Raw genomic sequence first — 60948 nt, 5'->3', positions numbered from 1 at the left:
TAGCCTGGGTCTGGCAATCACTCACACCTCTTGCACACTGTCCTTTGTTCCAGTTTCTTTCAAGTATCCTGGGGGGTGGAGAGGCTCCCTCTTTAGCCAGCTGAAGACCAAATGGAGGGGTCTCCCCGGGGTTTAAATAGACTCTCTTGTGGGTGGAGACCCCCCCCCTCACTCCTATGCAAAGTCCAGCTCCAAGATGGAGTTTAGGAGTCACCTGGGCAAGTCAGATATCGATGCATGACTCAGTTCTTACAGGTACCATCCATTGTTTACATGCTACCTTGAATGTCCTCAAGTAGACTTCTTATGTGGACTGGAGCCTTCCAAGATTCATTGTCCTTTAAGTGTCTCTTCATTAGGTACTTAACTTCAACATTCCTTTCTCCAGGAACTGACCAAATGCTCTACTAAGGTTATTTAGAAATCAAGCCAGTACACAGCCAATATTCATAACTTCGAATACAAAAATGATACAAGCATACAAATAGGATTAATAGATTCAGTAGATCATAACCTTTGAGATATGTTACATGGCATAAAACACATTCTAAGCATATTTCCATAAAGCCTTATGGGAGGTACCGTCACAGGAGGTTCCTTGGGTTTTGTCTAGGACCAGAATTATTGGCTAGTGTCATTCGGTTGCACAATCCAAACAGGTTCCAGGAGGCAGAGGGGCCTGTGGCTTAACCCCAGAGAGAGAGTGGACCCTCGAGAAGGGCTGTCACAATGAAGGGGATTCCTTTCAGGGACCATATGGAGCCGAAGGAGAGCACAAGTCCTATAAATCCATGACATCATATCGCTACTATAAGGTATCTTACACATGGCACCTCCTAGTAGCTAAACATGATAAGACAGTTCAGTGTTCCATTACTGTGATGGGTTTGGTCACAGAGACCCCCTTGGGACTGTCACATGATGTGCTGAAATTACATCTGAGCCCGTTTTCCCTGCAAGCTTGGGACTCCAGAACCCTGCCTTGTTGAGCCAGACATGCTAGCCTGCTGCAACTCAGGCCCAGGGTCTGGTCCATGCCCCCAAAGCTGCAGACTTTAACCAAAAACTGCTCAGCAAGTCACCTACCTCCAACACCCAGACACCCAGCTCCCAATGGGATCCAAACCCCAAATAAATTCATTTTACTCTGTATAAATCATATATAGGGTAAACTCATAAATTGCCCACCCTCTATAATACTGATAAAGAGATATGCACAGCTGTTTGCTCCCCTGGGTATTAATCACTTACTCTGGGTTCATTAATAAAAAAGTGATATTAAGTATAAAAAGTAGGATTTAAGTGGCTTTAGGTAATAACAGACAGAAAAAAGTAAGTCACCAAGCAAAATAAAGCAAAACCATGCAAGTCTAAGCCTAATACATTAAGAAACTGTTTACAGATTGCATCCGAAGAAGTGGGCTGTAGTCCACGAAAGCTTATGCTCTAATAAATTTGTTAGTCTCTAAGGTGCCACAAGTACTCCTGTTCTGTTTACAGGTAATATCTCACCCTGAAAGATGTTCCAATAAGCTTCTTTCACAGACTAGACTCCTTCCTAGTCTGCGCCCAATCCTTACTCCTGGTACAGTCCTTGTAAGTTCCAGAAGACATTTCAGGTGGTAAGCAGGTGTCTTCCCATGACTGGCCATCCCTTTCTCCTGCTTCACCCCTTTTCTATAGCTTTTGCACAAGGCAGGAGTCCTTTGTCTGTGCTTGGCCCCCACCCCTCCTTCTGAAGGGAAAAATACATGATTTAAGCAAATGTACAAGGATTAAGATGGATTCCAGTATCGAGTGACATGATCACATGTCCTGTGAGACCCCAGCCTCCATTCTTCGTGGGCTGGCCCACAGGTATACAGGAAGGTTTGCAATTAAACAGAGCCATTTACAGTTCATGGATTCTGAAGCACCCTTAATGGCTTCCACTTAATATGTGAAGGAGGATCCAGGGAACTACAGGCAAGTCAGCCTCCCCTCAATCCCTGGAAAAATCATGGAGCAGGTCCTCAAGGAATCAATTCTGAAGCACTTAAAGGAGAGAGAAGTGATCAGGAACAGTCAGCATGGATTCACCAAGGGCAAGTCATGCCTGACTAACCTAATAGCCTTCTATGAGGAGATAACTGGGTCTGTAGATGAGGGGAAAGCAGTGGACGTGTTATTCATTAACTTTAGCAAAGCTTTTGATGAGGTCTCGCACAGTATTCTTGCTAGCAAGTTAAAGAAATATGGGCTGGATGAATGGACTATAAGGTGGATAGAAAGCTGACTAGATCGTCAGACTCAACGGGTAGTGATCAATGGCTCCATGTCTAGTTGGCAGCCTGCATCAGGCGGAGTGCCCCAAGGGTCAGTCCTGGGGCCCGTTTTGTTCAATATCTTCATTTAGGATCTGGAGGATGGCGTGGACTGCACTCTCAGAAAGTTTGCAGATGGCACCAAACTGGGAGGAGTGGTAGATACGCTGGAGGCTAGGGATAGGATACAGAGGGACCTAGACAAATTAGAGGACTGGGCCAAAAGAAACCTGATGAGGTTCAACAAGGACAAGTGCAGAGTCTGCACTTAGAACGGAAAAATCCTATTCACTGTTACAGACTAGGGACCGAATGGCTAGGTAGCAGTTCTGCAGAAAAGGACCTAGGGGTTACAGTGGCCGAGAAGCTGGATATCAGTCAACAGTGTGCTCTTGTTGCCAAGAAGGCTGAAGGCATTTTGGGCTGTATAAGTAGGGGCATTGCCAGCAGATCGAGGGACATGATCGTTCCCCTCTATTCAAACATTGGTGAGGCCTCATCTGGAATACTGTGTCCAGTTTTGGGCCCCACACTACAAGAAGGATGTGGAAAAATTGGAAAGAGTCCAGCGGAGGGCAACAAAAACCATTAGGAGGCTGGAGCACATGACTTATGAGGAGAGGCTGAGGGAACTGGGCTCATATAGTTTGTAGAAGACAAGAATGAGCGGGGATTTGATAGCTGCTGTCAACTACCTGAAGGGGGGTTCCAAAGAGGATGAGGCCAGGCTGTTCTCAGTGGTGTCAGAAGACAGAACAAAGAGTAATGGTTTCAAGTTGCAGTGGGGGAGGTTTAGGTTGGATATTAGGAAACACTATTTCAGTAGGAGGGTGGTGAAGCACTGGAATGGGTTACGTAGGGAGGTGGTGGAATCTCCTTCCTTAGAAGGAGGTTTTGAAGGCCCTGGGATGATTTAGTTGGTGTTGGTCCTGCTTTGAGGAGGGGATAGGACTAGATGACCTCCTGAGGTCTCCCTTCCCACCATAATATTCTATGATTCTATGATGGCAGGGACCCTGCCAGCTACAGGACCCGAGCCATGTGGAACAAAAGGGAACATAAAGCTGAGGAAATAAGCCACACAATGCTCTCTTCCTGCAGGACTTTGTAGCTGATCTTTAGGGCCCACAAGCTCTATGATGCACAGTCTCGACCATCTGACACACAACCCTGCTTCCAAGCTTCAGTTTCTCTTATACAGTTTCCTGGCTTCTCTGTCTGCTCCTCATTGGCCTGTCAGCCACAGGATTGAGTCCTCGCTGAACTAACTGCAGGCCCCTTCTCAGGCTGCAGCAGCTCCCATCACAGCCCCAGAGCAGAGGGAGTCCAGCTGGGAAGGGAGGGAGGTTGAGATGATCCAGAGAGTGACAGTGGGAAGAGTAAATGGAGGAAAAGGGGAAGAGCTGTGCGGAAGAGGCGGGGCAGAGAGCAGGGCCTCAGGGGTCCAGTTACCAGCAATTAGAAAGGTGGGAACCCTCTGAGTGATTGAGTTGTACATCGTCCGATTTCCCAGTAAGGTCAGAAAGGGTTTAATCACACATTTACTGTCCACTAAGTGATTCAGGGAAGAGGCCCCAGCACCATCCCACCAGCCAGCTCTGCACGAAGCTTGGTCTGAGAGCCAGAGCACCAGTAGAAAACTTTACGTCCCTTTATGAGTAAAGAGTCGGAGCAGCCTAGTCTGGATTTGTTCGGTTCTCGCACCATAGATAATGGGGTTCAGCATGGGGGGCAACAGGAGGTACACGTTGGCAATGAGAACGTGAAAATGCACGGGTACATTCTCGCCAAATCGGGACACGAGGGAGGAAAAGAGACGTGGAATGTAAAAGGCTATGATGGCACAGAGGTGGGAGACACAGGTCCCAAAAGTCTTGAGCCGGGCCTCCTTTGTGTGGAGACTGAATATGGCCCTGAGAATCTGAGTATATGATACAGCGATAGAAAATATATCCAGAACCATCACAGTAAATCCCACAGAGAGGCTGTAGTAACTACTGATGCGGATATCGCTACAAGCCAGCTTCACTACGGCTATGTGCTCACAGTGTGTGTGGGGGATAATATTGGTTCTGCAATATGGCCACTGCCTCACCAGGAAGGGGTAGGGGAGTATGAGCATGCAGCTGCGCAGTAACACGGCCAGGCCGATCTTGGCCACCACGGGGCTTGTCAGGATGGTGGAATGTCTCAGGGGATGGCAGATGGCCACATAGCGATCCAAAGCCATGGCTACGAAGATCCCAGACTCCATCGCTGAGAAGCAGTGAATGAAGTACATCTGGGTGAGGCAGGCACTGAAATCAATCTGCCTGGAATTGAACCAGAAGATGCTCAGAGTTTTGGGCAGGGTGGACGTGGACAGAACCAGGTCACTGACAGCCAGAATGCAGAGGAAATAGTACATGGGTCCATGGAGGCTCGGCTCCCTCTTCACAATGAACAGGATGGTGAAGTTCCCCAAGACGGCTATGGCATACAAAGCACAGAAGGGGATGGAGATCCAGACATGGGCCATCTCCAAGCCAGGAATGCCCAGCAGGATGAAGGTGGAGGGGTTGGTGAAATCAGTTTTGTTGGAATCTGACATGAAGTAGGGGAGAAGGTGTCCAACTCTTAGGCAGAACAGTGTCTCCTGCATGTACCGTACGTTCCCCTGACTTCCTGTATGTGCCCAGGCTCTAAGGTGATGGTTGCAATACACATGCCTGGATGGAGAGACAATGTTAATATGAGACACTACATGCACTACTGGAGGCTGTTCTCATGGGTGAAGCAGATTGGTCTCTCTTCACACACTGAAAAATGACATTTTCTTTATTCAGAGAAATGAATTATGAACAACTGACCCTACTAATATGAATTCCATATTTGATGGTCCTCTGTGCATCAATAATTTCTACACATCTTTGTCAGTATATAGGTCTGTATGTTAGCCTGGGATATAATTTTGAGCTTGATATTTTTATACTCTTATATCTTATACTAATATGTGTAAACAAGGGGCAAAGACTGTGTATGTTGCTTTTGCCTAGTCAGATGGATTTGTTAGTACAATGTTAACAGATAAAGTGTTAATCAGTAAGATTGCCTCAACCTTTATCTCAAGGCAAAGCCAAGCAGACAGTCGGGAGGGGCAAAGGGGGTTTGGGGGGAAGGTATAAAACACTTAGAAACCAAAGAAATGCCTGTCTCTGACCGCCTGACAGCCTCGCTGCTCACCCCTCAAATGGGGTGCATGAATTCCAGGTATATTTGAACATGCTAAGAAGAAGGAGCTGGGAAAGTGGGAATGGGGGAAATGGATATGGGGACTGGGGAGTGGGGAATGGGGACAGAGGCAAGGCTTTGTGGCCTCAGAGCTGGGAAGTGGGAGATGGGGTAAATACTCTGCAGCGTAAGAGCTGAGAATGGAACACTGGGAACCAGACTCTGCCAGCATGGTGGGAGGGATAGCTCAGTGGTTTGAGCATTGGCCTGCTAAACCCAGGGTTGTGAGTTCAATCCTTCGGGGGGCCACTTAGGGATCTGGGGCAAAATCAGTACTTGGTCCTGCTAGTGAAGGCAGGGGGCTGGACTCGATGACCTTTCAAGGTCCCTTCCAGTTCTAGGAGATGGGATATCTCCATTAATTTAAATTTATGGATATGCTTGCTTGGAAATAACCCCAATGAACATCTAATTGCTTGCACTTTGGATATCTGTGTGTGCTAGAACTGCTAGCAGAGGGCCTCACCCTCCCTGATTGAACTAACCTCGTTATCTCCAGACTGATTCTTGCCTGCATATTTATACCTGCCCTCTGGAAATTTCCATTACATGCGTCTGACGAAGTGGGTATTCACCCACGAAAGCTTATGCTCCAATACATCTGTTAGTCTGAAAGGTGCCACAGGACTCTTTGTTACTTTTTACAGATCCAGACTAACACGGCTACCCCTCTGATACCTGAAAATCTAAATACACTATATCCACTTGTCCACATGCTTGTTCACCCCCTCAAGGAATTCTATTGGATTAATGAGGCATGATTTACCTTTACAAAAAACATGTTGACTCACCCCACAAACTTATGTTCATCTATGTGTCTGACAATTTTGTTCTTTACTATAGTTTCAACTAGTTTGCCCAGTACTGAAGTCAGGCTTACCAGCCTGTAATTGCCAGGATCACCTCTGGAGCCCTTTTCAAAAATTGGTGTCACATTAGCTATCCTCCAGTCATCTGGTACAGAAGCTGATTTAAATGATAGTTTATAGACTACAGTTATTAGATCTGCAATTTCACATTTGAGTTCCTTCAGAACTCTTGGGTGAATCCCATCTGGTCCTGGTGACTTATTACTGTTTACTTTATTAACTGGTTCTGATGCCTCCTCTAATGGGAGCTCAATCTCAGATAGTTCCTCAGATTTGTCACCTAAAAGGAATGGCTCAGGTTTGGGAAACTCCCTCACATCCTCAGCCATGAAGACTGATGCAAAGAATTCATTTAGTTTCTCCGCAATGACCTTATCATCCTTGAGTGCTCCTTTAGCATCTTGATTGTCCAGAGGCCCCACTGGTTGTTTAGCAGACTTCCTGCTTCTGATGTACTTAAAAAAATACTATTACTGTGTGAGTCTTTGGCTAGCTGTTCTTCAAATTCTTTTTTGGCCTTCCTAATTATATTTTTACATTTCAGTTGCCAGAGTTTATGCTCCTTTCTATTTTCTCATTAGGATTTAACTTCTACTTTTTAAAGGACGCCTTTTTTCCTCTCACTGCTTCTTTTACTTTGTTGTTGAGCCACAATGGCACTTTTTTGGTTCTTTTACTGTGTATTTTAATTTGGGGTGTATGTTTAGGGTGAACCTCTATTAAGGTGTCTTCAAAAGTTTCCATGCAGCTAGCAGGGATTTCACTTTTCACATTGTACCTTCTAAATTTCTGTTTCATTAACTTCCTCATTTTTGTGTAGTTCTCCTTTCTGAAATTAAATGCTACAGTGTTGGGCTGCTGTGGTGTTTTCCCCGCCTCAGGAATGTTAACTCAAATTATATTATGGTCACTATTACCAAGCGGTTCAGCTATATTAAAATCTTGGACCAGATCCTGTGCTCCACTTAAGATTAAATCAAGAATTGCCTCTTCTCTTGTGGGTTCCAGGACTAGCTGCTCCAAGGAGCAGTCATTTAAGGTGTCAAAAAACTTTTATCTCTGCATCCCGTCCTGAGGTCACGTGTACCCAGGAAATATGGGGATAGTTGAAATCCCCCATTATTATTGAGTTTTTTATTTTTTATTTTTATAGCCTCTCTAATCTCCCTGAGCATTTCACAGTCACTATCACCATCCTGGTCAGGCGCTCAGTAGTATATCCCTACTGCTACATTCTTAATATTCAAACATGGAATTATTATCCATAGAGATGCTATGGCACAGTTTGGTTCATTTAAGATTTTTACTTCATTCGATTCTACGCTTTCTTTCACATATAGTGCCACTCCCCCACCAGCACAACCTGTTTTGTCCTTCTGATACATTTTGTACCCTGGTATTACTGCGTCCCATTGATTATCTTCATTCCACCAAGTTTCTGTGATGTCTATTATATCAATATCCTCATTTAATATGAGTCCCTCTAGTTCACCCATCTTATTATTTAGACTTCTAGTATTGGTATATAAATACTTTAAAAACTTGTCACCTTTTAGCTGTCTGCCATTACACGATGTAATTGAATGGGACTTTTTTTCATTTGACAGTTTCTCATCAGGTCCTGCCTGTATTTTATCATTTTCCATCCTCTCCTCCTTACTAGGACATAGAGAATTTCCATTAATAGATTCTCCCCTAAGGGATGTGTATGTCCAAAGCAAGTGCTCCTCTGCACCTCTCAACTTTCCCCTCACCCTAAGTTTAAAAACTGCTCTACGACCTTTCTAATTTTAAGTGCCAGCAATCTGGTTCCATTTTGGTTTAGGTGGAACCCATCATTGCTGTATTGGCTCCGCCTTTCCCAAAAGGTTCCCCAGTTCCTAATAAATCTAAACCCTTCCTCCCTACACCATCATCTCATCCACTCATTGAGACCCCACAGTTCTGCCTGTCTAGCTCACCCTGCATGTGGAACTGGAAGCATCTCAGAGAATGCTATCAGGGAGGTCCTTGACTTGAATATCTTACCTAGGAGCCTAAATTTGGCCTCCAGGATCTCTCTCCTGCCCTTCCCTATGTCACTGGTATCTACATGTACCACGACCACCAGCTCCTCCCAAGCACTGCAGATAAGTCTATCCAGATGTCTCGATAGATCCGCAACCTTTGCACCATGTGTTTCTCCCAGTATTGTGGGCAAGTCACAATGTGTTTCTCCCAGTATTCACAAACCCAGCTATATCTATTTCTAATGGCCTAATCCCCCCTGTTACCAGTCTCTTCCTAATAACTGGAGTTCTCTCCCACAAGTATGGGATCATTTTCTTCTGCGCCAGTTGGATGTTCTCTTTCCTGAGAATTTCATTCTCCTCAACAGCACAGAGGCTGTCAGACCAGAGGTGGGATAGTTCTACTATGTTTTGTAAAGCCTCATCTGTGTACTTCTCCATCTTCCTTAGCTCCTTCAGTTCAGCCACTCTGATCTCCAGAGACCTACACAGTCTCTGAGGGCCAGGAGCTCCTTGCACTAAATGCACACATATGTCCCCCGCCCATAGGGAAGGTAATCATACATGCTGCATTGGGTGCAATAAACTGGGTAGCCGCCACTCTGCTGCTGGACTTCTGCCTGCATTCTCTTTTATTTCTGAATCTCGTTCCTTTGTTGTTGTTTTGTTTTTATCAGGGGGTGTTTTTGCCTTTAAGTTTAAGGAATGTAAAGTTTTTCTAGCCCCCGCCCACACACTCCCCCTATAAAGTTCCTTGCAAAACTCCCATTAGCCGCTCCGGTTCACTAGGTTCTCTGGTCGCTTAAGAGTGGGCTTTTTTAAACCCTCATCTTCCTGAGTAGCCCCGCCCCCTGGTTAAGGGTCCCTGGGTGCTAAAGGGCTTAGGGATTAAAGACTCATTATGAAGCTCACAGCTCTCAGCCTTGCCTAGCAGACTGCTAAGCTCAGCATACACAGGGTCAGCAGATGGTCCCCCAAACAAACAGACCACACAGTATATTTCAGTCAAGCAGCAAGGACATCACATACACAAACACACACTATAGACCAAAAATTACCACAAGGGTCATGTAATCACTCCTCCTTCACCTGGAGAACTCGTTTGCAAAACTCTCATGTTTGCCAGCAGATAAGTCAGGTAACATCCCTCTCCCACCCCCGTTAACAGCCAGAGCCCTTAGATGTAAAAGGAGGATGTGACAATCTCTGTCCATTAACACATGGCTGGCTCCTGGGATCAGTACTTATTCTAAGGGGTGTTTTCACTCAGTAGGGCCTGAGCAAACTATGGGTCATTGCCTCAGAATTTGGCCTTGTATTGTACATCTACTAACACCTTTCACCGTGAAGGACCCACTGTGCCACTGAAGTGCAGCCACCTTGGGGCTGGAGGCCATCAGTCGGGGTGGATGGGGGCACAGCTAAGAGGGATATTTTGTCCAATGATACTGGAGCAAAATCACTACCTGTCGGAAGGGCCCTGGGGTGTTCAATGACTGTGCAGAGCAGAAAGGACAACAGACTTACTCTCTATGACACCCATGTTGCACAGGGTTGTCGAGCAGGTGATCTCCTTAGCAAGAGATGGGTACCTGTGAATTCTGAGATGGAAGTTTCTTCCTGGGGAATCCCCCTCAGGTAGCCGTGACCCAAACCTCTTGCACCCCAATATCTGCATCAACGCCCCACGCTGAGAGCCGACACAGACGTGTGCACCATTTATAATATAGCTCTGTGCAATCCCAGGGGGGTTCGTTCAGCCTCTAGGGGAGAAGCAGCATCTGAATGTAAACAGGCTGGAGACCAGAGACACTCTAGCCAATGTCTCTCTTTCGATGTCTGTGCTTCTGTGCTCTTTATCTGGCTTTAGGAGTAAACAGTAATTAAGGGACCTTCCCAAAGGGAGATAAGAACTCTTGGGCTCTGTGCTGAGTCAGAGACGAATTGGCTACTCTGTGTATTTGTGTATATTTAGAAAAAAACTAGGGATAATACCTAGCTCTGCATATGGTCTGATACCCTGTAAATGCCCAGGGTGACTGGGTAGATAGAAGACAGAAATAGCTGGAGACAGATGACTTAGGGGAAACACAAATACTTTCTGCAGTCACATGGGGCTGTCACTAAGGGATCGGAGATCAGAAATTCTCATCAGTAACTATCATTGTTAGCATATAGGCTTGTTTGTTAGCCTGAGATAGAATATTGGGTTTGACTTTTTGATACTCTTATAACTTATATTAATATGTGTGAGGAACAATGAACAAAGAGACTGTCTGTTGCATTTCCCACAAACAGATGGGCTTTTATTACAATAAGGAATGATAAGGGATAGAGCTAAAGTGTTACAGGGCATGGTGGGAGTGTAATATAGGAGCACGCTTTAAGATTGCCTCAACCCCTACCTCAAGGCAAGATCAAGCAAACAGTTTGGTGGGGCAAGAGGGATTGGGTAGAAGGTTTCAAACACTAAAAGTCCAAAGAAATGCCTGTCCCTGACCATAGCACCTCCTCACTCTTCACCCCTTCCATGGGATACCAAGGAGGTGGGACGAAGACCCTAGATGCATGACCTTTCAAAACACAACAGGGCCATAAATTGTAAGGGGTGGGACTGTGGTTGTGCATTGCAGGTATATTTGGCCTGTTAAGAAGGAGGAGGTGGGAATGGCGAATAGGGAATGGGGAACATGGACACAGGCTAAGTGCTCTGCGATGTCAGAGCTGGGAATGGAACACCGGAAAACAGACTACCAGCGTGTAGAGCAATGGATATCTTTGCTTGGAACTAACCCCAATAAACATTGCATTGTCTGCACGTCAGACTTCTGGTCTTCTGCTCTCTGTCTGCATGACAAGAACAAGAGGAGAGGGTTAAGGGAAAGCCCTCTAACAATCAAGTTTAAGAAATGCTCCTGAGCTACAAGGTCAAACATTTGTTCAAAGCTTGTAATACCTTTGCCCCTTACCCACTTTTCCATCAAATCTCTCATTCTGTTTATATATTTCACATTACTCACACCAGCACCCCTTTTAAAGTTCCAAAATTTCACTCTATATTTTTGAGGGATAATCTGAAATTGTTTCAAAACCATTGCTTTGAATTTACAATAATCTAAAGCATTCTCAATTAGCATTTTATTGAATATATCCAGAGATTTACCAGTTAACTTGGCAACTAAAGTGGGCATCTTCTGGTCATCAAGAATCTTATGAACCACATGCAGCCTCTCAAAGGTAGTAAAGTATTCAGCAATATCACCTGCCTCGTTGTATGCAGGACACAACTGTTCCCTTTTTGTGGATTTCTAGAGAGTTGGGTATCAGTGGAGCGGGAGGGTTCTGGTTCTGCTTTTCCAGCAAGTCCAATTGGTATTTCTGCTCTCCCTCTTTCTCCTCATTTTCTTGTTGTTTTATTTCAGTAACTGTTCTTTTTCCTCTAGACGTTTTTTCAGTTGTTCAGTTGTGGGGAGTGGAGGAATGAGATCAAATGGTTATGTCACTTCTCCCTTTTATAGCTTCTGCCATTGGGAGGGAATTTCATTTTTCAAAATAAATCCCCCAGCACAGTTAGTGGAGTCCAGTGTCACATGAGCTGGTCACATGCCCTTGCATGCTTCAATGAGTCATAGCAGGGCCATCACCCATATTCTGGCTAGAACATCCACAGGAAAGTCCATCAGTTAGGGATAAGCTTCCTCCATGGCCTATTGCATTCATTGATGGGCCATCAACTGGAATAGTTCATTCACAATGTGCTGGCTATATTGGATGTAAGCTGTAGTAGGAAGAGGGCCTGAAACATAAGCCCTTGTATCAGAGTCCTGGTGTGAAGCCTGAAGCCCAGGATAAAGTAGTGGTCAAAGCTTTCTGCTATAAAGGATAGTTAAGTTATGAGCAAGAGGCAGGCCCTGCTCACAGAATCTGGCAATAACAGGGCTGATATTGCAAAAACACACATTTCTAACAGGTGCTAGGCACAGAGCACTCATGTAAACACATTCCAGAAGGATGGTTCAAGAACACCTCGATACCAACTCATTCCACAAAGGTAAAAGGAACACTCTGATCCACCCTAAAGATAAGGTCAGGATGGCAGTGTGATGGATAGAGATTTACAAGGTAATGAGTGTTAACTAACACAGGGTGTTAACTAACTACATCAGAGGGGCAATATGAAACTTGTTTGTACTGATGTATAAAATGGAGACTCAGAGGGTGTATTTTTGGCCAGCCGAGGGCGAAGTGGAAAATCACACCACTGATTGAGCAGCATCCATTGTCATGGGCATACATGTGCTAGAGTAACTGTAGACATTGATCCGGGGAGCTAGGACCCTGCTTCATCGGCAATAAACCTGGCTGGATGCCTTCGTACCTTAACAGATCTTTTGGTCATTGGGCGGTTTGCTGTGCCAACTGTCTGTGCAGAGCTGTAACAGCACACAAGGAGAACACACATGCAGCCAATCATGTATCAACATAAACTATCATGTGGGAGTTACCACAGGAGCAAACATATTTGAAATACAGGTACATAATCAATATTCATAACTTCAGATACAAAAATGAGACATGCATACAAACAGGATAATCATATTCAGCAAACCACAACTTTTCCATTGACACATAACATGACATATTTTGTACAAGATGTGTTGCAATTATATAACAGTGGTGAATATGATGGTTGCCAGGGTGTTGCTTTAGGGTATAGCGTGTCAAAGCAATATATCTATCGAACAGGAACTCTCTGAGATCTAATTTTATATTTTTGTATAAGACATACATCCATATCCTGAAAAAGACTGCATTCTGGTCTGTACCACAGGAGAAAAGCAAGCAAAGGTGCACAGCAAAGCAAAATGAAAGTGTTTTCCCTGCTACCCATCACACACACAATACGTGACCCCCTGAAAAATGTCCCTCTCACTTTCCTTCTTCAGAGAGTGTCACCTGCACTTTCTGTTTGTCAGACCTTTGCCTCACACACATTACTGGATCAACATATGTTTTGCCACAACGTATGATCAGTTGTCTTCATCATCATCTTCATTGCAAATGCGAAAGGAATGGTAGCCTGCTTGCAAACTGAACGCTATCCGGATCCATCTCTGGGAATGTGCTTAAAGGGGTCTGGTTGTATATTCTCACAGTGGCGGTCTTGTGCTACTGAAGCTTTTGGTGCCGACGGGATTGCTGACTGTGTAATGGCATTCCTTGGTATGCCCATTTCAGAATTTGCTTCTCTTTCACTCTAGTAATGTGTCCCCAAAAAGAAAGCTACCAAAACTTTCAACATGCCTTTGGGAGTGGTTGCTGGGTTCCATATGTCATCACTCCTGTGTTATGTTGCAGTCTATATGATTTTATAAAAATATGCTAATGAGTGAATATAATGTAACTGGAATATGCTTCATGCAAAAGGTCTCTTGTAAGGTATCATTACAAAGCTTATAATCTGAGTGTTCATCCTCTTTCTATAAATGTATCACTCTTGTATCTGAAACTAGAAATATGAGATATAACTCTGGGGGCCTATTGTAATTATGCAAGGTGTGGGCCATTAATGCTGGTTTCGAATCTTGATGGCTCCCATCAACCAAGACAATTGACTGTATGGCTCTGTTTGCAGACAGGCCTTCCTGTGAGTCAGGCTGGGAGGAATGAAGGCTTGAGGTCTTACAGTGACATGTGATCATGTCACCTAAACTGGAATCCATCTTTAGCTTGGTGCTTTTCCAGTGAGGAGAGCGGGTGGGAACCCAGAGGGACAAAGGATTCCTGCCTTATGCAAAAGATATATAAGTGGGTGGAACCGAACAAAGGGAGGAGCCATCATGAGGAATACTCTAGCTACCACCTGAACTGGAACAAGAGCTGATAGTGAATGTATAGCTTGTTAGAGGTTAACAATGTAACCAAAGGGTTCCTGTCTAGGGCGGTATTTTAATTCAGAGATCAAAAGGAAATATTATTAGATGAAACTTGGGTGTAATAATATCATTATCTATATGTCCCTTTAAAGTTTCTGGTAAGCTGTCTATAAACTGCTTAATGTTAAGCCAGGTAGTTAATTACTGGTGATGTTTAGGAAACAGAGGGTTACGTTAAAAGCCTATAGTTCACCCAAGGACTGCTGTGTAAAGAACTGTATAAAGGGCTCTTAGGACCTGATCCTTTTAACCTCAGATCTGCTTAAGCTTTGTCAGGGGAAGTCTTGAGTCCCAAGAATGTGGTCTTCAGGTATATCCTGCACCACCCTGATATTTAATATTTTGACATTTCGACTATAATCTATGGACTAATTCTGAAAGAACTCTATGCAACTCTGAAGCCCACCGTTTCTACACTGAAGCTGATTTAAGAACTCTATGCATGTCTGTATGTATAAAGATCTTTTAATACTCTATCTCTTTTCTTTTTTAATAAAGTTTAGTTTAGTTAATAAGAATTGTCTGTAAGCGTGTATTTGGGTAAGATCTGAAATATTCATTGACCCGGGAGGTGATGTGTGCGATCCTTTGGGATTGGTAGAACTTTATTTTATGATGAAAAATATTTTCATAAGCATCATCATACTTGACCTGGCTGTCTGGGTGGAATCCAAAGTCTGGGTTGCTTTAAGAGAACTGAATTTTTGATTCAGTGTAACCAGTAAAGCATTGTGAGAGCTGTTTTGTTGCTGGCTTGGGCAAAATAAATGATTAAAGACATGGAAAATTTTGTGTATGAGGAGAGTTTTAAACAACTGGGACTTTTCAACTTGGAAAAGAGATGACTAAGAGGGGACATGAGAGAGGTCTATAAAATCATGATGGATGTGGAAAAATTGAATCAGGAAATGTTATTTACTCCTTCACATAACACCATAACTAAGGGTCACCAAATGAAATTAATAGGGAGCAGAGTTACAACAAACAAAAGGAAGTATTTCTTCAGAGACAACCTGTGGAACTCTGCTGGAGGATGTTGTGAAGGCCAAAACTATAACATGGCTCCAGTAAGAACTAGATAAGTTCATGAAGGATAAGTCCATCAATGGCTATTAGCCAGGATGGGCAAGGAAGGTGTCCCTAGCCTCTGTTTGCCAGAAGGTGGGACTGGGTGACAGGGCATGAATCATTTGATAATTGCACATTCTGTTCATTTCCTCTAAGCACCTGGAATTGGTCACTGTCAGAAGATAGGATACTGGGCTTCAAGGACCATTGATCTTACCTAGTATAGCTATTCTGATGTTCATATATAGACCCCAGATGAATCTGCACCCCGCCCCGCTGTAACCTACTGGAAACCCACTCCTCTCCCAGAGCTGAGATAGAACCTAGGAGTCCTGATGGGGTCTCTCTCTCTGCAGTTAGTAAGAAAGCAAAAATATACATTAAAATTTAAAACCTAAACAGTGTCCCTTAAGTGACTTGCCACAAGATATCAGAACATGATAGTATTAGGGCTGAGTGGGTCTAATATTTATTTAATTTTCTCTCTTTTATATAGGAATTAGATACTGTGCTCCTGGCAGCTAATTGATAATTTACCTTCCAATAAACTATAGTTTTCAAGAGTCTAAGTAGCCCCTGGAATCACAGTAATGGTTGTCACCCCTACAAAAATCTGAAAATGCTCCCTTGCAGCTGCAGGTGGGGTGAGGGACGTGGAAATGATCCAGCGAGTGACAGGGGGAGGGGAAGAGAGGACCAAGGACAGGGGCAGGGCCTTGGAGGGGAAGAGTTAAAAAAAAGGGCAGAGTCTTGGCAGAAGAGGCAGGGCAAGGTGTGGGGTTTAGGGGGTCCATATACCAGCAACTTGAAAGGTGGAAACCCAGTGAATTGGAAACAGAATGATTCCCCAGTTTGTTATGCTTACACAACACAACAAGGTCAGGAAAGGGATTAATGTCTCTGTGACTTTCCAGTAAGTGATTCAGGAAAGAGGGCCCAGCACCAAGTCACCAGCCAGCTCTGAACAGAGCATGTTCGGAAAGCCAGAGCACCAGGAGTAAACTTTAGGTCCCTTTATGAGTGAAGAGCTGGAGCAGCCTGTCCCGGATCTCTTTGGTCCTTATCCCGTAGATGATGGGGTGTAGCAAGGGGGGCAACAGGAGGTACACATTGGCACTGAGAATTTGGAAATGCAGGGGCACATTGTGGCCAAACCGGTGTGTGAGGGAAGAGAAGAGATCTGGTATGTAAAAAGCTAAGATGGCACAAAGGTGGGAGCCGCAGGTCCCAAAAGTCTTGAGCTGGGAGTCATTTCTGGGGAGACTAAAGATGGCCCTGAGGATCTGGATATAGGACATGGTGATAAAAAACACATCCAGAGCGGTCACCAAGAATGCGACAGAGAGGCTGTAGTAACTACTGACACGGATGTCGGCACAGGCCAGTTTCACCACGGCTATGTGCTCACAGTACGAGTGAGGGATTATTTTGGTTCTGCAATATGGCCACCGCCTCGCCAGTAAGGGACAGGGCAGTGAGAGCATGCTGCCACGCAGCACCACGGCCAGCCCAATCTTGGCCACCACAGGGTTTGTCAGGATGGTGGAATATCTCAGGGGATCACAGATGGCCACATAGCGGTCGAAAGCCATGGCCACAAAGATCCCAGACTCCATCGCTGAAAAGCAGTGAATGAAGTACATCTGGGTGAGGCAGGCACTGAAATATATCTCCCTGGAATTGAACCAGAAGATGCTCAGCATTTTGGGCAGGATTGACGTGGACAGGACCAGGTCGCTGGTGGCCAGCATGCAGAGGAAATAATACATGGGCCCATGGAGGCTTGGCTCTATCTTCACGATGAACAGGATGGTGAAGTTCCCCAAGACGGCTATGGTGTACATGGTGCAGAAGGGGATGGAGATCCAGACATGGGCCCTCTCCAGGCCAGGAATCCCCAGCAGGATGAAGGTGGAGGGGTTGGTGAAGTCAGTTGTGTTGGAACCTGTCATGGAGTAGGGGAGAATGTGTCCAACTGTGAGGCACACGGTGCCTCTTGCATATACCATACGTTCCTCTGACTTCCTGTATGTGCACAGGCTGTAGGGTGATGGTCACAGTACAAATGCCTGGATGGAGAGACAAAGTTAATTTAAGACACTACATGTACTACTGGAGACTGTTCTCATGGGTGAAGCAGATTGATTGCTCTTCACACACTGATAAGTAACATTTTGTCTGTTCAGAGAAATGAATTATTAACAACTGACCCTACTAATGCCAATTCAATATTTTATGGTGCTTTGTGCCTCAATAATTCCTATACAGCATGGTGTGGGAAACTGTAAGAGGCACCAGCAGGAAACACGAGTGTGGATAATGGTTATCCATGATTATTCCTTAATTTAATGAAACCCAGGCTAGAGAGTCCATGCTGTAGGGAGGTCCCCATTCACCCAGGAACTGAAAATCTGAGAGTGGAAAAAACCAAAAGCTTTGCCAAGACATGTGCCAGGGTGAAACATTCCATCTAGAACACACCTCAGGGAAGAGACCTGGGCATTATTGATATCATCTTCACAGAAACACCTGTTCATTCACAGCAGTGGCAAAAACAAAGACAATGTTCGGATGCCTAAGGAATGTGATGGAGAATAACCTGCTCTGGACATGCACTCAGTTTTGGTCACGCAGAATCTATAAAGTATATAGAAAATAGAAAGTGGATTTCTGAGACATGCTATGAGAATGTGGGAGGCTGCTATATATGGACAGACTGAAAACTCTCGGACTGTTTACTTTAGAGAAGAGACAAAGAATGGAAGTGTTTACATTCAAATGGACAAACAGAAAAGAGGTTCCAAGTAGTAATATCTGTGGATACTTAGTGCTTCAAAAGGGCTAAATCCCCAAAGCTGAGGAAAATTATGAACAAAACTGATTGGGTTGAAAAATGTAGACCAAAAACTGGTAATTAAATTTGGGAGTTTTTATTAGCTAGCTAAAAAGTCACAATTCCACAGTCAAGAAAATGGGCAACTTTGGATAAAAACCCAGTTCAGTGTCAAAGTGACAGATGCAGTTGGGGTGGGGGGAAGCAATATATAACAAATATGAAAATAGCAAGCAATACAAATCAGAGGTTATGAAAATTGATTAGGGACGTTAAAGACATCGGGGAAAATCCATGTTTGGCAGGGCTGCAGATCACAAAAAGAGGTTATTAAGTAAATTCAGAAAAAAAGAAATCCTAGAAAAGGTTTTGGCGAATTGCTAGAGGAAGAAAGGAAATTTGTTAATGTTTCAGGAAAGGTAGAAAAGGTTCAGGAAATAAGGAGAAGTATGTAATCAGGCAGTAGCAGAGCAAACAAAAGAAAGAAAGAACAAATACAGGACAGCTCTGTGTTAAATGTAAACTATTAAAAAATTAAAGGAAAATTTATAAAAAAAGATTTGACATAGTTAGGAAATAATGGAAAAACTTGTATGGGATTAGTTCAAACAAAAGTCTAGGAATATAAATAACGCCAGTCAACAATAGGGTTTATGGAAAACCAGTCTTCTCAAATAAACCTGATTTCATCCTTTAATGAGAGTGCACATTTAGCTGATCAAGAGAACCGCACAAATGCAATGCACTTCAATCTCTCTGCAGCCTTTGATATAGTGAGGAAAACAGTCAGATAAGAAAATGAACACTATACAGTATCAGTAGAGCACACATTAAATGAACTAAAGGGTGGCTAAATGATCTAAGAAAGCCGTTGTCAATGGGCCAGTGTCGGTGAAAGGGGATGTTTCTAGTGGGGTTCTGCAGGGACCAGTTCTAGACCAAATGCTATTCGATATTTATATGAATGATCAGGAAGCAAATAGAAAATCACTGCAGATAAAAATTGTGGATGACATGAAGACTGGCAGAGTGATTACATTGAGGAGGCCAGGGAAAGCTTATCAGTTGATCTGGAGCATTTGGAAATTGATGCCCCTGCAAACAAAATGTTTTAATACAGTCAAATGCCAAGTTATCCTCACAGAACAGGCAATGCAGGCCAGACCCACAGACTAGGGCACTGTATTATGGAACGCAGGGACCTTGAAAAGGGTTTAGGGGTCACTGAGGACAACAAACTCATTGTGAGCTCCCAGTGCGATGCTGCGGCCAAAAGGGGTGATGCGATCCTTGGATGTATAAACAGGGTAGTGGGGAGTTGGAGCAGTGGAAGGATTTTACCTCTGCACATGGCACTGGTGAATCCGACTACGTCCAGTTCTGGGGTCCACATTTCAAAAAGGATGTTGAAAAATTAGAGAGGGTGCAGAAAAGAGCCACAAAAATGATTGGAGGCTGGAGAAAATACCTGACAGTGAGTGGCTAAGAGCGATTAATCTATTATCATATCAAAAAGACTATTAAGTGAGACTTTTCATGGGGAGAAAAAAGTAGGCACTTTCATGTGCAGAAAATCATGGATAATAATGGGCTATGAAATCTAGCAGAGAAAGGCAGAGGAAGGCCCAATCACTGGAAACTGAAGCCAGACAAATTCCAGGTGGAAGTAAGGGCCAAATGTTTAGCACTGAGGGTGATTAACCTTTGGAACAAACTGCGAAGGGAAGTGGTGGATTCTCCACCTCCCCATGTCTGCAGATCCAGACTCCATGCTTTTCTGGAAGATCTGCTTGAGGGATTGTCTACATCTAAAATGCTAAAAGAGCACTGCCATAGTGCTCCAGAGTAGACACTACTTACACAGACAGCAGGGGTTCTCTCATCACCATAAGTAATACAGCTCCCTGTATTACCATCCAGGACACACCACACGATCCATTGTCTACAGCCAAGCTCTAAGATATAACCGCATTTGCTCCAATCCCTCAGATAGAGACAAGCACCTACAAGATCTCTATCAAGCATTCTTAAAACTACAATACCCACCTGCTGAAGTGAAAAAACAGATTGACAGAGCCAGACGAGTACCCAGAAGTCACCTCCTACAAGACAGGCCCAACAAAGAAAATAACAGAACACCACTAGCTGTCACCTTCAGCCCCCAACTAAAACCTCTCCAGCGCATCATCAGAGATCTACAACCTATCCTGAAAGATGATCCTTTACTCTCACAGATCTTGGGAGACAGACCTGTCCTCGCTTACAGACAACCCCCCAACCTAAAGCAAATACTTACCAGCAACCACACATCACTGAACAAAACCACTGACCCAGGAACCTATCCTTGTAACAAAGCCCGATGCCAACTCTGTCCACATATCTATTCAAGTGACATCATCATAGGACCTAATCACATCAGCCATACCATCAGGGGCTCGTTCACCTGCACATCTACCAATGTGATATATGCCATCATGTGCCAGCAATGCCCCTCTGCCATGTACATTGGCCAAACCGGTCAGTCTCCACGCAAAAGAATTAATGGACACAAATCTGACATCAGGAATCATAATACTCAAAAACCAGTGGGAGAACACTTTAACCTGTCTGGTCATTCAATGACAGACCTGCGGGTGGCTATATTACAACAGAAAAACTTCAAAAACAGACTCCAACGAGAGACTGCTGAGCTGGAATTGATATGCAAACTAGACACAATCAACTCAGGACAGAATAAGGACTGGGAATGGCTGAGCCATTACAAACATTGAATCTATCTCCCCTTGTAAGTATTCTCACACTTCTTATCAAACTGTCTGTACTGGGCTATCTTGATTATCACTTCAAAAGTTTTTTTTCTCTTACTTAATTGGCCTCTCAGAGTTGGTAAGACAATTCCCACCTGTTTATGCTCTCTGTATGTGTGTATATATATCTCCTCAATGTATGTTCCATTCTATATGCATCTGAAGAAGTGGGCTGTAGTCCACGAAAGCTTATGCTCTAATAAATCTGTTAGTCTCTAAGGTGCCACAAGTACTCCTGTTCTTTTTACAGCTCCCTGAGAGCTGGTAATGAGGTCAATCAAAGAATTCCTCCACTGACCACATGCTGTCTACACAGGATATAGGTTGATATAGCTACATCTGTTAGAGATGTGGAAATTTTTGCTATTGCTGAAAAAGAAAATGCAGTTTTGGACTGCATTAACAGAGCCAGTAGATAAACATCAGATAACAGCCCCAGAGTTTTAAGATGCGAGATGAGGAGGTGAGAATCTCTGTGCATTAACACACAGCTGGCTCCTGAGGTCTTTACTCAGATCTCACTCCAAGGGGAGTTTTGCCTCAGTGTGGCCTGAGCAAAGTACAGGCCACGGCCTCAGAATTTGGCCTTGTATTGTACATCTACTAACACCTGAAGGATCCCCTGTGCCACTGAAATGCAGCCACCTTGGGGTTGGATGCCATGAGCCAGGACGGTACATAGAAAACAGTAAGATTTTTGCCAGTGATACTGGATAAAACTCATCCCGTATGGCAAGGGCACTGGGATGTTTAATGGCTGTGCAGAGCAGAAAGGACCACAAACCTATTCTCTATCCTACCATGCTCACCTTGCACTGGGTTTGTCGAGCAGGTGAGTTCCTCAACAAGAGATGGGTACCTGTGAATTCTGAGATGGAAGTGTCTTCCCTGGGAATCCTCCTCAGGTAGCCGTGTCCCGCACCTCTCTCACCCCAGCATCTGCAGCAGCATCCCACGCTGAGAGCCGACACAGGGTTGTGCATTGTTTATAATATAGCTCTGAGCAATCCCAGTGGGGTTCACTCAGCCTCTAGGGGAGAAGCGGCATCTGAATGTAAACTGGCTGGAGACAACCCCATCTGCACTCCTGTGCTCTTTATCCAGTTTTAGGAGTAAACAGTAATTAAGGGACCTTCCCAAAGGGAGATGAGAAATCATGAGCTCTCCACTGAGGCAGAGAGGAATTGGCTGTTCTGTGTATTTGTGTATATTTAAAAATTATAGTTGATTATTAAGAAAACTAGAGATAATGCCTAGATCTCCATGGGGTGTGACACCCTGTAAATGCCCAGGATTGATGGGTAGATAGTAGACAGACGGATCTGCAGACAGGTGACTGAACGGAGACAAGAATACTCATTGCAGACACATGGGGCTATTGCTAAGAGATCAGTAATTCTCATCAGTAGCTATCATCATAGTGTGTAGCACCTTTCATTGAAGGATCGTGAAAACACCTAGCAAAGGAAAGTCACTATGAACATATCCCCATTATACAGATAGGTAAACTGAGGCACAGGGGGACATGAATTGGTCAAAGTCACACAGAAAATGAGTGGCAGGATGACAGACAGAACCCAGGAGTCCTGACTTACCTACCATAACTTTGGTCTCTCCATCACACCAAGAAGCAAATGAACCCCCACTCTGGCAGAGACTGTTCTTTGGGTGGGATGCAGAGGAAAGGCTGAAGGAGGGGTGTTGTCACCTTCGCCATCCTCTCAAGGTGAATCAGCTCTGCACAGAGAGCTGGCACAGCAGACCCCGAGAGAACCCCCAATGACTACAGACTCTGATAAGGTATGAAGGCACCTGGCCAGGTTTATTGCCAAACAAAACTCAGTCTCTAGCTCCCCGGATCAGATGTCTACAGTTCTGCTAGTACATATGTGCTCCCTGACAATGGACTGGCTCAGTCAGTGGTGGGACACTCCACTGCCCCCTAGGCTGGACAAAGACACCACTCCAGGGATGCATTCTTATACACAGGTACAAACAACTTACACATCACTCCTGACGTATCGAGGTACAACCCCTCTATGCAGTAAGGTGCCACCTCTCACCTTGTACATGTTGGTTCAAACAAAACAACTCTATCCATCATTGTACCCTTTTTCCCATGTTTAGGATGGGTCAGCCTGTTCCTTGCTATCTGTGTGGAATGTGCAAGTGTCGGAGTGTTCTGGTACCTTTTAGGTATGTATATTTTTGCAATATCTGCCTTTCCTGCCTCTCGCTCACAGCTTAACTTTGCTTTATGTTAGCAAAGTCTTGACCATTACTTTAGTTCAGGCCTTAGGCCTCATACCAGGCCTCTGATACAAGGATTTATGTTTCAGGGCCTCATCTTACTACAGAATCCTATTTAGCTCTTTCTTTGAGCAGGGGGGTGGGGAAGGAGAGAGGTTAAAACAGTCTGGGGATAACCCCTGGGGGACGGTTTACTCCTCCTGGGTGGGACACCTCTCCCCACCCTGTTTACTGTCACAGGGCTCTGGCATTCGAGCCCCTGGCTTCACGATGTCCTTTCAGCTGAGGGCGACCCCTTCATTTGGGACAGGTTAAGCCATCCTGCTTCCCTGTATTCCTACAATAATGCCAACAACATATTAACCATATTTCACGACCCCTGCATTTAGTACTAAAGTGATTTGTGAGAAAGAGTTTCCACACTCAGGATGTAAGACTCTTCACTTTGTATATTTTGACATCTGATGATAACAATTTGTGTTTTATCCGTTATAAAACTTTAGCTTCTTGAATCTCAGTTCCCGCTGGCATTACTTATTTATCGTCTGATCCTCCCCGTCACCATAAAATTTCCTGCAATTATGGAAATTTAAATCAATAAAAATAAAAAAATAAAACCCATCATTTTGCAAAACTCTGGAAATGTAAATTGATGAAAAAATTAAAAATGCTTAAAAAACAGAGAGATTATCTTTCAAAAGGATAAAAAACAATAAAAACTAAATTCTTCCAACACTAGACATAAAACCTTTGACACCCTCCTCTTTCTTTTCTAATGCCAAAGCTGACATCAGCTCTGCAAAGTGTAGTGGGGCACTTGAGATGGGTGGAAAGAATAGTTGGAAAAGCACTGCGTTAACAAACCTTCCCAACACTCATAAATTATATTAATGCTATGCACATAATACTCGGTAATGTGGTGTGTAGAACACCTAACATCTATGTACAGATTAGGCTATTTGTTACTCACTCTTCATGTGCCATTAGCACAGGACAGGTGAAGAGCTAATGCTGAGAAAACATCACCTTTTCAGGTTCCCATTAGATGGTTAATGATTGCCTAATGGTTAGTTACAGGGGCAGGAAACAGCCATGCCATTGAACTAAACTCACCCAACTGGCACCATCATGGCAGCTTCCAACTGGACCACGCCCCACCCCTCCACCTTCATCCTCTTTGGCATCCCGGGGCTGGAGGCGGCGCACGTGTGGATCTCCATCCCCTTCTGCTCCATCTACATTCTGTCTCTCCTGGGGAACGGCCTCCTCCTGGCTGGTATCAAGACTGAGGCAAGCCTCCATGAGCCCATGTACCTTTTTCTTTCCATGCTGGTGTTTGCCGACCTGGTCGCATCCACCACCACCCTGCCCAAAACCCTCTGCATATTCTGGTTCATTTATATCAACACTTGCTTTGTCCAGATTTTTTTGATTCACTCAGTTGGACTCGGACTACCATGGAGTCCGGGTCCATGCTGGACATGGCCTTTGATCACTACATCACTATCTGTAACCCGCTGCGATATTCAGCAGTCTTGACCAATTGAGCCATAGCCAAGATAGGGCTGGGCGTTATGATGAGAAAGGCCGTGTTATTGGGCCCACAACCATTCCTGCTGAAGCAGCTCCTGTACTGCAGGACCAATGTCTTTTCACACACCTATTGTGAGTTCATGGCACTGGTGAAACTGGAATGTGCGGACACGATGGTCACAAAATCCTATATTCTGACCGTAGCATTTCTCACAGCGATGGTGGTGGTGGTGGGGGGGTGGATTAGATTTTATCCTCATTGTCTGGTCCTATATCCTGATCCTCTGGGCAACCTTCAAACTCCTCTCCCAAGAGGTGTGTGTCAAGTCTCTCAACACCTGCGTCATCCTTGTGTCTTACACACCAGCGTTTTTCTCCTTTGTTACCCATTGATTTGGTCACAGTGTGGCTCCCATGTGCACATCATTGTAGCCAACATATCTGCTGGTCCCATCGTCCATGGGGTCAGAACCAAAAAGATCCACCAAAGGGTCCTCAGGGTCTCCTAAACCAGGGGCTTTCAGGCTATTTCTTAGGGGGTAGTACACCTTAATGGAGAGATTGTCTCATGGACCCCTCTCCTCCCATTCACCATCACCAGGGAGACCTCCTTGTCAACTCAGCACCTCCAGGGAGACTTCCCCTCCAATTCATAGTCACAATGCATGCCTGTGGTGGCTACAGCAATTGCTGAGAAGGAAAGGGAATGTCAGAGCGGTATGGTCAGTGCTTAATTTGTGCCAGGGCTTGTGCATCTCTAGGCCTGGCAGTTCAGAAACCAGGCACCTCTCAGCTTGATGCATCAGTTATGAATATAAACAAAAATTTCTATAAATTATAAATTTTAAAATTGAACATAAAAAAATTGCTTGAGCCTGGCACCCCTTTCATTCCAAATGAAGCACTGATTATAGTCTGTATTTTTAGTGTTCTGCCAATGCAATTTACAGAAACATAGAGGTGGAGCCAGAACTGAATGATCAGTTGCTGTTTGCAGATGACCACTGAGTGCCCAACAAACTTGAAGGTCATTGGGAGCTGAGGTGCCAACTTCCCCAGTTCCCAGGAGTGCTCGACCCTCATTCTGTCCCAGACCCTGACCCCACTCCACCCCTTCCCTTAAGCCCTGAGGCCCGCCTCTCCCCTGCCCAACCCCTGCCCCATTTCACCCTTGCCCTCACCTCTCCCTCCCCTCCAGCACCTCCTGCATGCTGCTGAACAGCTGATCACTGTGGGTGGGAGGAGCTGGGGAGAGGGGGAGGAGATGATTGACAGGGCTGCCCATGGATACTGAGCACCCACTATTTTTTCTGTGGGTGCTCCAGCCCCGGAGCACCCATGGAGTTGGTGCATATGATTGGGAGCACTCCTCTTCTGGGGAACAAATTGGGATACATGACCCTGTGCTAGCAAGCTCTCTCTCCCCCTCTCTCTCTAGAGGCTTTTCTACCACTATGGTATCTGAGTGCCTAAGCAGACCTTGCTCATCCAAGCTGTAGGCAACTTTATGCCAGGGCAGAGCGACCCCTGCTGCTGGTATCATCTGGGATGCCAAAGTGTACAGGGAGACTTTGGCAAGCCAGAAAAGTGCCTAAAACCACTATGGCTTATTGTTAAAGACAGCCTAGTCAGCAAGCTGTACATTGGCCATTCAGCAATCTCAGCTTGACCAAGGCAGGAGGGAAGGGGGGTTTTGGGGTGCCACAGAAAGGGCAGCTTGACCTCGCGTCCTTCCTGATAAGAATTGTGTTGAAGTTGCTGGTACATGCATTTTAAAAGAGTAGGATGTGCCCCAGGAATGTCCATTGAGGTCTCAAGGCTGCAAATTCTGGGAAAACCCACACCTGGTTAATCAATAATCAGAAGGAGCCTCTTGCTTGCCCAGTGGAACTGTTTGCTTGACAAGTTTTCTTTAAGGAACATGTCATTGTATTACTAATGTATAAATAAGGGTGAAAAGCTTGAGATAGGTGGGAGTCTCCTTTGCGGGACTCTTCCGGACTGGTCTCTCCCTCTGGATGCATCTTTTGTTCCCCATCGGCAGACGGGCTGTCGCTGTGCCACTCGAAAGCCACACTCAGTGTCGGTAATTATCGAGGGTTGGGGGTGTTTCACTAACTTGCTGTGAACGTGTGTAAGTGCTTGAGACTAGTAAAGTTTAGCTTTAAGTGAAAGCACTCTTGTGTTGTCCTGTTTGTGCCAGCCATCTATCGGTCGGACGGCCGTGGCTCCCCTGATTTATTTCCTGATGCCTCCTCACACAGAGTAAAAGTTACCAAGAGCTTTGGGTTGAAAGAACCCCGGGTAACAAATGTGGATGAAATCCGTGCACGGGCAGTTACAAAAGGGGTCCCCAGACGTACGCATTAGTTGTCTTGTGAATTCATCAGGAGGCTCAGTCTGCACTCGAAGGAGGGAGGCGTGATTAGAACTAAAGCAGAGTTACAAAAGCTAACGGAGAGCCACGCGCTCCCAGCTGTGTGTCTGGTGCAGCCACCACTAGCTCCCCAGAACATATGCTCTACATTTAAAGGCCCAGGACATATTTCTAACAGCCAGGCCTGGGTTGTGCATTTCAGCTGTCTCAAACCCATCCAGCAGCCTATGTAACCACGCATTGTTAATGCTGTTTCTCCCCCATCTCCCTGCCTGCCCCCTTTCTGTTTTGTTACACACAGTAGCTGTGTCTTGCTTTAATTTGATTTATAAGCACTCAATCAACAGAAACTTTTGTTATTGGTGTTGCTTTTACTGAGTCTGTTCCTCTGAAGTGACCCCAGTGACTGTGATGCTTTGGCAGGTTTCTGAGTGGGAGTGGAAGTGGAGTCACTGAGTTCACACTTCACAGGAGCGGGGAGCTCACAACCTCCAGCTAGTTCTGAAAACATCAGATTCACTTTGAGAGGATGGCGAGGACTTAGGCTCAACTCCTCCAGCCTGTCCTCTGCATCCCACCCAACGAACAGGCCCTGCCAGAGCAGGAGACCATTTCCCTCTTGGCATAATAAGAGACTGTGGTTATATCGGAGAAGTCTCGACTCCTGGATTCTGTCATCCTGCCACTCAATCTCTGTGTGACCTTGGACAAGTCACGTCTCCCTGTGCCTCAGGTTACCTATCAATATAATGGGGATATGTTCATAGTGACTTTCCTTTGCTAGGTGTTTTGAAGATCCTTCAATGAAAGGTTCTGCACAGTATGATGATAGTCAATGATCCCTTAGCAACAGCCCTGTCCGTCTGCAGAAAGTGCTCATGATTCACCTAAGTCATCTTTCTCCAGATCTCTTTGTCTAATATCTACCTATCTATCCTAGGCATTTACATAGTAGCAGACCCTCCGGATCCCTAGTTTCCCCTACTAATGGACCCTATGGAATCCTACTAATAAACTATAATTTGTAAATATACACAAATACACAGAACGGCAAGTTCCTCTCTGACTTAGTGGAGAGCCCAAGAGTTCTCATCTCCCTTTGGGAAGATCCCTTAATTACTGTTTACTCCTAAAGCTGGATTAAGAGCACAGAAGAGCAGACAGGCTGGTCTCCAACCTGTTTACATCCAGATACTCACTTATCCGCTAGAGGCTGAGTGATCCCCACTGGTACTGCACAGAGCTATATTATAAATGGTGCACACCCCGTGTCAGCTATCAGCGTGGATTCTTGCTGCAGATGCTGGGGTGAAAGAGGTGTGGGAAACAGCTTTGTGAGGGGGATTCTCAAGGAAGAAGCTTCCGTCTCAGAATTCACAGGTACCCATCTCTTGCTGAGGAGCCCTCCCGGTCGACACTCCCAGTGCAATGTGGGCATAATAACGTTTATCACAGAACTGTCCCGTATTTGCCTTTTTTGGGGCTCTGCTGCTGCCTGATTGCCTACTTCTGATTTCAAATGACATGTGTGGTTGATCGGTCAGTTCTTAACTCTGGTGTTCGTCACTCCAAGGTTTTACTATAGATGCTGTTTAACATCATCCTTGACTGCTAATGGACTGGAAAGTGTTTCATCACCTTAGGGGACATGAGTACCTCATACTGCTTCTTTCCATATGCAGAACAAAAATATTTCTTGAACACATCTTTTTCTGTAATATTATAAAGTTTCTCTTTCTCCCTCTAGCAATTGGCCTAAAACTTTTCTAGGTTTTCGTTTGTTTTTAATATACCTAGTAAACTCTTTTTTGTTATCCTTAGCTCTGCCAAGCATGGAGTTTTCCCTGATCATTTTAACATTCTTTATCCATTTTCATAGCTTCCAATTTGTATTATTTGCTATTTATTTTCCCTTTTTTCCCATTTCGTTATATATTGTTTCCACTCCCCACAGTTGGTACCTTCACTTTGCCACTGAATTGGGTTTTTGTCCAAAGTTTACTTTATTGACTGTGGAATTGTGTCTTTTTAGCTATCTAATAATCTCTTCTTAAAGAGCTCCCAATTTTCATTCCCATTTTTCTGTCTAAAATTTTCCTCCCAATCAGTTTCGCTGATAATTTGCCTCAGCTTTGGGGAATTAGTCTCTTTGAAGAATTATGTATCTATAATATTATTACAGGTTGGGAACTCTTCTCTGTTTGTCCATTAGAATGTAATCAGTTCCATTCTTTATTTTATTCTCCTCTATCATATGCCCCCTTATTTATCTCTTCTCTAAACTAAACAGTCCCAGATGTTTCAGTCTGTCTGACTATGGCTATCTCCTCCATTCTCATAGTCTGTCTCAGAAATCTTCTTTCTATCTGCTATATCCTTTAGAGAGACTGAGTGACCAAAACTGAGTGCATGTCCAGAGCAGGTTATTCTCCATCCCATTCCTTAGGCATCGGAACATTGTCTTTCTTTATCCACTGTTGTGAATGAGCTGATCTTTCCACTGCGTTGCTATTAATGATGCCCGGCTCTTTTCCCTGAAGTCTGTTTTAGTTGGGATATTTCCCCCGGTGCATATCTTGGCAAATGTTTGGTTGTTTTCCACTCTCAGATTCAGAGCTATCAGGTGAATGGGGAACTGTTAGTATATAGGCTTGTTTTTCAGCCTGAGATAGAACTTTGGTTTGACGTTTTGATATTCTTATATTAATATGTATGAAGAACTATGAACAAAGAGACTGTGTGTTGCAAATCCCACAACCAGATGGGACTTTTTGTACAATGGGAAAAGATAAGGGATACAGCTAAAGTGTTACTGGGCATAGTGGGAATACAATATATGAGCGCACAGATAAAGACTGCCTCAACTCCTTATTTCAAGGCGAGATCAAGCAACCAGTTAGGAGGTACAAGGGAAGGTGTGGTGGAGGCATAGAAGCTGAAGAAAGGCCTGGCCTTTTCCAGAACGCAACCTCACTCCCTACCCCTGTCAAAGTTAGATTCAGGATTCACAATTTGTTAGACCACTCTGTTTATTAGCACAGCGCTCTGCTAATACATTCAGATAACGTGAGCACCATGAAAGACCCACACTACCTTATTTTATACAGACAAAAAGAGTGCGAAGTTAACAAGAGGACAAAGAAAGCAGAACTGACAAGTTTACCTGAGGCTAGACATGCATATTCAATTTCCTTACTAACTTTTACAGATCTCCGGCTAATGTTCCACCATTAGCTTAAGTGGACTCATTGTTTATGCCTTAATGTTCCTTTTCCTGACACCTGTATTTCAACATTCCTTATTTCTGCTTAAAGGTAGATACAGCATTTCTTTAATCCATTCTATTTTTACAATATAATTCATTCTACTTTCACAATCCCTCCTTTTGGTCAAGCTACGCAATGACCAACAATTACTGGGTTCCACATATTAACCATTCTTTATCTCTTTGTTCATCAGTGATTCAAAATCATCATATTAGCCCTATGTTTTGGGGCAGTCACCTGGGTGGCATACCTTACACAGTTCTGGATACAACAGGAGATTAACTGAAAACATACAAAAATCATTAGGATTCCAAACAGAATAGTCAGGGCTCCCTGAAACAACCAGTTTCCTATGCCAGAGAAATTGAACAGGTTACTTAGCCACTTCCATAAAGAACTCGGCTCTTCACGGGGAAGATATGTGATTTGTTCTAAGTGGCTAGCACGATCCATTACCTCATTGATGTTGTCAGGTATAAACACACAACATTCTTTTCCAATGAGAGCACAGGTCCCTCCTTTGGCCTCCAGCACTATATGCAATGCCTGACGGTTTTGGAGGACCATTTGTCGGATCGCCCCTGTTTCTTTGGCCAGGGCTCTTAAACTCTCTCCGGTTTCATTTGCCATTATTTCAACTACTGCTTGTAACCTCAGGAGCCTTTTTGCATGGTGTATTACTCCCCCACGTGGGATAAGGGAACCACCAATGGCCTCTTCCCAGGTTAAGGGGCTAATGTTATTTACATACCATTGGGCATCAGATGAGTCCCTTCTTCTTCGCCTGAAATTACGGAGGCGTTCTCGTGGGAAGGACCTTAGCACTCGGAATTGTGGGAAGAGTCGGGCAGGATAACAGATACCTGACCAGTTAGCTGGTAACGCAGTATAAGCTTTGGTCCCACAAACCCAATGATGGCCTATTAAGGCCGGGAGGGGTCGGTTGCACCCATTTGTCACATAGGTGCCTGCAAAGGAGGAATAATATCCTCCAAAGGGCACAGGGTAATTCTCCTTACGAGGAGTGATGCTATTTGCATGGCATTGAAAGATTGTATTGTTTTCACTAAGGTTACTGTAGGGGGAATATGAGATTGATTTTTCTGTTTGATCCCAGGTTGAGAAAAAATTCATATCCCTATACCTGGCCCGCCACTCTTTAGTTTTATTTGAATAATTCCATACACCATTGGCCATAATATGCTGAAGGCAATGGCTTTTTCCCCACATCCAGCACTGTCCCATTACACACCCAACACCAATGACCTTTTCCCTCCACCACACTTATCCATTTAGATACATTTATTCCCACTGCTTCCCAAGTGTCATTGCTATTCCATGTTTTGTTAAACGGACGAGGTCCTCCAGTGAGGTCTGGGGAATTGAGTGGAATTGCCAGGAGAGGAACACCAGCTTGAGAGTGGGCTGGGATGTGGCTGCAGACCCAGCAATTAGAAATATTAAGGGTCTGAGCTATCCACACTTGCTGCTTGATAAAATAATTGTCATTGTGGACTCCCCAGACCTTAAGACACCAGCAGCTGAGGAACAGGCACCACCAGAGGTGCATGTTGGAGGCAAGGCCCTTCTGGTACCTCAACTGAGGTAACTGCAGTCACAGTTTTATGTCCACCAGGCAGCAGGTGCTAGGCTCGCTACTGCTTCTTTTTGGGCCTTGCTTTAGGTCGTCCTCTGCTTCTGGCAACCCTTACGAGAGCATAGATTGTAAGGTATTGCAGGCTGTTCTTCTATGTATTCTTCTGGAGTCAGAATTGACTCTGCTTGGTTATGAGGTGATGATTGGTTCGCTGGGGATGATGCCTTCTTACACTGTGAAGCATGTATCCACGCTGCGATGCCAGATAGTTTAACAGCCATCTGGGTAGTAAGCAGTACCTGATGAGGATCCTTCCACCGGTGCTCCAAGGTGTTTTTCGATGATGGTGCCATGCATAGACACAATCACCTGGCTCGAGGTCGTGGCAAGCATCAGGGGTGGGTTCCGTTGGCCAGGCGGCTCGAACTGTGAAAGGAAGTGACTTACGGCTTGCATTAATCGCTTGCAATATTGAAGAAGCGTACTGTGAATCAAGTTCAAGTCTGGGACTGGAGTAATGGTAGCCATAGCTCGCATAGGGCGTCCCATAACAATTTCAAAGGGACTCAATTTATGTCTTTGGGATGGAGTGGATCACATTTCCATAAGGGCCAGTGGTAAAGCAGCTGGCCAGCTTAACCCTGTAGAGTCACAAATTTTAGCAAGCTTATTCTTAAGTATGCCATTTCGTCTTTCAACTGCACCTGCGCTCTGTGGGTGGTAGGGACAGTGCAACAGGTGTGTGATATGTAACACACAATCCAGGTGTTGAACAATTTGTCCGGTAAAACGTGTACCTCAATCACTGGACAGAGTGGCAGGAATTCCCTTGGCAGGCATAATATGATTTAACAAACATCTGGCAACAGACAGTGAGTCAGCCTTGCGACAAGGAAAGGCTTCAATCCAACCAGAAAATAAACATATCATAACCAAAATAAATTCATATCATTGATACTCAGGCATTTGTACAAAATCAAGTTGCCAATGCAAGAATGGTGCTTGGGGCAGGCCCCGGAACCCCTGAGCCACTTTTACAGGTTTACCAATATTGTGGCTTTGGCAAGTGGTACAGGCGGCACAGTGGCAGGCTGCAAAAGAGCTGAAATGGGGGGCCCACCATCCTGCCTTAGTTACAGCAGAGACCATCCCCCTCCTTTCCAGCATGTGAAACACCGTGTAGCAGGTCGGCCAGCGATGGGTAGAGTGAAAAGGGGGCCACAAAGGCACCAGAAGGCGAACGCCAAAGGGAATCAGGATGTAGAGCGCAACCTTAGGCAACCCAGGAGTCCTTTTCGGCTTCTGGGGCAGATTCTTGGAGCAGGGTGAGGTAAGTGAGGGACAGCAGTGGTATAGAAACAGAAAGGAAGCCTAGGAATGCATCTGGGGAAGGTTTTATGGCAATAGTATGTTTAGCAGAGGCATCAGCAAATGTGTTACCCTTAGCAACATCAGTATCCGCCATCGAGTGGCCAGGGCACTTAACAATAGCTAGGGCAGATGGAAGTAAAACTGCATACAGGAGAGCAGCGATGTAGGGGCCATTTTTGATAGGGGTACCGGCGGAGGTAAGGAAACCCTGAGCTTGCCAGAGGGTGCCAAAGTCATGTACAACCCCAAAAGCATAGCGGGAGTTAGTGTAAATGGTGGCAGAGCGTCCTTCCGCCAAAAATCAGGCACGGGTGTGGGCAATTAATTCGGCAACTAGCGCTGAGGTTACAGAAGGTAAAGGCGCAGCTTCTAGCGTTTCAGAGAGTGACACTATAGCGTATCCCGCAAGGAGACGACCTTGGTTGTCTCAAAACCAGGAACCATCAGTAAACAAAATAAGGTCAGATTTAGGGAGAGGGACATCAGAAAGGTCAGAGAACGGGACGGTAACAGCACAGACAGTTGCAAGGCAGTCGTGGGGATCACCGTCATCAGACAAAGGAGGGAGAGTGACAGCGTTTAACTGAGAACAATGCTTTATGGTGATATATGAAGCCGACAGCAGTAAAAGCTCATACCTGGTAAGGCGGGCGGAGGAGAGGTGGCCTGTGTTACGTTGTAGCAGGAGAGTTTCTACAGAGTGAGGTACCATGAGGGTAAGAAGAGAGTGGAGGACAAGGGATTCGGACATTTTGACTAGGCGCACTGCGGCAGCCACAGAATGCAGGCAGGGGGGGTAAGCCTTGGGCAACAGGGTCCAAACTGGCAGAGAAATAAGCCACTGGGCACTTTTTGTCTCTGTGCATCTGAATGAGGACTCCCAGTGCACACCCAGATTGTTCGTGGCAGAAAAGGGTAAAGGGCTTAGAATAGTCAGGCAGCCCTTTGCTAAGGCGGGGGCAGAAGCCAAGCCCTGTTTGATGGAAACAAAGGCAGAGTCGGCCTCAGGGGGCCACAGCATGGAGTCAGGCACAGAGACTCGAGTGAGTTTCTGTAGAGGTTTTGCAAGGGACACATAATGGGGAATCCATTGCCTGTAAAATCCAGCCATTCCCAAAAACTTTCAGACCTGGCGTGGGGAGCGGGGTCGGGAAAAACTGAGGATAGCTTGGACGCAGGCAGGATAAAGTGTATGGTAACCCTGGGAGTGGAGAAAGCCAAAGTGTGTGACAGAGGCTTGACAGAGCTGTAGCTTAGAGCGAGAAGCCTTGGGACCCTTCTTTGCTAGGGCAGTAAGGAGCACTAAAGAATCAGTTTCTGAGGCAGACAACGAAGGGGAACAGAGGAGTAGATCATCTACATATTGGACTAGTGTGGACCTGGACGGAAAAACAAGGTCAGCAAGGTCTCGGGCTAATGCTTGGGAAAAGTAAGATGGGCTTTCAGTATACCCCTGAGGGAGCGTGGTCCATGTGTACTGCTGCCCCTTGTAAGAAAAGGCAAAAAGATACTGGGAGTCAGGGTGAACTGGGACAGAAAAGAAAGCAGAGCACAAATCAACAACAGTAAAATGAGTTGCACCCGGTGAGATAGAAGTCAGAATCGTTGCTGGGTTAGGGACTACAGGAAAGGCGGGTATGACGATGCGGTTAATGGCTCTAAGATCCTGAACAAACCGCCACGATTTACCATCAGCTTTTTAAACTGGGAGGATAGGGGTGTTACAGGGGCTAGAGCAGGGGACAATGCCTTGTTTCTGCAGTGCGGTCATGACCGGAGCAATGCCAGACTCTGCTTCAGGATTTAAAGGGTATTGAGACAGGCGAGGCAGGGGTTTGGAGGAGTCAACAGTAATGCAGATGGGGTCAGTATTTAAGCGGCCCACTTCAGATGGGTGGGTTGGCCACAGAGAGGATGGGACCTGCGAAATTAGGGACGGGATCAATGGGCAACAGGGAACTGGAGTGGGAAGGGGAGTTTCAGACAGCGGGGAAGCCACAGAATCACTCAGAGAGGACTGGGGGATTTGTAAGTAGACACCATCCGGGGAACAATAGATGGTACAGCCAAGTTTACACAACAGATCCCAACCCAAAAGGTTTACTGGAGTGTAATCAGAGAGAAGGAATGCATGATCTGCCCAAGGGAGACCAACCTGGACCGGTAGAGGTTTTGAAAGGGGATCAGGGGTTGGGACTCCCGTAATACACACAGCGGACATGGTTTTTCCGGAGCAGGGAATCGCAGGCAGATTGATAGTACGAACTGCAGAGAGCAAAGCTCCCTTATCAACAAGGAAAGGGAGAGAAAGATCATTAATAGTCAAAACACACTCACCCGTGGGAGTGAGAGGTAGTAAAGGAGGTAAAATTTCCTGAGGTTCCCCAGCGTCTCGTCATTGTTGTGGGACAAAGTAAGGCTAGAGATTGTCGGGCTGTGCCAACAGGGGTTCTAACCGGTTATTTACAGAGCTATCAGGCCGGTTCAGACACTCGTTCTTCCAATGTCCGGGCCGCTTACAGTAATTACAAACATCCCCAACCCCCAAAAATCCAGTTCCACGACCCCTCCTGCGACCACATCCCCATTTCTGAAACCTTCCCCATCCCCGGTACTGTTTGCCCTGCCCTGAATAATGTATTTGCAGGGCCATTAATTTTTGAGAGGACTGTTCCTCCTTTGCTTTCAGAGTGCATTGGCAGTGCTCTGCCACGGTTTGCAATTTGTCCATGGTTTCGGTCTCCCACCCAAAACTTACTCACTTTAGCATACTGCCAATAGCAGGTAGGAGGCCATTAACAAAAGCATGAGCTAGGGCGCCCTGTCCATTTTTATCCGGTTACTGTATACCAGAATGTTGCAGAAAAACATCAGTCAGCCAGGTGCAGTAGTCACCCGGGTTTTCTCCCTGTCACTGTTTACAGCAGTATATGGCCGTCCAGTTGGTTTTAGGACTCCATACTTGAGGGATGGCTTCAAGTAGATTTTTAGTTCGGTCCTTACACTTTTTCCGGTATTCAGCATCATGACCAGTGTCTGGCAAATTAGAGTGATGTTCACTGATGGGCTAATTTGCTGCTGTGAGCCATTTTTCATGTTTGCTAGGGGTTACAAGTAGCTTACACAGCTGCAGGAGGTCTGCCTCAGAGGGTTCATAGGTTTCGCACACTAACAAAAATTCCTCTGCAAATTTGGTAGGATTTTCCAGGGGCTTTGGAAAGCCTTTTACAATTGAAAGGAGCTCTGAGCGAGTCCAGGGTTTATAGCTCCAAGTGGTACCCCCTTCTTGGCCCCCAGTATGCAGGATTCGGAGGGGAACCTGGACAGTTTTAGAGCTAGAGCACAAGCAATGGGCCCAATTCTTATTCTGGCTATCTTTGCATGTATAAGAAAAAGCAGAGGAGTCAGGCAGAATGAAGGGTTCTTTACAGGCCTGAGCAGTACCGGAGGAATGGGCCTGAGCGGCATTGGACGGTCCGGACAGGTCTGAACTAGTGACCTCTGAGAACTAGTCCTGAACTGGGGAGGCTGGTGATCGTCTATTAACCCGACTCAAGGCTGCCAAGCCAATTAATGCGTCTTCCTCATCGTCATCCCCAGAATTTAACGAGGGGTTTTCTTTTTCGCAATGAGATGGGAGTATGAAAGTGGCCACTGAGTTTTGGGATCTCCCTGAGTTAACCAAGACCATTTTTCCAGAAATTTACAGGAGTCCAGACCCTTCCTAAAATACATAAAATGAGCCAGCGTTCCTTTAGGGAACTGTCCTGACTTAGACTCTGGTTACCTATACAGGAGGACTTTACACACACCAATCACACAAGAAGGAAATTTGGGTTCATCAGAGCGATGCCCGATGCAACACACAAAAGGAGCCCACAGACTACTGCCTCAATCGCCCTTGCTTTCACACCAAGGGTTTTACCCAAGGTGTAGTGCGGCTGCGATTGCGCAGATTTCACTCACTCAGACCGTGGGGACAGGAAACCCTTCGTCGTCTGATCCCCGGACGGAGATGGCACCCAGACTCAAACACTCCACAGGAGGATGGATAGACACAGAGACAGGACAGTCCTCAATCCGGACAAAACGCAGAAATAATTACCTGACCAGATTCCTGATGTCAGATCCTGGGATCCCTACCAGAACAGAGTTGGAACCAACAGATTCGATGGCTTAGACTTCACTGTGGTCGTGCGCTCTTCCATTCAGGAGGAGGACCGCTCAGGCCAAATGTCCAGGTGCCAACTGCCACGGTTGTCCTACAAAAATGGTCAAGAATCACACGGCCCCAGTGAAGACGGTTGCCATCTCAGTCAAAGTTAGATTGTCAAAGTTAGATTCAGGACTCACAATTTGTTAGACCACTCTGTTTATTAGCACAGCACTCTGCTAATACATTCAGATAATGTGAGCACCATGAAAGACCCACACTACCTTATTTTATACAGATAAAAAGGGTGCAAAGTTAACAAGAGGACAAAGAAAGTAGAACTGACAAGTTTCCTGAGGCTAGACATACATATTCAATTTCCTTACTAACTTTTACAGATCTCTGGCTAATGTTCCACCATTAGCTTAAGTGGACTCATTGTTTATGCCTTAATGTTCCTTTTCCTGACACCTGTTTTTCAACATTCCTTATTTCTTCTTAAAGGTAGATACAGCATTTCTTTAATCCATTCTATTTTTACAATATAATTGATTCTACTTTCACACCCCTCCCATAGGGAACAAAAGGGGTGGGACGAAGACGTCAACTCACGACCCTCGAAAACAGAACATGACCGTAAGTTGTAAGAGGTGTGACTAGGAGCGTGCATTGCAGGTATATTTGAGCCTGCTAAGGAGGAGCAGGTGGGGATAGGGAAATGGGAAGGGGCAATGGGGAATGGGGACTAGGGAATTGGGAATGGAAACAGGCAAGGCTCTGTAACATCAGAGCTGGGAACAGAACCCTGGGAAACAGACTCTGCCAGAGTGTAAAGCTATGGATACACTAGCTTGGAACTAACCACAATAAGCACTGAATTGCTTGCACTTCGGAATGCGGGTCTTCTGCTTTCTGTCTGCATGAAAAGAACCAGGGAAGAGGGTGAAGGGAAAGCCCTCTAACAGGAACAGGAAACAGACTCTGTAGCCTGGGTTTCCTTGCATTAAAGAACAATGAGGGATAACCAGTATCCACACTCGTGTTTCCTGGTGGTGCCTATTAAGGTTTTACACACCAACAAGTGTAGGAATTTTTGATGCATGGAGCACCATAAAATATGGAATTGGCATTAGTAAGGTCAATTGTACATAGTTCATTTCTCTCAATAACATTTTTCAGTGTGTGAAGAGCAACCAATCTGCTTCACCCATGAGAACAGGATACAGTAGTTTGTGTAGTGTCTCATATTCATATTGTCTCTCCATCCAGGCATTTGTACTGCAACCATCACCCTAGACACTGGGCAGATACAGGAAGTCAGGGGATCATACAGTACATGCACTAGACACCGTTCTGCCTCAGAGTTGGACACCTTCTCCTCTACACCATGTCAGATTCCAACACAACTAACTTCACCAACCCCTCCACCTTCATCCTGCTGGGCATTCCTGGCCTGGAGGCAGCCTATGTCTGGATCTCCATCGGCTTCTGTGCCATGTACATCATAGCCATTTTAGGGAACTTTATCATCCTGTTCATTGTGAGGACGGAGCCGAGCCTCCATGGACCCATGTACTATTTCCTCTGTATGCTGGCCGTCACCGACCTGGTCCTGACTACATCTACCCTGCCCAAACTGCTGAGCATTTTCTGGTTTAATTCCAGGGAGATAGAATTCAGTGCCTGCCTTACCCAGCTGTTCTTCGTTCACTGCTTCTCAGGGATTGAGTCTGGGATCCTCGTGGCCATGGCTTTGGATCGCTATGTGGCCATCTGTGATCCCCTGAGACATTCCAGCATCCTGACAAATCTCGTGGTGGCCAAGATTGGCTTGGCTGTGGTGCTGCGCAGTGTCATACTCGTATTGCCCTATCCCTTCCTGGCGAGGCAGTGGCCATATTGCAGAACCAACGTCATCCCCCACACGCACTGTGAGCATATGGCCGTGGTGAAGCTATCCTGTGCCGACATCCGCATCAGTAATTACTACGGCCTCTTTGCACTATCCTTTAGGGTTGGTCTGGATTTGTTTTTTATCACTGTGTCCTATATCCAGATCCTCAGGGCCATCTTCAGTCTCCCCACAAAAGACGCCCAGCTCAAGACTTTTGGGACCTGCAGCTCTCATCTCTGTGCCATCTTAGCCTTTTACATCCCAGGTCTCTTCTCCTCTCTTTCATACAGGTTGGGGCACAATGTACCCCTGCATTTCCACATTCTCCTTGCCAACGTGTACTTATTGGTGCCCCCCATGTTAAACCCCATTATCTACGGTGTGAGGACCAAACAGATCCGGGACAGGCTGCTCCGGCTCTTACCACATAAAGGAATTCAACTTCTCTCCTGGTTCTCTGGCTCTCAGACTGAGCTCCATGCACAGTTGGCTGGTGACATGGTGCAGGGCCCTCTTCCCTGAATCACTTACTGAACAGTCAAAGAGACATTAAACCCTTTCCTGGCCTTACTGTGCTGTGTCACTGTGACAAACTGAGGAATCGGTCAGTGTACAACTCATTAACTCAGAATTGCCACCTTTCTAATTATAATTCTAATTGTAACTGGACACCCGAGGACCTTCACCCTGCCCTGCCTCTTTCCGCAAGGCTCCACCCCACTCTGCATCTTCCCTCAAGGCCCCTCCCACTTCTGTGTCATTTCTCCCAAGGCCCTGCCCCTGTGGTTCACTCCTCCCCCGCCTACCCCCAACACTCTGGGTTATCTTTCATGGGTCCCTGCTGGGGTGCCACCTGGAACTGGGATACAGCTGACCCCTCTGTCATGACAATCTGGGATCCCTCTTGCACTGTGACAAGCTGCAAAGCACTCCAAGATTACAGTCATACTAATGTCCACAGGCAGGGACCCCACCCAGCTGTGTTCATGAATGCTCTGTCCAGCCACTGCATGAACCCACAACAGAGAGGCTACAGCCAAAATACTCCCAGCTCCCCAGCCTAAGACCCCAGTGTTCTACCATCCTGCCCAGGTCAAAACCTGACCAGTATGAATTTATTACCCAGTCTGCCATTTCTACAAAGGAAAGTGGATGTGCACCGACTCTTGTTCATCAGCTGAGATTTTTCCCCTTTGGACTTTAAAAAACACAGAGTGTTTTTGGTAAAATGTAAAATAGACCAATTAACTATGTAAAGTTAGATTTTAAGTGATTATAAGTGATAGCAAAAAGATCAAAGTAGATTACCATAAGAAATGAAACAAAACCACAATCTAATGCCAGTGTGCTAGTTAGTGTTTGAATCAAGCAGGGTCTCACCCAGTTAGATAATGTTTTCACCCCTCAGCTCACAGAGAGTCAAGTACAAGCAGGTTTGCTTTTTCAGGCAGGCTTCCTTCTTTCCTGCCTGGGATCAGCACTTCCCCCAGTTCAGTCTTTTCCCTCCGGTACTTTCAGGTGTGTTGTTGTAGGGAGAATGAGGGTCCCATCATTATGTTTTTTCCCCCCTGTAGAGAGGTTAGCTGGGGCTCGTCTCTCTCTGGTGCAGCGGGGAACCACACCGCCTCACTAAACTCGGGAAGATGTCTTGTGGGGAATTAGTTCAGCTGCAGGAGTCTTCTTCTGTGCCCTTTGTGAGGGCAGAAATAAACAGTGAGCCCAGGCCCTAGGTCAGGGAGGGGCAGTGGTGGGTCAGGCCCTCAGGCCGGGGCTGAGAAACAACAGTAGGCCCAGGCCCTAGGTTCCAAAGGGCCTGGGAGAGGGGGAGATGGCCACCCACGAGGTGGGTGGCAGGGGGGACGCAGGCCCTCCCACTCCACTGCGTCCCAGCCCGGGGCTCTAGCAGCGGCACAAGACCCACTGCTGTGAATTGGGAGTGCTTTGTTCCAGGTGGGCCTTGAGTGGGCCTGACTGGTATATAAGGGCAGTCAGCAGCGAACCAGCTGAGCGGCGAACAGCAGAGGCTAACAGCAGGAGTTTGCCTGGGAGCTGTCCAAGAGGAGGTACGCTAAGTGCTGCATTAGGGGGGCTGTGTTGGTGAGTATCTGAGTGCCTGCTGCTGGGACAGTTGGTCAGTTTGACCGTGTGCTTGATTGCTTGCTTGTTTGTTTGAAAAGTGTGAATTGGGAGTGCTTTGTTCCAGGTGGGCCTTGAGTGGGCCTGACTGGTATATAAGGGCAGTCAGCAGCGAACCAGCTGAGCGGCGAACAGCAGAGGCTAACAGCAGGAGTTTGCCTGGGAGCTGTCCAAGAGGAGGTACGCTAAGTGCTGCATTAGGGGGGCTGTGTTGGTGAGTATCTGAGTGCCTGCTGCTGGGACAGTTGGTCAGTTTGACCGTGTGCTTGATTGCTTGCTTGTTTGTTTGAAAAGTGTGAATTGGGAGTGCTTTGTTCCAGGTGGGCCTTGAGTGGGCCTGACTGGTATATAAGGGCAGTCAGCAGCGAACCAGCTGAGCGGCGAACAGCAGAGGCTAACAGCAGGAGTTTGCCTGGGAGTTCGCGTGGGGAGAGCACACTGAGGCTTTCATCTGCAGGTTTCTCAGAGTAGTTCCTGCAACAGTTGAGGAAGCTCCTAAGAGGACGGTGATATGGAAGGTGAGCGATCAGCTGTTGTAACCTGCACAGGTTGTGCCATGTTTGTCTTTCTTCCGCAGGACAGAAGTGACTTTGTCTGTACAAAGTGCAAGCTGGTCTCCATATTGGAGGAGAAGGTTCGAGGGCTGGAGAAACAAGTATCGACTCTGCGTTGCATAAGGGAAAATGAAGATTTCCTGGACAGACGTCAGGAGATGATTCTACGGCCACATTGTTCTGAAGATTCAGAGCAGGCGCAGCAGGGACAGAAGGATTGTGAGGAGGTTTGGCAGCATGTGACCTCCAGAAGAAGAAAGAGGAGCGTCCATGCACCAGCAATGGAGATACAGGTGAGCAATCGTTTCCATGTTCTCTCTACAGGTGCTAATGCGGAGAGTGGACTAGATGGCCCATCTGAGGGAAGGGAGCAGAAGGAGACTCCACCGATTGGAAGGCAAAAGATGCACTGTCCTAGGGATGGGGGTTCCACGACCACCACTCCCAAGAGGAGGAGGAGGGTGGTGGTGGTCGGGGACTCCCTCCTCAGGGGGACTGAGTCATCTATCTGCCGCCCTGACCGGGAAAACCGAGAGGTCTGCTGCTTGCCAGGAGCTAGGATACACGATGTGACGGAGAGACTGCCGAGACTCATCAAGCCCTCGGATCGCTACCCCTTCCTGCTTCTCCACGTGGGCACCAATGATACTGCCAAGAATGACCTTGAGCGGATCACTGCAGACTACGTGGCTCTGGGAAGAAGGATAAAGGAGTTTGAGGCGCAAGTGGTGTTCTCGTCCATCCTCCCTGTGCAAGGAAAAGGCCGGGGTAGAAACCGCCGAATCGTGGAAGTCAACGAATGGCTACGCAGGTGGTGTCGGAGAGAAGGCTTTGGATTCTTCGACCATGGGATGGTGTTCCAAGAAGAAGGAGTGCTAGGCAGAGACGGGCTCCACCTAACGAAGAGAGGGAAGAGCATCTTCGCCAGCAGGCTGGCTAACCTAGTGAGGAGGGCTTTAAACTAGGTTCACCGGGGGAAGGAGACCAAAGCCCTGAGGTAAGTGGGGAAATGGGATCCTGGGAGGAAGCACAAGCAGGAGAGCGCAAGAGGGGAGGACTCCTGTCTCATGCTGAGAAAGAGGGACGATCATTGAGTTATCTTAAGTGCCTATACACAAATGCAAGAAGCCTGGGAAACAAGCAGGGAGAACTGGAAGTCCTGGCACAGTCAGGGAATTATGATGTGATTGGAATAACAGAGACTTGGTGGGATAACTCACATGACTGGAGTACTGTCATGGATGGATATAAACTGTTCAGGAAGGACAGGCAGGGCAGAAAAGGTGGGGGAGTTGCGTTGTATGTAAGAGAGGAGTATGACTGCTCAGAGCTCCGGTATGATACTGCAGAAAAACCTGAGAGTCTCTGGATAAAGTTGAGAAGTGGGAGCAACAAGGGTGATGTCGTGGTTGGAGTCTGCTATAGACCACCAGACCAGGGGGATGAGGTGGACGAGGCTTTCTTCTGGCAACTAGCAGAAGTTGCTAGATCGCAGGCCCTGGTTCTCATGGGAGACTTTAATCACCCTGATATCTGCTGGGAGAGCAATACAGCGGTGCACAGGCAATCCAGGAAATTTTTGGAAAGCGTAGGGGACAATTTCCTGGTGCAAGTGCTGGAGGAACCAACTAGGGGCAAAGCTTTTCTTGACCTGCTGCTCACAAACAGGGAAGAACTAGTAGGGGAAGCAAAAGTGGATGGGAACCTGGGAGGCAGTGACCATGAGATGGTCGAGTTCAGGATCCTGACACAAGGAAGAAAGGAGAGCAGCAGAATATGGACCCTGGACTTCAGAAAAGCAGACTTTGACTCCCTCAGGGAACAGATGGGCAGGATCCCCTGGGAGAAAAACATGAAGGGCAAAGGGGTCCAGGAGAGCTGGCTGTATTTTAAAGAATCCTTATTGAGGTTGCAGGAACAAACCATCCCGATGTGTAGAAAGAATAGTAAATATGGCAGGCGACCAGCTTGGCTAAACAGTGAAATCCTTGCTGATCTTAAACGCAAAAAAGAGGTTTATAAGAAGTGGAAGATTGGACAAATGACCAGGGAGGAGTATAAAAATATTGCTCAGGCGTGCAGGAGTGAAATCAGGAAGGCCAAATCACACTTGGAGTTGCAGTTAGCAAGAGATGTTAAGAGTAACAAGAAGGGTTTCTTCAGGTATGTTAGCAACAAGAAGAAAATCAAGGAAAGTGTGGGTCCCTTACTGAATGAGGGAGGCAACCTAGTGACCGAGGATGTGGAAAAAGCTAATGTACTCAATGATTTTTTTGCCTCTGTCTTCACGCACAAGGTCAGCTCCCAGATTGCTGCACTGGGCAGTACAGCATGGGGAGAAGGTGACCAGCCCTCTGTGGAGAAAGAAGTGGTTCGGGACTATTTAGAAAAACTGGACGTGCACAAGTCCATGGGGCCGGATGCGCTGCATCCGAGGGTGCTAAAGGAGTTGGCGGGTGAGATTGCAGAGCCATTAGCCATTATTTTTGAAAACTCATGGCGATCGGGGGAGGTCCCAGATGACTGGAAAAAGGCTAATGTAGTGCCCATCTTTAAAAAAGGGAAGAAGGAGGATCCGGGGAACTACAGGCCAGTCAGCCTCACCTCAGTCCCTGGAAAAATCATGGAGCAGGTCCTCAAGGAATCAATTATGAAACATTTAGAGGAAAGGAAAGTGATCAGGAACAGTCAGCATGGATTCACGAAGGGGAAGTCGTGCCTGACTAACCTAATTGCCTTCTATGATGAGATAACTGGCTCTGTGGATGAGGGGAAAGCAGTGGATGTGTTATTTCTTGACTTTAGCAAAGCTTTTGATACTGTCTCCCACAGTATTCTTGCCACCAAGTTAAAGAAGTATGGGCTGGATGAATGGACTGTAAGGTGGATAGAAAGCTGGCTAGATCGTCGGGCTCAACGGGTAGTGATCAATGGCTCCATGTCTAGTTGGCAGCCGGTTTCAAGTGGAGTGCCCCAAGGGTCGGTCCTGGGGCCGGTTTTGTTTAATATCTTTATTAATGATCTGGAGGATGGTGTGGACTGCACTCTCAGCAAGTTTGCAGATGACACTAAACTAGGAGGCGTGGTAGATACACTAGAGGGTAGGGATCGGATACAGAGGGACCTAGACAAATTAGAGGATTGGGCAGAAAAAAACCTGATGAGGTTCAACAAGGACAAGTGCAGAGTCCTGCACTTAGGACGGAAGAATCCCATGCACTGCTACAGACTAGGGACCGAATGGCTAGGTAGCAGTTCTGCTGAAAAGGACCTAGGGGTCACAGTGGACGAGAAGCTGGATATGAGTCAACAGTGTGCTCTTGTTGCCAAGAAGGCTAACGGCATTTTGGGCTGTATAAGTAGGGGCATTGCCAGCAGATCGAGGAACGTGATCGTTCCCCTTTATTCGACATTGGTGAGGCCTCATCTGGAATACTGTGTCCAGTTTTGGTCCCCACACTACAAGAAGGATGTGGAAAAATTGGAAAGAGTCCAGCGGAGGGCAACAAAAATGATTAGGGGTCTGGAGCACATGACTTATGAGGAGAGGCTGAGAGAACTGGGATTGTTTAGTCTCCAGAAGAGAAGAATGAGGGGGGATTTGATAGCAGCCTTCAACTACCTGAAGGGGGGTTCCAAAGAGGATGGAGCTCGGCTGTTCTCAGTGGTGGCAGATGACAGAACAAGGAGCAATGGTCTCAAGTTGCGGTGGGGGAGGTCCAGGTTGGATATCAGGAAAAACTATTTCACTAGGAGGGTGGTGAAACACTGGAATGCGTTACCTAGGGAGGTGGTGGAGTCTCCTTCCTTGGAGGTTTTTAAGGCCCGGCTTGACAAAGCCCTGGCTGGGATGATTTAGCTGGGAATTGGTCCTGCTTTGAGCAGGGGGTTGGACTAGATGACCTCTTGAGGTCCCTTCCAACTCTGATATTCTATGATTCTATGATTCTATGTGTCAGTGGGGATCCTAGCTGCAACACACTGACATGGGCTCTGGCACTGCTGCAGCCAGACTAGGGTTGGCTGTCCCTGGGCTACTTTCTTACTCCCCCTCTTGAGGTACCTGGATCAGGGTGGTGTCCTGCTGGGGGTTCAGTACCATGGGTTCCTTGGGATAGCTAGGGAGGGGCACACTTGGCAGCTCCTCCTGGTAGCTGGTGCAGGGCAGGTTTGGCAACTCCTCGGGGTTGCTGGAGTGGGGCAGGTCAGGCCAGTCCTCAGGTTTACCGCAGGCCACTGGGGTTTCCCAATCGCGACCTAGGCCGGAGGTGTCTGGCCTCCCTGGTGGATGATCTCCCAGTGAGCTCTGACCTCGAGCCTTTATACTTCTGGGGCAACGCCTGACCCTCTGGGGTGTGGGCTCAGCGCTCACTGGCTCCGCCCACTCTGGTGTCTGGAAGGACTCATCTCCCTCCGGGGTGGCGGTGAACCACACCGTCTCACTACACCCCCTTTTATATCTTCTTCCAACTTTCTGGAAAGCCCTTTTGCTGTGACTTGTATCAAAGAGCTCCAATTGTGTAGTTCAGTGGTTCTCAAACTTTTGTAATGGTGACCCATTTCACATAACAATCCTCTGAGTGTGACTCCCTTAAAAATTAAAAACAATTTTTATATATTTAATACCATTTTAAATGCTGGAGGGAAAGTGGGGTTTGGGGTTGTCAGGGTTCCCCCCACTCTGAACTCTGGGGTACAGATGTGGGGACCCGCATGAGACACCCACTAAGCTTGTATTCTACGAGCTTAGGTTAAAACTTCCCCAAGTCACAGATTCCTTTCCTTGATGGTATTTCTGCCACCACCAAGTGATTTACAAAAACATTCAGGAAAGGGTCACTTGCAATCCCTATTCCCCCAAATATCCCCCCAAGTCCCTTCAACCCCTTTCCTGGGGAGGCTTTAGAATAATACAACAACCAATTGCCTTTGCAATGTGAGCACAGACCAGATCCTGTGTCTTCAGGACACCGAAATCAATCAGGCTCTTAAAAGAAGAACTTTATTATAAAGAAAAAAGTAAAAGAATTGCACCTGCAAAATCAGGCTGGAAGGTAACTTTACAGGGTAATAAAAAGATTTTAAACACAGAGGATTCCCCTCTGGGCTCAGCTTCACAGTTACAAAAACAGGAATGAAACTACCTCTGTAGCACAGGAAAAAAATCACAAGCCAAAACAAAAGATAACCTAACACATTTTCTTGCCCTACTCACAGTTTCTGTGATTTTAGATGGATTATTCCAGGTATATTTTCAGAAGTGGTTGTACCTGCTTGGCTTCTCCCTCCGTCCGGAGAGGGAACAACATAAGAGAACAACAAACAAATCCTTCCCCCCAGATTTGAAAGTATCTTCTTTCCTCATTGATCCTTCTGGTCAGGTGCCAACTAGGTTATTTGAACTGCTTAACCCCTTACGGGTAAGGCAATCCAGTACAGCTGCCAAGGAGGGATTTTATGCTACAGTTTTCTTTATATTTATGACAGCATCACTATTTACAGTATTACCATCTCCATCTAGTAAAAGCCTATGCCGCTATTAGGATTTCCTTTGTTTCTAATATGCTAAAAAAAATCTTATTTTCCTCAGCTCTGCTAGCCATGGATTTGTCTCTAGTATCTTTTGCTTCCCTTATCCATTTTCTATATTTTATAATCTCTAATTTCTATCAATTGCTATCCACTTCCCCTGCTTTGGAAGCACTGATGGACGATCTCCTCCTGTCAATGGCCGGGGGAGACAAAAGCAACTGCACTTCTGTGGAACAATGGGACTCCCGACAGCAGGGTTAAGCTCATCAGTGTAGGAGACAGAACTTTCTCGGGGGCCAGTACAAAGCTGCTCTAAGAACTCAATCTCTTCATGAGGAGAAGGTTATGGAGCGATGTGATTGCATTCATTCAGTACTGATAACAGAGAAAAGAAACTTGATAACAGCGGGATCTTAAAGCTAGCAAGCAAAGGTCTAACAAGAGTAGGTGTCTGGGAGTTGAAGGTAGACAAATTGAGACTAGAGACAAAGTGGAAAGTTTTTACACGGAGGGTAATTGACCATTGGAACAATTTAGCAAGGATCGGGTTGTGTCTCCATCACTGGTCATGTTTCAATCAAGATGGGATGTTTTTCTCAAAGATCTGCTCAAGTTCAAACAGGAATTTATCTAGGGCAGTCCAACATATTGTGCAAAGCAGGAGGTCAGAGTAAAAGATCAACATGGTCCCTCCTGGCCATATTATCTACTGTGACAAAGTTCCTCCTCTATCTTGGTGGGTCCTGCGCTTATTGGCAGATTTTCTTGCCGCAGAGATTCACCATGTGGGTTGGGGAACAGCCCAGAGACCTTCCCCTCTGGAAGAACCCACAGTCCAGGTCAATTGGGAGGTTTGGGGGGAACCCAGGCCCGCCCTCTACTCTGGGTTCCAGCCCAGGGCCCTGTGGACTGCAGCTGTCTATAGTGCCTCCTATAACAGTTTCATGACAGCTACAACTCCCTGGGCTACTTCCCCACGGCCTCCTCCAAACACCTTCCTTATTCTCACCACAGGACCTTCCTCCTGGTGTCTGATAACGCTTGTGCTCCTCAGTCCTCCAGCAGCTCACCCTCTCCCTCTCAGATCCTTACACCTCTTACTCCCAGCTCCTCACACTCACACCACAAACTGAAGTGAGCTCCTTTTAAAACCCAGGTGCCCTGATTAGCCTGCCTTAATTGATTCTAGCAGCTTCTTCTTAATTGGCTCCAGGTGTCCTAATTAGCCTGCCTGCCTTAACTGGTTCTAGCAGGTTCCTGATTACTTTAGTACAGCCCCTTCTCTGGTCACTCAGGGAACAGAAAATTACTCATCCAGTGGCCAGTGTGTTTGCCTTCGAACAGACTCCTGTACCCCACTGGTCTGGACGGAGGGAGGTAGAGAGCTGCTCCTCTGGCTACTAGGCCCTGGGTTTTCCCTACAACTGCTGTCTGTTGCTGCTGCTCCAGCTATTTCGCTGGCTGAGCTAACCCCCCGCTCCCATGCATCTCTGCTACCTGCTGGCTGGCTGGCTGCTAGACCCCACCCCCACCCTTGGTTGCTGCTGCTCCAGCTACAGCCCTGGGGGGGGGGGCTGCTGGCCCACTCCCCGGAGGAGGGAGGGAGCCAGCCATTGCTCCTGCTGCTGAGGACACCACCATCATTGACACCTGAGGGGGATTCTTCCTGCTGGCCACCAGATTTCTGCCTAAAGCTGCTGTGTTTGCTGCTGGGAGCTGCTGGAGCCCCGAGGAGGAGGAGAAGAGACCATTTGCCAGTAGGGGAGCGTGTAGGAAATGTACAGACTACTGTGGACGGGGTTCTCACGGACTGAGTAACTTTTGAACTGTGCTCTAGTGGTGGGGGTCTAGACGGTGTTTGTGGGACACAGGGGGTGTGGTGTGGAGCCTGCCCCCTGGTCCGTCTGTGTCCCTTCCCCCCCCCCCCCCCCCACCATCATAGTTGCCTCCTCCACCACCCACACTGGATATTTATCATCTACCTCGAGCTCCTGCCTCTGGGATTTCAGCTGCTCACCTAGGCTTGCTACGCCCTGTTGCCACTATTGGGCCTCCTACAGCAGCCAGCTTCCAAAGACTTTCTTTTTGTTGCAAGCGCACGTGGGTGCATGTGCCCCCCTCTTTTGGACTGACCCCCTGCAGCAAGCCCCCAGCTTTGCCCCACTGCCTACCCATTTACCCCTTGCTGCCTTTTGCCCCTCCCCCCAGCCCCTTGCTAGCTCCAGTTTGTTTGCCTGCCCCGCCCTTTCCCTCTGCAGCTTTTGTTTGTTTGACCCGCCCCAGCCTCTGAAGCTAGCCCCGTGGTTCCTCTGCCCCATTTCCCGCCTGGATGCTCCCTTCCCCCTGCAGTCCCCTTGCCCTGATTAGCCCCTCCCCTCGTGTGCCCATGTCCCCTCCTATGTGCTTGTACCCCTCCCCGTTTTAGTTTGATTCTGTCTCACTGCACCACCCAATGCTGTTATATCCTCCCTTCCTTGGTGCAACTAGAGGAGCCGGAAACCTTCCCTGAGTCTGTGACTGACCCCTAGCCCTTGATAGCCCCCGCATCCACCTCCCCCTTTTTTTGGTGCCCTCCTCCCCTGCCTACAGCCTAGTGGGGAGGAGTGGTCGACCTGCTTCCCCCTTCCCTACCCCCACTCCAGTGTTTGCTCTCCCCCCGTCCTCATTATGGCAGGGGACGAGGAGAGTAGGACCCCTCAGGCAGACCCTGCTGCCCCTCCTCCACCTGCCCCACCATCGTCCCCCCCAGCCTCTACCTCAACTGCCGCTGCCGATCCACTTGCTACCACCCCTGCTGGAGCACCGGCAGTGGTAGGTAACGAGGTGACCTCCACTGCTGCCACGTCCCTCACCCCCTCTGACTCTGCGGGAATCCCCCCAGCCGGCAGGAAGGGCCAAGACACAAAGAAGGGTAAAGGCCCCGCTAAAAAAGCCAGGCCCTCCATGGCAGGGGGTGCCCCCAATGCCACGGCCCCGCCACCAGCCGCGGCATCCCTCCCTGCTGTTCCCTCCACCAGCTCTGTGGGTGTCCCACCCCCAGCTCCCAGGGCATACGCCCAGGTGGCGGCACGCCCCCCGCCTCCGCTATGTCATCTCCCCGATCCACCACCTCTGCTACCATCTATAGCGGCCGGGGCCCCTTCCCCACCTTGAACAGGAAGCATGGTGTCCGTTGCCTCCTGGTACCCACCTCGCCCCAAGTGGAGACCTACGTGCAGGCGTTAGCGAGGGTGGTGGGGCCCACGGCCATTGTGGCGGCCTCCAAGATGTACGGAAAGGTCGTCTTCTTCCTAGCATTGGAGGCCGCCGCCCAGGACGCAGTGGAGAAAGGTCTGGCGATGGGGGGCGTGTACGTAGAAGACCTGGGGGCCCAATTGGTCCTGACTTCTGTCCCTCCCTTCCTTCCAAATGCCGCCCTGTTACCCGCCCTCTCTACCTTGGGAAGGCCGATCTCTGTGGTCAGCCCTCTCCCATTAGGCTGCAAAGACCCCGCCCTCCGTCACGTCCTCTCCTTCCGCCGGCAGGTACAGTTACAACTGCCGCCGGCGGCACGTAACGGTGAGGCACTCAAGGGGTCCTTCTTGGTACCCTAACAGGGGGCCCGCTACCGGGTGCATTATTTAATGGGGGAAGCCTGGTGCTACCTCTGCCGGGTGATAGGACATGTCCGGAGGGACTGCCCCTTGGCCCGGCACGGAGGGACATCAGGGACCCCCGAGCCCCGGCAGGGCGCCGGCCCCGTCATCGTCGGCGCCCCTAGCTGCCCGGCGCCTGAAACCGCCCCTCCTCCTTTCCAGCCCCCCCAGCACTCCCGCTCGGGCCCAAGGGGTATCTCCCCCAGTGTGCCTAGACGAGCGAGAGGGCCTCGCCTCTGCTGCCTGCGATCTGGCAGGGCATGTGGAGGCGGGTGAGGTAGGGATATCGCCAGGCATAGAAGAGGGCATGCCCCAGGGAGAATCCTCCCTCCTACATGCTGTCCCACCATTGCCTCCCCGAGTCCCTAAGCCTTCGCTCTTGCTCCCTGACCCGACTCCTGTTAGCCAGCCCCCGGATGATGCCATGGAGGGCTGGTCCTTAGTACAGGGGAAGCGGGGCAAGCGGAAGGCTCGAGCTCCACTCCTTCCATCTGATGTGGTAGCCCTCTGAAAGACCAGGAAGGGGGGCACTGATGCTGAGCCTTCCGCTTTGCCCCCGGGTGGGTTTTGTCCACCATTACCGGCTAGGGAAGACGTGGCAGCATCAGAGGATAGCACTACCCCTCCTCCGAAGTCCCTTCCTATGGAAGTCCCTGATGGAGCCCTTCTCGCCCCCTTACAATCTGAAGGTGAGCGTCGCTTCGGGTGCAGGCGGGGAGAGCCCTGGGGTGGTGGAAGGTGACCTCCCTTCCATTTATGAGGAGATCGAGGCCCTGGGTCTGACCACGGTTACCCAGGGCGAGGACGACCCTCTGCCAGCGATCCTCGATCTGAGCGACCTTGCCTCAGTCCCCCTTTCCCCATGTTCGATCCCCCTACCCACTGCTTCCGCTCGCGCCTCCGAGGAGCCCCTGGACTCGTCCACTAACCCAGCCGCAGATGGCACCCCGGTAGCAGCCGCTGAGCCTCTTGCGGTGACCACCGGTGCCATGCAACCGGGACCCGAGTCACCAGGGGACTCCCTCGTGGCTGAGGGGCAGCCGACCTCCTTCCCGGGTGGGGGCCCCATCGTTGATTCTCCACCAACGGATGCCGTGGCCTTACCATCTGCCTTGGAGCATGAACCCGGCATCGCGGAGGGCCCACCTCCCTCCCCGCAAATCCCTGAGCCCATTTGCGGGGTGCCACCCCCCCACCCAGTGGCCTGGCTGCTGGGGACCCCGCTCCCACTATCGCCCCTTCCCCTGTCCCTATTCCTGACTCTGACCCTGCCCCTGACACGGACCCCATTCCTGTCCTCTTCACTTCCCATGATGCTATTGCCGCCTCTGGGGCCGTCTCCTTCTGTATCACAGAGGATGACCCTTAAGGAGCGGAATATGTTTTTCCTTCTCCCGACCCACCAGGGTCTGCTATTTTCCCTCTGCTGCCCCCCATTGAGCCGGGGTCTGAGGCGGGTCACGTGGAGCCAGCCCATCGGATGCCATGTCGAGGGTCTGCCCCCTGCTTGCCCATCTCGGTGGGCCATGGGGCTGTGACAGGGGCCCCACTGGGGGAAAGCCATAGATCAGTAACCCCACCCCCCCATACGCTGAGAGAGGAGCTACGGGAGTTCCTTGAGGATGTCCATGGCTCCCGCAACAAGGTACAGCTTGCACTCCAGTGATGGGGGGATTTCCATCAGATCCTCCGGGTGGCGAGGGCCCTCATGGGGGAGGGTAAGAAGACTGGGAGGCAGGCCACCGTGGCCTACCAACGGGTCCGCCTCTTCCGTGACTCCTTAATCGCCTACGGGGTAGGACACGGATTGTTGCCCGGCCCGACGGAGGCCGTGGGTGTCTCTGCCGGCAAGAATCCCCCCCAGCCCTCCTTATGGCACCAATCATCTTCACAACATTAAACACCGGGGGCTGTAGGATGGGTCTCCGCAGGAGCCAGGTGCTCTCCTTCCTTCGGGTGGGGGGGTACTCTGTGATTTTCCTGCAGGAGACCCATACAGATCCGGCCACTGAAGCTAGCTGGCGGCTGGAGTGGGGGGACAGGGTCTACTTTAGCCATCTCACAGTTCGTACGGCTGGAGTGGTGACCCTGTTCTCCCCCGACCTACGGCCCGAGGTGCTGGCGTTCGCCGAGGCTGTGCCGGGCCGCCTGCTTCACCTCCAGGTCCGCATGGAGGGGCTTGTGGTTAATCTCGTCAATGTTTATGCCCCGACATCGGGCCCGGAGAGGCTGTGTTTTTATCAGCAGGCTTCTGCCTTCCTCGGCACCTTGGATCCTCGCGAGTGCCTGGTCCTGGGCGGGGACTTTAATGCCACCCTTGAAGAACGGGACCGAGCAGCACCTGGCCGCCGCGGACGTCCTCCGGGTGATCGTCAAACATCACTCCCTGGTGGACGTCTGGCGCGACCACCACCCGGATGACGTTTTGACGTTCACTTTTGTCCGGGTGGAGGTCCATTGGTCGCGCCACTCCCGGTTGGACCGCATCTATTTGTCACGCTTCCATCTTTCACGGGCCCACTCCTTAAGCATCCGGCCAGCCCCTTTTTCAGATCATCATTTAGCCACCGTGACAGCCTCTCTCTGTGCGGAAAGGCTGGGGCCGGCCTATTGGCACTTTAATAATAGCTTGTTGGAGGATGTGGGCTTCGTGGCATCCTTCCGGGAGTTCTGGCTGGCCTGGCGAGGGCAGCAGCGTGCCTTTACCTCGGTGCGGTGGTGGTGGGAACTGGGGAAGGTGTGCGCCCGGCCCTTCTGCCGTGACTACACCCGGGGCGCCAGCCGACGGAGGGATATGGCGATAGGGCCGTTGGAAGGGGAGGTCTTAGAGCTGGAGAGGCGTCTGGCCGCCAGCCCCGGTGATCCATCCCTCTGCGGAGTGTGCTGGGAGAAGCGGGAGGAGCTCAGGACCCTCGAGGACCATCGGGCCCGAGGTGCCTTTGTTCGATCCCGCATCCGCCTCCTTCGGGAGATGGATCGCGACTCCCGCTTCTTCTACTCCCTGGAGAAAAAGAGGGGGGCCAAGAAGCACATCACCTGCCTTCTAGCAGAGGATGGTACCCCCCTCACGCATCCGGCTGAACTGTGCGGGAGGGCCAGGGCCTTCTACGCACACCTTTTCTCCCCGGATCCTACTGATCCCAACGCTTGCAGAATGCTCTGGGATGATCTCCCGACTGTCAGCGCGGGCGACCGAGACCAGCTGGAGCTACCTCTCACTCTGGCCGAGTTCTTGGAAGCCCTTCACCGCATGCCCACCAATAAATCTCCGGGCATGGACGGGCTGACCGTGGAGTTCTACCGCGTGTTTTGGGACGTCCTCGGCCCGGACCTTGTCACCTTCTGGGCCGAGGCCTTGCAGGGCGGGGTCCTCCCTCTTTTGTGCAGGCGAGCCGTGCTCGTCTTATTGCCGAAGAAGGGGGACCTCCGCGATTTACGGAATTGGCGTCCCATCTCGCTCCTCAGCACGGACTATAAAGTCGTGGCGAAGGCCATCTCGCTGTGGCTAGGGTCTGTGCTGGTGGACGTGATCCACCCAGACCAGACCTACACTGTCCCGGGCCGCACCATCTTCGATAACTTGTATCTGGTCCGGGACCCCTTGGAACTCGCGTGTAGGGATGGTCTGTCATTCGCCCTCCTGTCCCTGGATCAGGAGAAGGTGTTCGACAGGGTGGACCACGGGTATCTCCTGGGCACGCTGTGAGCGTTTTGCTTCGGGCCCCAGTTTGTGGGTTTTCTCAGGGTGCTGTATGCCTCTGCAGAGTGTTTGGTCAGGCTCAACTGGACCCTGACTGAACCGGTCAGCTTCGGGCGAGGAGTACGTCAAGGGTGCCCCCTCTCAGGCCAGCTGTATACTTTGGCGATCGAGCCCTTCCTCTGTCTCCTCCATAGGAGGTTGACGGGGTTGGTGCTGCGGGAGCCAGAGCTGCGGCTGGTCCTGTCGGCGTACGCCGACGACGTGCTCCTCGTGGTCCAGGACCCAGGTGACTTGGTGCGGGTGGAGGCTTGCCAGACCATCTATTCGGCAGCCTCCTCCGCCCGGGTCAACTGGGTCAAGAGCTCTGGCCTGGTGGTAGGGGACAGGTGGCAGGCGAGCTCCCTCCCACCCGCGCTTCAGGCCGTCTGGTGGAGCGCGGGTCCGCTGCTCTATCTCGGCGTTTACCTTTCTGCCGCACATCCGTCTCCGCCGGAGAACTGGCTAGGTTTAGAGGGCAGGGTGTCAGAGCAGCTCCAGAAATGGACAGGACTGCTCCAGTGTCTCTCCCTTCCAGGGAGAGCACTGGTGCTCAATCAACTGGTCCTGTCCATTCTCTGGTACCGGCTCAACACCCTGGTCCCGGCCCCGGGTTTCCTGGCCAACCTCCAGACGTTGATTCTGGAGTTCTTTTGGCCAGGACTGCACTGGGTCTCTGCGGGGGTTCTCCATTTACCCCTGGAGGAGGGAGGGCAGGGCCTGAAGTGTTTGCACGCTCAGATCCATGTCTTCTGCCTCCAGGCCCTGCAGAGGGTCCTTTATGGTGCAGGTAGTCTGGCGTGGAGCGTATTGGCGCAGGCATTCCTGCGCTGCTTCCGAGGGCTCCGATATGACTGGCAGCTCTTTCCTCTCCATCGGAGAGGTCTTCCGCAAGACCTCTCCGGACTGCTGGTCTTCTACCAGGACCTCCTCCAGACCTGGAAACTGTTCTCAGTGACCAGGTCCGTGGCAGCCACCGTGGGGGCAGATCTCCTCGCGGAGCCCCTGCTACACAACCCCCAGCTTCGTGTGCAGGTGGCGGAGTCCCCCATGGTGCGACAGAGGCTGGTCCTGGCAGAAGTCACCGAAGTCGGAGACCTCCTGGACTACGACCGGGGAGACTGGCTGGATCCCCTGACGCTCGCTCAGCGCATGGGGCTCTCCAGACCTCGTACTCCCCAGCGCGTGCTTCAGGAGGTGAGAGCCGCTTTGCTGCCCGGTGCTCGGGACTATCTCGACCGGGTCCTGCGAGAGGGCACGCCCCGCCCACCCTCCACTCCAAGCCCTCCAGATCTTTTCATCGGGCAACTGCCCCATAGACCCAATCAGCCCCCACCGTCCCTTCGCCATGAGCCGGCTGCATGATCTGCAGCCGGTTCTGTTCCGGACCGCGCCAAAGAAACATCTATACACGCTCGTGCTCCATGTTCTTCATGTCCTCACCCTCGCGTCCCGCCCCGATACGAAGTGGCGGGACCTCCTGCCACCTCTGGAGGGTGAGGAGCCCCAGTGGGCCAGCCTTTATTCTACTCTGATCTCAAAGCCCACCGGGGACACAAGTTGGCGGCTCCTTCATGGAGCTGTGAGCACGGGCGTGCACTTGGCGTGGTTTACCTCTATCCCAGACACCTGCCCCTTTTGCGGCGTGAGGGAAACCCTGGCGCATGTTTACTTGGAGTGCGCCAGGCTGCAGCCCCTATTCCGGCTCCTCAAGGATATTTTGTTACGTTTTTGGTTGCACTTTTCCCCTCACCTTTTTATTTATGCACTCCCTATCCGTCGCCCCACGAAGTCACGGGACCTCTTGATCAACCTCCTCCTGGCCCTAGCAAAACTGGCCATTTATAAAACCGGAGTGAGGAGGTTGGCCGATGGAGTCTCCTGTGACTGTGGGGCCTATTTCCGGTCCTCCGTTCGTTCAGGTATCCGGGCAGAGTTCCTCTGGGCGGCGTCCACTGACTCCTTTGACGCCTTCGAGGAGCAGTGGACGCTGTCCGGGGTTCTCTGCTCGGTGTCCCCGTCTGGTTCCCTTCTTTTGACCTCACTCCTGTCCCTGTTCTTTTATTAGTTGTCCCTCATAATTTTTTGGTCTCCAGGCCCTGTGGACCCCCCCTTAGGCTGGGGGGGATCCTTTAGCAGTGGGCGGGCTTCGCCCACCCACATCCTGGATCCCAATAGGACCAGACTCCTGTACCCCACTCGCCTGGGTCTGTCACACTACAAATCTCTCTAGAGTCCCCTGTAAGGATAATATTTGTGTGGGCCTCATTGTGGGTCCCTGTCACACCGTCGGTGCCACATTTTGGGTCTGAGATGGTTGAAAGGAACACAGGACATTCAAAGCTCAACGGTGCTTGCTAATGAATGCCATGGGTAGGAAATGAACCGACTCCCTGTCATTCTTTGTGCACCCCTACTTCTCTGCTTATAACACTCCCAGTGTCCTTCAGGGCATGAATCAAACTGTTGTGTGTCTGTTGCTTTGTATCTATAATTCTAGGTGCACTGAATTTGGGCTGAAATCTAGTGTGTGACTGAAGAATGGAATGGGTGCATTCTCCTGCTCCAATCCCACTGATCTGAGCAATGAAGTCTTCAGTTAACTGGTCATAGTTGCATAGGTGCCGACTTTGTGGGTGCTCCGGGGCTGGAGCACCTATGGGGAAAAAATGGTGGGTGCTCTGCACCCATCGTCAGCTTCCTGCCCTGCCCTCCTGCCCCAGCTCACCTCCGCCTCCACCTCCTCCCCTGAACACGTCGCCACATCCTGCTTCTTCCCCTCCCTCCCAGCGCTTGCACCGCAAGACAGCTGATTCACGCAGCAAGTGCTGAGGGGGAGGGGGAGGAGGAGGAACGTGGTGTGCTCAGGGAAGAAGCAGGGAGGGGTCCAATAGGGGCAGGGAGGGAGTGGAGTCAGGCAGGGGCAGGCCAGGGGCGCGAGTTGTATAGTTGCAGGTTGGGCTCATTAGCTTCAGCTCTGTGTAAGGGGACTGTTGGCCTCTTCGTAAAACCTAGTGAGGGTTTTTGGTTGGCCATCTCCCAGTACCAAAAGGAATGGTCAATGAGAATCAGGAAACTGAGACTAACAGGCCCCAGGGGCTTTGGGGAGAGGCCTGGGGAGAAGCAGTCAGGGAGCTGGAGGCAGAGCAGCTGCAGCAGTGCTGAGGAAGAGTGGAGCTGGGGCTGGGGCTGGAGCATTCTGGGGCCACATGCTGTTAACAGCTGGGGAGAGTGATGGCAATCCTTGGCAGAGGCAGCCAAAATGTCTTGCAGGCTGGACTGGGAGTCTGACGCTGGGAAGAAGGCTGCGGGTGTGTGACCACCACCAGGGGAGCACAGCCAGGGCCTGGCAGGGAGGCATGGGACATGTGAGGAACAGGCTGTGAACTTCCCTTACATTCCAGAGATGGCTGTTTGTGATGTCCCGTACCCACAGAGCAGGGTTTTGTTGTCCTTTAAACTTTTTCATTTTTCCTCATTTTTTTAATTGATTTGTGTTTAATAAATTGTATTGGATTGAATTATATGCAATGATGAGTGGGCCAGAGAAGTGCCCAGAGCAGAGAGAGCACCCCAGAATGGGGACTCCCTAGCCCCCCTCCCCACTGACCATGACAAGATTGAGGGTCGAGCCCCCAGGAATCCTGTGCCCAGCCTTCTTGGGGTTATGAACACTCTGCCACACAGGAGAGTGGAAGGGGAGCCCTCAATATCAGGTAGGCCTCTGGGTAAAGGGAGTGGGAGCAAGGACTCAGAGCCTTTCGCTTGCTAGTTCCACCAGGGTAGTGTATAAGCCAGGGAAGTTCCCCACAATAGCGGGATCTTTCCGCCACTTACATAATTGGCATCATGAAGAGAATCCTATCCATAGGATCCACCCCACTGGTTTACTAGTTGAATTCTGGTAGCACTGTCCAGGCCTGGTCAAGAACCCTACTATGGCTGGAATTGAAGAACTACAGACCCAGTTTGCTGAACTTCAGTGCAGATTATCAGAGGAAGCTGAAGCATTACAACAAGCTAGATCTGAACAGAGATAAGCCTTGTCACTGGCTAAGGCAGTATTGGTGGCAGAAGCTAAGAAAACCCACTACCATTAATGTCCCATGGGAGCAGAAAGTCACAGAGTTCAATGGCTTTACAATTAGACGAGAAGGCCACCGTACAGTTCATGGCAATGGCAGACAAGAAAGAAGTGGAAAAGATATTTTAACTCTTCCTAGAAGTGTATGGAGACAAGATACCTATTGGAACCCAACTAAAGGAGTTCTTTGAGAGAAAGCAGGAGCCTGGTGAAACTGTCTGGGCATACGCCCATGACCTCCAGCAGAGAATGAGCAAAGTAGGGTGATGAGACCCTCGATGAGTTCCAGATCCTGATATGGTTCTGAAAGAGCAGTGCTGGCATTCAGGGATGATTCCCTCCATCGTGAAATGAAATGGAGGTTTAACTTATGCAGGCTGCTATTATGTGGTCTGATGAAGCAGAAGTCCCTGTGGAACAGATGGCCTAGCCCAATCCCCGTACACGGGGGGGGGGGGGTGTGTGTGGCTAGTGAATGCAACTGCTGTGGAAAAGACCCTCCTTCAAACACCGTTAACATTGGAAAGTTTAAATGAAGCTGTCCAAAAACTGGTGGGCCAAGAGGAGGAGATGCTGAAAGTGATGAACGAGGTGATAATAATATAATATGGGGATATACCTATCTCAAAGAACTGGAAGGAACCCTGAAAGGTCATTGAGTCTAGCCCCCTGCCTTCACTAGCAGGAACAAGTACTGATTTTGCCCCAGATCCCTAAGTGACCCCCTCAAGGATTGAACTCTCAACTCTGGGTTGAGCAGGCCAATGCTCAGGCCAATGCTCAAACCACTGAGCTATCCCTCCACATGAAAGAAAAAAACCCTATTAGTATAGCAAAGTATCCAAGAGCCCCAGTGTAATGGGTTGGGTCACAGAGACCCCCTTCAGACTGCCAGCTGATGTGCTGAGACTACCTCTGAGCCTGTTTTCCATGTCAGCTTGGGACTTCAGAACCCTGCCTTTTTGAGCCAGACATGCTAGCCTCCTGCAAACACTGACCCAGGTCTGAGCCATGTCCCCCAAAGCTGCAGGCTTTTCTAAACTGATCTTAACACTTTCAATATCCTTGCAAACTTAGATGCTTCTCACCACAGGCTGGCTGGTGGTTCTTCAGCCAGGCTCTCCCCTTTGATCAGCACTTCAGTCACTTGGTTTGGTGTCTGTAGATGTAGGTGGAAGAGAGAGAAAGAGCAGGGCAAAGTTTCTCCCTTTTATCATGTTTTTCCTTCCCTCTTGGCTTTGTCCCGCCCCTCCCCTTCAGAGTCAGGTGAGCATTACCTCACTGCAGTCCCAAACTGACTAAAGGAAGGGGGTGACTAACTTGAGAATCTAACAGATCCTTTTGTTGTTGCCCAGGCCAGTGTCCTTTGTTCCTGTGAGACTGAGATGGGTTTTTCCCATACATGCCCTGATGAGGTGTGAACTGCCTCTCTGCTCCTGGAGAGGTTTTTTTGCCTGCGCTTGATTTAAGCCATCAGGATACATTTTCAGCATCATAACAATATATATGAAATTATTACCTATAACATCATTATAACATTACTGTAACAATTAATATAACATCAGTAGAAGACAAACAAATCGGAAAGAGTCTAGCAGAGGGCAACAAAAATGATTAGGGGGCTAGGGCACATGACTTCCAACACTAATCTTCTATGATTCTGTGATTCTATATTGTCATACTATGAATTTATAAACAGGCAATATGATATTTTCTGTCTTATTAGCTATCTTTT

At 48.5% G+C, this 60948-nt stretch overlaps 3 protein-coding genes across 3 annotated transcripts; 1 reads left to right on the top strand and 2 right to left on the bottom strand.

Moving 5' to 3' along the window:
- Positions 1–3945: 3945 nt before the first annotated feature.
- On the bottom strand, positions 3946–4944 carry LOC101951036 (olfactory receptor 52M1-like). Its single transcript, XM_005310497.3, has one exon. It carries the CDS (start codon positions 4942–4944, stop codon positions 3946–3948), a length of 999 nt encoding a protein of 332 aa, XP_005310554.3.
- Positions 4945–16459: 11515 nt separating this feature from the next.
- LOC101942519 (olfactory receptor 52M1-like) lies at positions 16460–17440 on the bottom strand. Its single transcript, XM_005310468.3, has one exon. The coding sequence runs from the start codon at positions 17405–17407 to the stop codon at positions 16460–16462; it is 948 nt and encodes a 315-aa protein (XP_005310525.3). The 5' UTR covers positions 17408–17440.
- Positions 17441–39029: 21589 nt separating this feature from the next.
- On the top strand, positions 39030–40058 carry LOC101950463 (olfactory receptor 52R1-like). The gene has a single exon (XM_065588875.1). It carries the CDS (start codon positions 39030–39032, stop codon positions 40056–40058), a length of 1029 nt encoding a protein of 342 aa, XP_065444947.1.
- Positions 40059–60948: the final 20890 nt, after the last annotated feature.

The sequence above is a fragment of the Chrysemys picta genome, chromosome 1, assembly GCF_011386835.1.
Source record: "Chrysemys picta bellii isolate R12L10 chromosome 1, ASM1138683v2, whole genome shotgun sequence".
NCBI lineage: Eukaryota > Metazoa > Chordata > Testudines > Emydidae > Chrysemys > Chrysemys picta.
Note: the sequence above shows the minus strand (reverse complement) of the source record. Positions and strands in the feature narration are given on the sequence as shown.

Excerpts from the sequence above, each read along its gene's own strand:
- LOC101951036 (XM_005310497.3), bottom strand. The coding sequence starts at position 4,944 with ATGCAGGAGACACTGTTCTGCCTAAGAGTTGGACACCTTCTCCCCTAC.
- LOC101942519 (XM_005310468.3), bottom strand. The coding sequence starts at position 17,407 with ATGACAGGTTCCAACACAACTGACTTCACCAACCCCTCCACCTTCATC.
- LOC101950463 (XM_065588875.1), top strand. The coding sequence starts at position 39,030 with ATGTCAGATTCCAACACAACTAACTTCACCAACCCCTCCACCTTCATC.